Raw genomic sequence first — 70,492 nt, forward strand, 5'->3', positions numbered from 1 at the left:
CACAGAGGGGGAGCCTGGTAGGGAGGTGGGGGCGGGGCGGGAGAGGCCTGGTGCATCCAAAACTGCCCTCCCCTCTGGGCCCCAGGTGTTCATCTGTAAAATGGGAGCCAAGCTCACTGGAGAGTTAGAGGGGTCCCCAGAATAGGACCTAGGCAGGGCAGCCCTCGTCATCTGTGGGGCTGCCTGCTCAACACCCCCACAACACTGAAAAAAACAGAGGCCAAGGGGAAGGAAGAGGAGCTGTTCCTTAAAAGGAAATGGGCTAATTGAGGGTTTCTTTACAAATAGGCATTATTTGGACTGCATGCAAATGATATGCAAACAACTCTGCCTCGGCTTTAAAACTAGGTTATTGGAGAGGCCTGGCAGAGGCCGGGAGAGGTTATTGGAGAGACCGGGCAGTCCTTTCTCCCAGACCTTCTGGGGTGTCTTGTTGACTTGCCTCCGGGTCACCCCCTTCCCCACCTGAACTTCGTCCAGAAGCTTGCCTGCTCCTCCCACAGCGCTGATCACTGGAAAGGGCACAACCCTGTATTAAGGGTCCCCCACGCTGCGGAAAGCTGCATTCACCCCCACCCCGGCCTGAATTCCTGAGCAGCCCCTTCAGGGCTGTGTGCTCCCAAGCATGACCTGCCCCGGGCCGTAGTGCTCTTTGCTGGGCCTCCGAGGGCCCAGGTTACGCATTAGGCTGATGAAAAAGCACTTAAGTGTGAAGTATTGTACACATTCAATGGTTTCCATCCAAGATTTTCCAACAACAGGCCTCTCACTCGATGTGACCACCCCCCTTGAATGTCCTCATCATCAGGCTTTGTTATAATCCTCCCAGAGGTGGTATGCCTTTCGTGGCTGAGCATATATCCTGGGGCAGGCTGGCTGGGGTCAAAGTCTGGTTCCACCTTAACTAGCTGTGTGACCTGGCCAAGTCCACCTCACAGAGCCTTGGTTTCCCGGTGTGCAAAATGGGTATGCTAGCACCCAGTCCGTAAGGCTCATGAAGGACCTGATGCAGGCTGAGCCCTGTTCTGTGTTGAAATGTCCGCCCCAAAGACACACTGAAACTCTAACCCTGGTACCCATGCAGGTGAGCTTACTTGGATATAAGGTCTTTGCAGATGATCAAGTTCAGTCATTAAGATAGACCCTCATCTGATACCACTGGTGTCCTTATAAAGGGAAGGTGAGGTCAACATCCCAGAGAAAAGAGGAGCATGAGAAGACAGAGGCAGAGGTTGGAATGATGTCTATAAGCTGAGGACCACCAAGGACTGCCAGCAGCCAGCAGGAGGCAAGAGAAAGGCCCAGAACAAATTCTCCCTTGGAAGTTTCTCCAGCAGGAAACACCCTGCTGACACCTTGGTTTTGGACTTCCAGCCTCCAGAGCTGCGAGAGAATAAATTTCTGTTGTCTAAGTCCACGCGGGTGGTGGCATTTTGTTAAGGCAGCCCCAGCAGATTGATACAAATCCCCAGAAGAACGTCTTGCACGGTAACTAGGACCATTAACTGCTCAGTGTCTGTCTGACATAGATGGAGGGGCGGGGGGAAGGGAGTGTCCAAAGGTCTACTGTTCCCGACACAAATACTGAGTCCCTGCTTGGTCTCAGGCATGCACTAAGCGGGGACGTGGTGTTGCACTTCGGTCTTGCATCCCCAGCCCCCCGAGCTAATATTTACAGGTGAGCTTGCCTGGAGATCACCCTTGACATCTTTCTTACCCTCAGGGCTCAGTTCCCGCTCAGTCTCTGTGAGGCTTCCTAAAGCCCAGCGGGCAAGAAGGAGGCCAGTACCTGGTGCTGCACCCGGCATGCCAGAGGTCCTCAAAAATGCCCCAGCAGGGGATCCAGAGGAGCCCCTTCGAAGAAGGCACATCTGCTGAGCCCCACTCTCACAGAGCTACCCAAAGCCTCCAACCTCACCCCAGCATGCAGAACACTCTGGGACCTTGTCCCTGGGGGCCCGGACCCGCCCCCGCCTCGTGACAGCTTCTGGTCAGGCAGCCTGCGAACACTTAGTTATCACAATTTTAAGAATGTGGTGGAGCCAGCGATGTTACAATGTTCGTGTTAACGGCGGCTGGGACAGGAGCCATCCGCGGTGAGATGGCCGGCAGGCACAGTCAGCCCCCATCTCCCAGGGGCTGCCTCCCCCAGTCCCAGCCCCACAGTCGAGTGGGGGAGCTGGGCACTTGGATCAGTGAGGAAGGCTGTGTTGGGGCCCTGCAGCCCCCAGGGAGAAGGAGCCTCTCGAGGCTGGGGCCGGGGGTCAGGCATGCAGGACCCCAGGCCGGTCTCTGGGAGGGACCACAGGACCACCCAGCACTGGCTGCCATAAAGCTGGGGGAACAGGAAAATAGGACAGAGGGTGCAAGGCCCCTGCCCTTAAACCTGCTGTGCTCTTCCAGCAAATTCCCCGAGGGAAGCATGGGGCTCAGGAGGCGGCTGGGCTCTGCCACTGACCCAGCTACACGTCAGTCAGTTTGCCTCCTGGTGCCTCAGTTTTCACATCTGTAGAATGGGGCCCTGTAACAGCCACGTAGGAAAGCTGTCAGCACTGAGGCAGCATGAGAGGGACACCCGCGCGGTGACCCGGCATGGAGAGGGGCTGGACTCTTCCCGTGTCAGGGGGTGTCTGGCACGGTGGTAGCCGGCTTCCCACCCACTCTGGCTGAGCGCTGTGATGAAGGCAGTACGGGCCACACCGGTGAGCATCGGCTCCCACGCTGAGCGACTCGGTGCCTTCCCAGCTCAGGCCTAGGAACAGAGCGAGTTAGAGCCGAGCCAGGAAATGTGTCTCTGGGGCCAGAGAACAAGCGCCTCGTCCCACGCCTGCTGGGCAAAAGGTGCATGAGTCAGGACCCAGTGTCAGTGTTATAGGGAGGTCCCAGTGGGCAGGGGGATCTTATAGCCACTCCAGAGGAGCACGAGGCAGGCGGCCAGCCCCAGCGCCCCCGCCAGGAGCACGGCGCCCAGGGCTTTGAGGAAGGAAGTCCTGGTCCGGGTGAAGGAGCCGGGGGCCATGATGCCGAGCAGGGCTGTGCTGACGGTGAGTGTGTAGAGGATGGAGACACCCGTGTTCAGCGCGACGATCTTGCCGAACTTGGCAAACGGGGCGATGATGCAGAAGAAGAGGGGCACCGTGGCGATGACCGTGGTGAGGGCGCTGGAGACGATGGCCACTCCCACGTGCCGCACGGCCTCCAGTGTCCGCCACTGACGCTGTGAGTGGGCGTCCTGGGTGTGGGGTGAGGGCAAAAGCTGGGGCCAGGGACTGACACGCCAGCAGGATCCCTCCCCGCCTGGGGCCAACCCGCTCCTGGAGGCCCCCAATTCTGCCTCCATAAATGGGGCCGGTAACGGCACCTGCCCCTCAAGAGTCGGTGCTAAGATGAACCCATTCCCTGAAGAGGGTGCTCAGGCAGATGCTTAAAGGTTGCTATGAGGACCAGGCTAAGGCTGATTTGCACAGTAGGTCCTCATAAATGGCCCTGATTGGAAGGGAGCTCTTTCTTTTGACCAGAAGCACCTAAACACATAACTGATTTATGTGTTTATGAGTGTTTTCACAGTGCCACGACTCCAGGTTAGGAAAAAACAAAAACTGTACCAGACCCAGAGCTGGTGTCGGCACACAGCAAGTGAGCACGTTCTCACTGAGCCACAGAGGTCCGGATGGGTGGTTGGTGGCCTCAGAGCCATGACTAGAACAGCCCCTTCTGCTCCCCAGGCTGGAGAATGAGACTTAGACTCGAGGAAGCAGGAAGGGCCCTTGGGCGTCCTCTGGTCCAACCCCTTATGCTCATTAGAGAATCAGGCTGGGGGAGGGACCCACCCAAGGCCAAGTCCGAGGCCCCTGGGTGTGAAGACTGGCCGTGGAAACCTCAGCCCTAGAACAGAGTCTGGGTGGGAGCTGGGCACCAGGGATGTCCGGCTGCCCTTGGGGGGTCCCTGAGCTGCACTGGGGATGGGAGATGTGCTGGGGCAGGACTGGCAGGGTGCTCACCTCAGCCTGGTGGGGGGGCAGGTTCTCTCCGGCCAGCAGGTAGCCCTCAACCAGATGGACGCAGTAATCCACGGAGGAGCCGACCAGGATGGACAGGGAGATGGCTTCCACGGCACCCATCTCCCAGCCGCTCCAGTACATGATGGTCACCACAAGGCAGACGATGCCTGCAGTAGGCAGGGGGGAGGTGACAGAGGGGAGGCAGCTTGGACCCAGCCTCACCCACACAGTCCAGGAGGGGTGGTGGGTGAACTCAGAGGGCCCCTGGGGAATGGGGCCAAGCCTAAAGAGGAGCCCCCACCTCTGGGGACAAGAAGGGCAAGGAAGGCCAGGGCCAGGGAGAAGCGGACACTCCGGAGCTACTACCCACACGCTAGTGGGGGACGGTCCTATGCACGCCTGCTGCAGAGGGTCTTTCTGCCTGAGGGGGAGGTGGGGGCGGTTGGGAAACCTTTGCCGAGGAGATGTGACAGTTAAGGGTGGAGAGAAACCTGCTGCCTGGAGGCCACTAGCAAGACCCCTGCCCGTCCGTGGCCCCACAGCCTGATGCCTGTCACCCCTCTGTCCACATACCCAAGATGCTCAGGAGCACGGGCAGCAGAAGGAGCACATGGGTGGTGAACACGGCCACGGCGGCCACACAGATGAGCAAGGAAAGGGCCAGGCCGTACAGGGCACTCTGCACCCCTGGAAGGCAAGAGAAGAGGGTCCTCAGGGGGGCTTCGTGGGTGGGGTGCCTCCAGACCCCCCTCCCCTCCGAGGTTCAGAGGTTACTGGGGTTGCCCAGGTGGATACGGTCACCACTAGCTGTGTCACTCTGGGTCAGCCATGACTTCCCTGAGCCTCACCTGTAAAAGAGGGCGCTGGCAGCCCCTACCCCACAGGCCTAGTTTGGAGTTTAGGGAGAACACGGGTCAGGCCCTCGGCACAGGGCGTGGCACCGGGAAGGCCCATCGTGACAGAGAGCTGCCACACGGCGATCCTGTTACTTTCTAGGTGGCCGGATTCCAGATCAAAGAATGTGGCTAAATACCCCAGAGCAGGGGACCCAAACTCAGGCCTCCGACTGGTGCTCCTGGCCGCTGTGCCTTTCCGGTTGCTACCGAGATCTTGGCCAGGACTGAGGAGACGACAGGCCGTAGCTCGGACAGACCCTGCCCTGCCCACCCCAGGTCACCTCCCCGTCCCTGCCCCTCCACATCGGCTGCCACCGGACCCTAGGCTGAGAGGTGGGGGCAGGGCTGTCACTTACCTATAATCTCCATGAAGATCTGTTTCCAGTGCTCGCAAGTCTGGAAGCCTCGGCGCAGGGCCGAGCCCTCGGGGAATGTCTGCAGCTGCTGCTGCAGGAAGCTCTCCCAGCGCAGGTAGTCGGAGTAGGTCTGGAAGGAGGACTTGCCCTTGTACGTGGTCTGCAGGGTACAGGAGTCAGTGAGGTGGGCAGGGGGCGGTGCCCACTCACCCTTCCCAGGTGACAGCGGGTCTGCTCTCCCTTGGCCTCCCGCACACAGAGAATGCTGTGCGTGGGGGTCAAGGAGTACCTCCCACCAGCCTCTGCGTGCACTTGCGACCCTTACAAGGGTAGCAGGTTCTGATGTAGCCCAAGTCCCCTTTCCTTTCCAACAGAGCATGCCGTGGCCCCCAGAGTCCCCAGGCTCTCCTGGCACGCCCTCTACACATGCTGTTCCCTCTGCCTGCACAGCCAGCTCCCACTCGGCCTTCAAGGCCCTCACTAGGGTTCGGTCTCTTCCAGGAAACCTTCTTTGATGACCCAAGACCGGCCTCCGCTGGGCTCTGCAAGGCCTCAGTGCCTCCTCATCGTTGCTGTTGGCACTGCCCAGCAACCTGCCCGTCTCCTGGCTGCACTGTGAGTCTGGTTCACAGCCCCCAGCTCTGAGGAGCCGCTTGGGGGAAGAGGCAGGCACACACCTTGCTCTGGGACTTCCATGTGTGGCCTCACTGGCCCAATCCCGCTCTCCCTGAGCACGGAACCCTTTACAGTGTGTCTGTGCACACATGTGTGTGAGTGTGGTCAGGGACAGCTTGGAAGTGACATCCTGCATCAGGATGAGCCTGAGCAGGGGATTCTGTCCTCTCTACAACTGTCTAAAAACTGTCTAGGGCTTCAGTCTTTTAAAGGAAGGGGATGCTGACGCGGGTGACAATCTGTATGAATTCGGAGGCCATTACCCTGAATGAAATGAGCCAGTGACAGAAAGATTAACGCTACAGATTCCAGTTACCTGAGGGACCCAGAGGAGTCAAAGTCACAGAGACCTGGAGTGGGACAGTGGGTGCCAGGGCTGGGGGAGGGGCGGGAGGGGCAGGAAGGGGTTCATGTTTAATGGCACAGAATCCTGGAGATGGATGGTGCTAACAGTTCTGTGACAATGCAAATATGTTTCACTGAACGGTACGTTCAAAAGTGGTTAAGATGGTTAATTTTATCATGCATATTTTGCCACAATTATAACAGAACATCTGGAGCTTTGAAGTGGTGTCTACATCAGCCTGGGGTTCATGTGGAGGGGTTTTGGGGCCTCGTCCTTGGTGGCGTGGCTGCCTGAGTGGTGAGCGGCAGGGGGTGGGAAGGAAAGCAGGGCTGGGGGATGGAGAACAAGAGGTTCCCAGCATCTTTATGTGACCGCACTGCTGCTCTGTCCGCGGCTGCCGCAGGGCAGAGGTCTCTGACCCCGTTCTTCAGAGGAGGAACCCGAGGCCGGTGGGGATAAGTGATTTGTTCACGGACACAGAGCACAGCAAGATCAGAGGCGGGGCCAGGCCCTGGGTCTCAGCACAGGGACAGCAGGGGCAGGCTTGGGAAGGTTCGTGGCACAAAGCACCAGGGCCCTGAGGTCCGCAGATGCCCAGGTCAGGGCTCTTGTGTGCTCACGTGTGTGTGTGTGTGTGTGTGTGTGTGTGTGTGCGTGTGCACATGCTCACATGTGTTTGTGTGCGCACGTGGGAGTACAGGGAGTGTTGCGATGAGAGAGGAAGTAGTGACGCGTGTAGACGGCTGGTCCCCTGGCTTCCAAGCTCTTCCGGGGGAGGTCCAGCACCTGGGTGTGTGGCCCCCAACCTGCCCCCCCCAGAGCGGCAGAGGGGAGTGTCCTGGGCTCTCACCAGCCCCCCCCGGCCTCATCTGCTCCCCAGCCCAGAGGCCGCAAAACAACACAGACCTTGGGCTGGTGGGAGCTGGCAGACAGCCGACATCAGAGAAAGGGCAGTGCCCTGTGGTCAGGTGGCGCTGGTTTGACACCTGATGCTGACACTCTGGCCAGGGGTGGGGAATCAGGTGACACATGTGAGGCGAGCACTCCGTACTGTGCCCGGTTGGCCACGGGGAGCTCACCGACTCAAAGGCCATGGAGATCCACTGCACTCGCCCCTCCTTGACGCCCACCGCCCCGTGTGACAGCTGCCCTGGGAGCAGGTTGGGTTCGGGCAGCTCCTTGCATTCTGGGTGCAGCATCTGCAGGAAGGAGGAGGTGCTGTAGCCTGCAGGGAGAAGGGGAGAGAGGTGGTCGGGGTGGGGACCCCCGGAGAGCACCCCTGCCCCACCCCATCTCCCCACCGGACAGGTGTCCTCACCCACGCCCCTGAAGCGCACACCCTTCCCCCAGCCTCCCAGCTTTCAAACGTGTCTGTAACCAGTGCCTGCAACCTACAACAGCCATTTGCCATCGCGGTGGAAAAGGACATCTTATGTCCCCTGACGCAGAGCCCTGGTATGACCTCATCTGTGTCAGCCCCTGCCCTGGCTCCCAGTTCTGGAAAAGCTACTCCTGCAGGGGCCCCCTCCCACATGCACGTCTGCACTCATTCATGATCACGCAAGGGCCCGCTCGGGAAGATTCACACGCCCCTCACCCAGCGCGGGTGCAAATTCGGGCACTGACGCATGTCTGCCGGACACACGCCAGGCACACGTGTGCTCAGGGCTGTCCACCCGTGGAGCCTCCCCAGCCCGTCCTCCCCCTGCGCACCTGAGGGAAGGCACTGGGCGCCGCCTGGCTTCACCAGCTCCGAGTTCCCCGCGATGGCCTTGCAGAGGCGACACAGGTGCCCGATTTCTTTGAAGAGATCAAAGCTGCTGTCATAGATGACACTGCCCTTTCCCAAGGAGACACAAGCGGGCGCAGGCTGCTCAGTGAGTCGGGAACTCGGCCCTGGGCACCGCCCCGTGGCCAGAGCCTCCGAAGCTCCCTCCACCATCACAGACTCCTCGCTTGACCCCCGGCGCAGTGGCCTGAGGTCCCTGCCCGAGCCCACACTGTCGGGGTCCCTGAGGCTCAACCTGCTTTTACTCACAGGCTCTCACCTGGGCTTCCTGCTCTCCCCCCTCCCTCTGCACATCCAAATTCCTCACCCCCCGCCCCCACCTTCCACCCCGCCAAGTGCTTTGTCTCCTCCCTGCCTCCCCACCCTCCTCCAAACACCTGGAGACCCTCAGTCTGGAGCGATCACACAGATCTGACTGTCCTGGCTCCTGGATTACTTCGGAAAAGACCCAGTACAGCCAGCCGGACTGGCTTCTCAAGACAGGAGCTGTGACTTACCATGTCCGCAGCCCTTCCTACCATGTAGGACAGACAGCTCCCACTCTGTCCCTTCAAATACCCGAGAGCCCAGCACAGCGCACACATGTGTACAGGGGAGACAGAGCAAAGGGCCCCTGGGTCAGGCACGCAGCGAGGGCTGTGGGCGCAGGGAGAGCCTCCCGCAGCAGGAGGAGGAAGGAGGGGGTTTACATACCCAGGCCCACCGTTCCAGCCCCTCGAGGTGAGGAGCAACCAGCCCAGGCCCCAAATGTACCCAGATTCCTGGGTGTTTCTAAGAGCTCAACACGGATCACTCCTCAAGAGAAACGGTGCCCTCGAGGTCCGTGGTGGGTCCCTCTGCGCTTCAGGAGCAAACCAAGAGGGGGTGTGGGGGCGAGGCTGGCGCCCGAGCTGGCGAGCTGGCGCTGCTTGTGAGCCTGGTGCGGCTGGGCCCTCTGGCCTCCGCCCAAGGTGGGCCCACGTACCGGGTCTCCGATGACATGGTTGTCCACCTGCCGCGTGCGGTTGATGCCAATAATGCCAAAGACCACGAAGACCATGGCCCCAGTGTCCACCAGCGGCCGCACGGCTGGCTTCCCGCAGCCGGTGTTCACGCAGGGGTTGAAGCCGAAGGTGGCCGAGAGGCGGGCCTTGGGCACTGCAGAGGGAGTCACGTCTGTACGGGAGGGCGGGGCCCGGCCTCCCCAGGCCCCAAGGCAGCCTCCCGGCCACGTACCTTTCTCACTGGGCACATAGAAGAAGCCTTTGGTCGGGCCGTCGGGGCTGGAGCTGAGCAGGCAGCCAGGCGGCGCTGCGCACACTCGCCCGTGGAAAGGGGGCTTGTGGGACTGAGCAAAGTACACTTTCCTGTGGAGGCAAAGGAGCCGGGCTGAGGCTGGGGAAGCCAGGAGGAGCCCGGGAGGCCAGGCGAGGGCAGCCACATGCGGCCGTGGGCCCCTGGGCTGGAAAAGAATAGCGACGGACTTGGGGTACCCAGCACAAGGATCCAGTCTCAGCTTGGGGGCTGGGCTTTGGAGGCCACTTCCCCCAGGGCTGCCTAACAGCCTTCCCCTCTACGTGTGTCTCCCCACCCAGGGCATGAGGGGCGGAGACCAGCAGTTTCCAAACGGTCCTGCAGGGCGCACGAGCGTTCACAGAAGGGGCCCAGGCCAGCCTCAGGGTTCCTGCTCAGAAGCACCCTCGCCTTAACCTGAACTGAGCCTCGAGATTCTGTCTGAAGCAAGGGCTCCACGGTTAGCTTGTTCACCACTGGGCCTGATGTAGCCCAAGGTTCTTTCTAGAATGTTCGAAGCTCATCCAGGCAGGCTGAGCCCCGTTGCTGTTGTGTACGCGCAGAGCAAGCCCAGCCCTGGCCTCAGGGGAAAGCAGGCAGAGGGACCCCACTCCCCGAGCCAGGGTCCCTGAGGCTGGAAGGGCTCAGGGAGCCCGTCTCTGTCACCTCCCCCTTTCCCCCTGCCTTCGCACCAATGCCTTCTGCCTCAAGTGCTGTCCAGCCTTTGTGGGTGCCTGGCACCCCGAGGCCAGGCTGTCAGGGACCGTGGCCCCGTGTGTCACTGCCGCTGTACGAGCACAGAACTACTCTTCTTTCAGGGCACGTGTTATCATTTGTAACGACACTGCGACTGACTTGTTAGCTGCCGTCTCCCGTCAGCCAGCCTGAGGGCGGCAGCCACATCTGTCCTGTTTACCGCCATACGCCCAGCACTAGCATAGTGCTGGCACATAGTCGGTGCCCCATGTTTGTGACGTGAATCAACAATGAAGTACAGCCTCAATGGAGAAATGAATGTGGGGTCAGAACATAGGGATAAAACCCAGGGAAAAGGTGCCCTCAGCTGCTCGGAGATCCCCCACCCCGCCCCCGTGTACGAGCACCGAATCCCATCACTAAGTATTTGGGGGCACTTATGTCATGCTGTCATGCCAGGCACTAGGCAGGGCTGAGTATACAATAGGTAAATATAATAGACACAGCCCCTCTCCTGTCTCCTTAGGATCGGGGAGGGGGGGCATTAATACAATATTTTCTGAATTGATTACATATGGAGAGAGTGTGAAGAGTGCCTTCGAGTGGGCGTACGGAGCGTACACATCCATTCGTTCAGCGAGTGTTAACTGAGCACCCGCTTGGTGTCCGACACTGTGCCGGGTGCGAGGGACAGAGCGGGGGAGGCACTCAGGGCGCCCACGGAAGGATGTCTGCGTGCTCCTGAGGAAACACAGCTTATACACCAGCCAGTAAGTGTGTTTCCAGGAGGTGATGGGGCCAGAACGGGAGCAGGGGTACCCCGCATGGAGAGAGACCACGTGTGGCTCTTCTGGACGGGGAGGGGCGGCCTCGTCCCAGGGGGGACATCTGAGTAGACAGCCGGACCCTGGAAAGAAGTCATCACATGAGGCCCGAGATCAGACGGCTCGGCTCACGGGGTAGCTGAGGAGCCAGCACGAGGCAGCACGGCAGACGGGGGAGCAGGCAGGTCACGGGCCGTCCTCTGCGCCAGCCGTCCCCACGCCCCAGTCCCGGGCACAGGACCACCTGGATGCATGTGTGCACACGGCCAGGGGTTTCCTAAAGGGGCCTGCTGACATCTCTGGTGAGATTGCGGGGGGGGGTGGGCTGGCGGACGCCGGCCCGTCCGTGAGGCTCCGTTACCGGGTGTGCTGCTGCTCCTTGGCGGCCGCGTAGAAGCTGAAGTCAAACTTCCAGCCCCGCTTGGCGTCACAGGCCAAGGTGGTCACCATCCACTTGCGGGAGGGGCTCGCCGCCTGGAGCAGCCCTACTGTAGACATACAAGCGGTCAGCTTCTTGGTGAAGTTACCCAAAGGCGCTCTATACACCTAAGCAGTGGAGCGACAGAGACAAGACACGTGACTCCGGGGGGCTGCCTCAGCCTGGGCCCGGCCTCAGGCTCCACGCCCTCCCTCCAAGGCTGGGCCCACCCCGTCCCGGCCCCCCACAGTTGGGGGCAGAGGCTCAGGAGGCCTGGGTTCGAGTCTGAACTTTGGGCAAATCCTTCCCTCCCTGTCTGAGCCTCAGCCCTTTCTGCAGCTGAGCACCTACTGTGCGCCAGGCCATTGAGCACACAGTAGGCTGCAACCAGGGCTTGGTCCCTGCCCCCCGGGAGCTGCCAGTCATAATGGCTTCAGGTTCTATTAAGGGCTGTGAATTAAAGACTCAGGGCGATAAGACACAGGATAAATGGGCAGGGGAGGAGGATGGCGAATGGAGAAGTGAGCCAGCACAGGGCTCTGGGAGGAGGGGACAGCAGTGCTGAGGCGTCAATGAGCAGCCTGCCATGTGTTAAGCTGGAAGGAAAGTTTTCTAGGCCGTGGGAACAGCAGCGCAAAGGCTCAGTGTCAGGAAACACCTCAGGCATCTTTCAAATGGAAATAGAAACCCTGAACACAGGAAGTGACTACATGTGTAGGTGACTGTCACCCTGGAGGGTGTGGCATGTCAAAGAAACACAGATGACTCCTGACATGGCCTGAGTTGGCCCTCAGAGGCTCTCTCCTTGGGCGGGGGGGGAGCAGCTGCTAAGAACCGCCATGTTACCACTTACTGAGCACTGTGTCTGCTGTGTCTTACGTGCCATGTACCACGCAGGCCTCACCTCACATACCTCCAGCCCTGGCTGTGCTTTACACACCCCATTTCACAGATGAAGAAACTGAGGCTCAGAGAGATTAAGTAATCTGCCCAAAGACACACGGATTACGGATGGCAGAGCCAGGACTCGAACCCAGGTCTGGCTGACTTGGAAGCCCATGCTGTCACCACTCTGTAGGTGCCACAGACCTGGCTGGGGGAGGGTCCTTGTCTGCCTAGAGTAGCTCCATGCTCGCAGTCCCTGCCTCCCCCTCCCTCCGTGGCCGGTCCCACAAGTGCAGCGTTGAGGGCCCCCTTCCCCGGCAGCCGCGGTTCGAGTCCCGGAAGCCCAGACTCACCTGAAAGGAGGGCACCTCCCCGTCCCCGGGGGACACGATCTGCCAAGGGGCGGGTAGGCTGGCGTTGAGGGAGAACCTGTACACGGCCGGGTGGCCCTTACTCTTCACCTTGGAGACATACACGGTGCCTGGGGCATCTGGGAGACAAACGAAGGATGGAGGAGGGGTGACAGTCGCCCTGCCTTGCCTCCCTGACCCTGGGGCCGCCCCCCTCTGTTCCGCTGAGCGAGGAGCTGAGCCCTGATGCGGGCTCATCTCTGAATGCTGGCTCTGCTCCTCTCTACTGGACTGAGCCCACAGCAAGGTGGGGGTGCTGGTGGTGGACGTGGGGACGGGCTGGTGGCACAGGTGAGGGGGAGGCGGCAGCGGTCACCAGGACGGGGTGGCAGCATGGGTGGAGGCAGTGACAGGGATGGTGAGTTGTGACGATGTGTAATGTGGTTTGGCGGAGCGGGCTGAGCGGTGGGGCGGGAGCTGGGAATGACGTGGTAGGCACAGAGGCGTGACGACAGCTGGGGGGTGTGTGTGACAAGGACACACAGCACTGCCCCAGAGGGGGGCTGATTCCTACACGTGTCCCAGCACCCCATGTCTGACGGACCCCCCGGCAGGGATAAGCCCGCCTCCAGGGCTCCAGGACACCCCTGCCCTCCCCCAGACACTCAGAGGGGCTCAGTACACACGGCAGGTTCATGGGGCACCAGAGGCTGGCTGGGGTGGTGGCAGGAGGGACCCCGAGTTCACCCCCCACAACCCAACCCCTCCTCGGTGACCCCAAGAACACAGACTCTTGTTCTCCCAGGAGACCCAGGGAATGGATGTAATGTGCTGTCTCCATGGGACCCCCACACCCCAGCATCAGACAGGATGCCCCCCGACGTCCCCACCCCAGCCAGAGCACACCCCCCGCTCACCCTGTGGGCTGGCCTCAGGCCGGCTGGCCCAGGGGACCCCTGAACCCCGCTTCTTCTTCTCCAGGGACGTCCGGATGTTGTTCTGCAGGCTGTGGGGCTTCTCCTGGAACAGACCTGCCCCCCCCCCCACATCGTTGGGGACACCAGGGCCTCCTGGCTGAGCCCGGCAGGGGAGGGCAGAGACTGGGATAGGTAACAACCCGAGGGACGTGGGCCTCAGGGCTCTGGGCTTGGGGGAGGGGTGTCGGGGGTCTGAAAGGAATTGGATGGAACTGAAAAAAATGCCAAATATCAAATTTACAGGAATCTTTTTTCACATTTTTCTTTATTTTTGAGAGAGAGAGAGCATGAGTAGGTGGGGGGTGGGGGGTGAGAGAGAGAAGGAGACACAGAATCGGAAGCCGGCTCCAGGCTCTGAGCTGCCAGCACAGAGCTCGACGCGGGGCTCGAACCCCTGAACTATGAGATCATGGCCTGAGCCGAAGTTGGACGCTTAACTGACTGAGCCACCCAGGCGCCCCTGATTTTGCAGGAATCTTAAGGCAAAAGAAAGGCACCTGTCAGCTCCACCCAGAGAAAGACACCCTGATGCATTCCCGCCTCCTCCTCGCCACGCCTCATGTCCCTGCTCTGGCAAACGGGGTGACTCCGAATCTCCAGAGGGTGGTGAAGGACCACACGGGATGCATCTCGTGCATTCGGCTACACGTCTGGCTCGTAATAAATGCTCAATTAGTGGGAACAATTAGAAACGGAATGTCATCAAGCAGCACAGAATATGGGTCTGTCTCGTTTTGCCTCAACCACTGCGGGCGGATTTTCTGTTTTCTTTTGTTGTTTTCTAACGAGAGAAATTTGACACCTTCAAAAATGCAATCTTCACGATAATTCTAGAAGGTCACTATCATTAACCCCACTTGACAGAGGAGAAAGCGGAGGTTCAGGGAGGTTCCGTGACGCGCAGAGGAGGCGAGAGGCAGAGCCTCATTTGGACCCAGTCTGGTCGGCCCCGCGAGCCCTTTTGGCGGCAACATGAACAGTCCCTCTGAGAGGCAGTTCAGAGAGCTAAGAGCCACAGGCGCTGGGGGCTGGACTTGGGCCGGCGTCCCGGCCCTTTTCCAGATGATTCCAGGAGCTTCGGCACCATCCTGGGTTTTGTCCGTCTGTGAAATGGGAGTGGACGTGGCTTTTTGACTCCGGGCCCTGAGGGCCGGCAGCGGTGGTAATAGAGTTTGATGCGTGTGCCCGGGCGGGCGGGAGAGGAGCCGGGGATGGGGGTGGGGGTGGGGGCTGGCTCCGATTTAGGAGGGGCTCTTCAGGCACCTCTCTGAGCTGCACTCATTACCATGCACTTGGTTAATGCCATCACCAAGGGGAAGGCCAGGTTAATGCGGGCACCGCTCTAATTTAATGAAGGCAATTACAGCAGTGAGCGGACCTTCTGCTAGGAGCTGGAGGCACTTGCCCAGAATCTTCTCGTTTGCTTCCAACCGACCTGGCAAAGCTGTATGACCTTGGGCCGACTTCCCCTGCCCCCAACCTTGACCTCAGGGTCTCCTCTGGACCAGACTACCTCTAAGGCAAGGGGACATCTTTAACTCACCTCTTTGCTCCTCCCTGACACCAGCTCTGTCACCAAACCCTATGGCTTTCACCTCCTGAGAACCTCGTGGCTCAGCCGGCCCAAAAGCACGCTGACCCCAGGCCATCTGACCATCTCACGGTCAGATGAGGGCACCAGCCTCCTACCTGGTCTCCCACCCAGCCTCCACCCTGGCCATACCATCCACCTCCACGCAGCGCTTGGGAGACTCATCACAGCCCTGCTCTGCTTAAAACCCTCCACTAGCTCCCCCTGCCAATCAGTATAAAATGCAGACTCCTCACTCTGGCCCTCCAGACCTAACCCCACCTACCTGGCCAGCCTCAGCCCCCACAACTGCCTCTCTCACACTTGGCCCTGGTCTTGCCCACCTCTGGCGTTTCTTCCCTCGGCTGAGACTCTTCTCTTCTCTCTCTTTCTCCGCCTGGCTAACTCCTTCCCTTTCTTCGAGTCAAGCTTAGACATCGCCTCCTCCAGGGAGTCTTCCCTGATGCTGAGCTCCCCAGGTGCCCCGTTCTTCCTCCATCACAGCTCAGATCCACTAGTACAATGCTGGACCCTAGCAGGCAAATGGACTCCCTGAGCTCAGGAAGCCTGTCCTGCCTACTGGGTCTCCCCAGCACCCGGGAAATACCTGTTGCAGGAAATGCGGAAACACACAGGCTCAGCGAAACGCCGAGGCTGCACAGTGACGGGGAGCCTGGACCTCGCATCTCTCAGGCTGACGGTCTTTGAGACCCGAACTCCAAAGAAAGCAGGGAGCCATGGGGGACACCGCGATGGAACTCTCACCTGAACAGGTGATGCACGATATGCCCTCAGCGCTCAGGTTGTACTTGAGATCCAGCAGCACCTGGATGTTGGTATCGGGCCTGAAGAGCAGGGGCGCCCGGCTGGCAGGGCGGAGCCGGCTGGCAAACACCAGGGACAAGATGAGGACGGAGGCGAAGAGCCCTGCCAGGAGAGGCCGCCACGCTAGGCGGGGCCGGGCCCACGCGGGGCCCGCAGCCCCGGGGGAGCGCTGTTCCCTTGCTGGGGGAGCAGCGCGGGGCAGGGCCCCAGGGGAGCTGGTAGAGGTGCGGTGTGCCAGCCTGGGGGTGAAGCCTGTCAGGGGCTGGTCGTCCGGGGGCGGCGGGGGGGGGAGGGGACAGGGTGGCAGGGTTGGATGTTATTCATGTCACTTGGGGATCAGAATATAAGCTGCATAAGTGGATTAAGGCTCAGCCACTATCTTAGAGCACTTGACAGTTTATAAAGAGCTGGCACACGCACTTGGTTATACAGAGCCTTAAATGCTGCTCAGGATTATAATAATCACAGCACTGAATGTTTCTCAAGCACTTACTACATGCCACACACTGGGCTGAGTTCTTTACTTGCCCTATGGCTTGCCCCATGACTGCCTTATTAGATACATACTACTCTTTTATTTATTTTTGAGAGAGAGAGAGAGAGAGAGAATGCAAGTGGGGGAGGGCAGAGAGAGAGAGAGAGAGAGAATGCCAAGCAGGCTCCACGCTCGGCACAGAGCCCAACATCGGGCTCAAACTCACAAACCATGAGATCGTGACCTGAGCCGAGCTCAAGAGTCAGAGGCTTAACTGACTGAGCTCCCCAGAGGCCCCTAGACAGATACTATTCTCATCCTTAGTAACAGGATAGGAAAGTGAGGCTCAGACTGACTGACATACCCAAGGTCACCCAGCCAGTAAGTGGTAGAATTAGGATTCCAACTCGGCCAAGCTGGTCTGACTCCGGAGCCCAAGCATTAAGTGCTCTGCTCTCCTGCCCAGCATGATGGCTGGTGCATAGTAGGTGCTCAATCAACAACAGCTATTGCGGGACCAGCTCCATTCTACACAGGAATGGGGGAGGCCCAGAGAGCGAGACACTGCCCCAGGTTGGTTTGCAGGAGGGGGCTGGGCTCTGGCTGCCTGTATGTGCTTTGGGGGAGTCTGTCCCCAAGCCTGGGGCACTGGGGAAAATCTGCAAGACACAGGGGAGGGGGTGTGGAGAGCCACTTACCCACGATCACCCAGCGGCTCTTGACGGCTGACCACAGAGCCCAGTGGTGCAGCAGCTCCTGCAGCTGGGCAATGAGCTGGCCCCGGCTGCCCCCGTCGGGGGGTGGCTGCAGGCTCTCTGGGGGCACGGACACCAGGGACACGTCTCCCAGCTCCAGGGACACTGCCAGGGCAGAGCAGTGGCCCCTCAGAGGCCTGGCCCAGACACATGTCAAAGCCCACCCTGGTCCCAGGGAAGCCCCAATGCTCCATGGGGATCCCCAAAGACCATCAGGATCTGCCTGAGGTCACCTCGTCAAAAGTGCCCTCCCTGGCAGACAGCCCCGGGTCCCACAGGGCAGGTTTGTGCTGGGACTCACCCGGCTCCTCCTCCACATTCAGCAGGGGGATGTCATCGTCCAGGTAGGGCATGGGGCCCTGGGCAGGGCTGCCCCCCACCCGCTCGGGAGCAGCAAACACGTCCCCAGGGAGGTGCAGGGAGCTCTTGCGGCCACACTTCTGGTGGCAGCTATGGAGAGAGTGGGGGAGAGGGGTGAGCCCCGAGGGCCCCAGGTGTGCCAGGGCAAGGCCCCGCTATCACGTGAGCCTGGGCCTCAGGCTGCTGCGGACGTGGCCTGAGGACAAGCACCACAGACTCCCAGGAGCCTGTGTGCTATCTCCCCCCACCGGCCCTCGGTGCGCCCCCTTCCTCTGGAGAAAGGGTGACAGCAGCCATGACCCAGGGAGAGGGACCCCTCCCCTGGCGTGCCTGCCCCAAGCCTGGAGCCCCTGTCATTCCCAGCACCCAAGCCCAGCCACTCACCCAAGCCAGACTCCATGGGGCCTCCCCTCCTCTCCCTCCTTGCCTTCCCCGACCACTCAGGCGGCAAGACCCCAACCCCCGACCTCTGGCGGCAACCGTGGCCTTGAGCCGTTCACATCTACACATGGCTCACTGTCTAAATAGGTTTCTCCACTGCAATGAGAAGCCCGAGGATGTTTAATATGGCAGCTGGGCATGGGATCTGGTCAGACTACGGGGTTTAAATCTCGGCCCTGCTGCCTACTGAATGCGTGAACTTGAGAACGTCACCCACCCTCTCTCAGCCCTTGTTTCCTCACAGGCAAAACAAGGGCACCCAGCTCTGAGGGTCCCGGGGATGGGGCGGCAGTGGGAAGAAGGTCTTGTGCCAAAGCGCTTTGCCCACTTCCTGGCACGTAGCAGGTAATCACGCGTGGTGACTATCAGGGAGGGTTCTCTTCTCCTTCCTTGGTCTCCCAGTAGCACCCAGCACAGAACTGGGCATACAGAAAGTGCTCGGTGAAGGATCACAAAGCTTGTAGAAGAGAAGGCGGTGTGCCGAGTGGCCCGGGAGGACACGTGCCCCTCCCTGCCTGCCCCTGCCCACCCGCTCTCCTCCCCTGCCTCTGCCTGCCCACCCACCTGGTCTCGCAGGCACTCTCTAGCGGTGCCATGTAAAGGCTCCAGATGCCCAGGGCGGCAGGCATGGTGAACAGCACAGCCAGCCAGCAGCAGGACACGATGAGAGACATGAACAGGCCAAAGTCATGGACGGCTGGGATCTGGCAATGGAGAGGTAGGGGTGGGATGTGAGGCTGGTCCGGCCTGGAGCCCCGGGAGTCTGAGACTCTGCAGTCAGACCATTTCCAGAATGAGACGCAATGAGGAGTCTCAGGTTGCCAGCCACCGGCCTAGGGGGACGGCAGAAGGCAAGGGCTGGGGGCAGGGGACGCAGCAGGGCAGGAGCACCCCCACCTCTGGGGTGGAGGCCCGTGTCCATGCTGCAGCCCACAGGGGTGCCCGACTCAGAGCAAGTGCTCAGTAGTGGTCATTACACGAGCGACTGAGGATCAGAGCCCGTTGGACCAGGCCGCGTGTTACTGAGGGTAAGGGAGGAATGTTTGCGTGTGCTCCCGGAGCTGAGGAGCAATGGGTGTGCTCCAGGGTGTCCCAGGGACCCACACAGGGATGTGGCCACCAGAAGGAAACCGTAACCAACAGCAGACAAGCCTTCACTGTTTGTAAAAACCTTGGGACCGTCATCTCCTTTCAGTCTCTGAATAAGCTACACATGAGGAAAGTGAGGCTCAGAGGGGCCCGGAGGCCACAGGGCCCATCACAAAGGTGGAACTAGAACCCAGGTCTGCCTGTTTTCTGGGTGCAGTTCTCTAGCAAGGTCTGGATAATCCCAGAGCATCTAGTGGTTTCTAGATGGGACCTCTGGCCCAGGTCATGAAACGTCTTGAAGCTCACTGCCTTTTAGGTGCTGTCAGCACCAAGGACCGGGCCCAAACTCACATCCTTCTCCTGAGCCCAACTCAGAGGCCTGAATGAGCCTGGAGCCAGTGAGAGGCACGTCAGCGAGAGGGATGACAATGCAGTGTGAGAGAGCTCTGGACCGAGGGTCAGGGGACTCCCCAGGGTCACCACTTACCAGCTGTATGACCTTGGGGAAGTTACTCTACCTCTCTGGGTCTCAGTTTCCGTATTTGGAAATTAGGGATATAATTATCCCTTCATCATATGTTTTGAAAACTAAATGTGGAAGAGGTTTGGAAACCGCCACACACCCTTCAGGGCAGAGGTTGGATTACTATTAATGAGGATTAATAATAGATAGTATTTGTATCTTTATAATGTTCCCATTTGTTAAGTTCTAGTAATGGTAACTGGTGGCCAGAATGGTGTCTAGGAACATGGCAAGTGCCAGGAGGCAAGCTACGTGGGGCGTGCGGGAGGAGCAGAGCCCAGGGCCCATGGGAGGGTGTGGGGAGGCTGGGCCAGGGACAGAGGCCATCTCGCACCTGGGAGAAGATATTAGCTGCATAGGCAGCGGCCGTGGTCAGGGAGGTGAAGAAGGTGGCCTTGCCTGCCGTCTGGATGGTGTGGATCATCCGCAGCTGTGGGTCTTCGAGGTGGGTGGCCTGGCGGTAGGTGTTGATGAACACAAAGACATCGTCCACACCTATGGAAGGGAGTCCCAGGCCAGCAGGGGCAGGCTCAGGATCATTTTGCTATCTCCAGAATCGGACCCAAGCTGGGCCTAGTTCAGCCCTGAGTGCTCCCCCTTCCCCCAAGAGGTCAGGCTCCTGGGGAATCCTGCTTCTCAGTCTGGAGTTTGGAAAGACCCATCCAACTTTGGCTCTACTCACCAGGAATCCAAGCCCCGCCCTCCATTCTCCCTGCCCTCCCTCCAGCCCCGCCCCCCAGCCCCAGAACAAGGCCCCTTTTTCCAAATCTTGGCCTCCTTTCCACTTTTCCCACCATGCCACAGAAGCAACTCACCGATGCCCACAATCACAAAAGCAGCCACCCCGTTGAGGATGCCCAGGTACTGGATACCGAAGACCACGTGGTACAGGAAGAGAGCCACCAGGCAGCTGAGGCCGATGCTGGCAATCCCGAAAAAGGACAGGAACACTGGGCAAGGCAAGAGAGGACAGAGTGGGAGGACCCAGCAGAGCACACACCCTTCAGGGACACAGCTGGGTCCTGCCTCACGCCCTCATCCCTGCAGACTGCCCTGCACTACCCTGGCTGTGCCCTGCACAGTTCTCACGCCCAGAGAGAAGGGGCCAGGCAGGAGCCCAAGCGGCAGAGGAGGCTGTCTGAGTAGGTGGTTCACAGGCCCTCGTCTTTGCAGGACCTACCTCAACTGCTGGTAGGGAATTGTTATATATCTAACGTCTGTCACCCCAGTAGACGAGAGGTTCTGTGGGGGTAGGAAATGTGTCCGTGATGTTCACCACTGGATCCCTGGTGTCTCAGAGCACCTGACACGTAGTTGGTGACTGACTAATATTTGTTACATGGATGAATGCATTTCTTTTCCATTTTTGAAGGTATTACTAATCTGTTGTTCACCTGGGCAATAGAGAGTGCCTACTGTATATGCAGTTAAGAAGCAGCAGGGGTACATGGGAAGATGATGGTGTTAAAGTGGACTGGGGGACAAAAGGGAAGCTGCACTGGGACTGTAAAACAGGCTACGGAAGAATCCATGAGGGAGGGTCCAGTACTCCAGACTCCCCAAAATAAATTTTTTAGCAAGAAAACAATGGTCAAAGGGCAAAAGGTTGACTATGTGATGTCCCAGAAGCAGCAGCCCTCGGGTATGGCCCAAGCTGCCTCTGGACCTCAGTCCACCTGCCTGGGGTTGGAAGGTGATTTCTGAGCACCCCTCCCCAGAATCCTTTGACACAGTGGATTTGAGATGATTTCTGGCATTCTGGAGAAGGCAGGCTTTGGCCAGATAGGAGCATGCTGGAAGGAGAGAAAGGGGGTGGCTCTTGTTGGGCTTTCTGGGGAGGCCTACCTGAGCAGGAGGTGAGGATGTAGACGAGGGCAGCGATACAGCTGCTGCTGATGAAGGCCAGGAGCATGTCATTGTTGAAGGTTCTGCGCACCTCGTAATCAAAGAGGTCTGTCCCCCCGTACAGAACCTGGACTTTGCTGGAGGGGAGAGGAAAGACAGAAGTGGGTTTTGCTGTTGACACTTGGAGGAGGAGCAGGAGCTATCTGCCTCTACAGTGCCTCTTTACCTTGGCTCTATGTTAAGTCACCTGGGGCTTCCAAAACTCCTGATGTCCAGGCTATATTCTAGACAAATTAAACCAGAATTTCTGGGGTGGGGTGAGTCATCAGTGTTTAAAAATCTCCCAGGTGAGGGATGCCTGGGTGGCTCAGTTGGTTGGGCATTTGACTTCAGCCTAGGTCATGATCTCATTGTTCCCGAGATCAAGCCTTGCATCGGGCTCTGTGCTAACAGCTTGGAGCCTGGAGCCTGTTCTGGATTCTGTGTGTGTGTGTGTGTGTGTGTGTGTGTGCGCGTGTGCACACGTGCACCCTTCCCCCACCCATGCTCACTCACTCTCTCTCTCCTTCTCAAGAATAAATTTCAAAAAACATTAAAAAAAATTTTTTTTTAAAAAATCTCCCAGGTGATTCAAATGTATGGTCAAGGTTGAGACCGTGCTAAACACAGATAATAATCAATTACAGTCAAATCCTACATCATCTCCCAATTCTCAATTATTCACTGCAAAATTCTAAATTCAAACCAGCTTCCACTTACGCACTTTTACACTGCTATTCAGTGTGCAGTTAACACAAGCTATTCTTCATAATAACAAAAACGTACCCGGGCTGGTCAAGTCGGGTTTTAAAATACAAACAGGAGTGACATCTGCTTCTGGACATGATGGAGTGATTAAGATGAAATCTAGATTTACCCTCCCATGAAACTAACAAAAAATAAGAGAAACTGCATAAAACAAGAATCTGGACATGAGACAGCACAGGATGATGATTCCTGAGAGATGAGAAGCAAAATGGGCCCTATGGTTATCCTGACTTACAGCATTGAGAGTTGCTGGGCCTCACTGTAACCTAATACATGGGTTACGGGGCTCTCCAAAGGAGGCTGAAATTTTTCCAAACTTGATAGAAACTATAAACTCACTGATTCAAGAAGCTCGAGCATCAAACTCCAAGTATAAAAAAAAAGCATGAATGAAATGACAACAATGCACATCACAACCACATTTTTCAAAACCAGTGACCAAAAGAAAGTCTTAAAAGCAGCCTGAGGAAAAAGGTGCATCACACACAGAAGAACAAAAATAAGAGAGACGTCTCATCAGAAACAAGTGCTAGGGAGAAGATAACAGAGGAGCATCTTTTACCTACAAAAAACATTGACCCAGAATTTTATACCTAGCACAAATATATTTCAAAAGCAAAGGCAAATAGACTTTTTCATTTTTTATTTTATTTTAATTTTAAAGTTTATTTATCTTGAGAGAAACAGAGAGAGTATGAGCAGAGGAGAGGCAGAGAGAGAGGGAGACTCCCAAGCCCTATGTGGGGCTTGAACTCATGAAACCATGGGATAATGACCTGAGCTGAAACCAAGAGTTGGCCGCTTAACCAACTGAGCCACCAAGATGCCACAATAATACATGAAAGCAGAAAGAATTAATCTCCAGGACCCGTGCACTATGAGAGATGTTAAAGTAAGTCCTTCAGGTACAAAGAGAATAACACATGGAAATATGGATCTATACAAAGGAATAAAAAGGACTGGAAATGGTAATGACATGAACAAATATAAAATATTTTATTATTGCTTATTTAAGTCTCTTTATAAGATAACTGACCACTTAAACAAAAATAATAATGTAGTGTGGTGTTTATAACATACATGAAATAAAATACATGAGAACAATACATAGAGGCTGGGAGGAAAGAAATGGTAGCATACTCCTGGAACTGTCTTACACTATACACGAAGTGATAAAACGTCATTTGAAGGTAGACTCTGATAATCTAAGGTTGTGGACTATAAACCCTAAAGCAACCACTAAAATAAATAAAAAGTTACAGTAAAAGACTAACAAAAGAGGGACGCCTAGGTGGCTCAGTCAGTTAAGTGTCCGACTTCGGTTCACATCTTGATCTCACGGTTCATAAGTTTGAGCCCTGTGTCAGGCTCTGTGCTGACAGCTCAGACCCTGGATCCTGCTTCAGATTCTGTATCTCCCTCTCTGTTTGCCCTTCCCCTACTTGCTCTCTGTCTCTCGAAAATAAATAAACATTAAAAAAATTTTTAAAGACTAACAAAGGAAACAACATATAATAATAAAAAACACTATATCAGTCCAAAAGAAGGCAAAAGAAAGGAAAACGGGAACAAAGAATATATGGGACAAGCATAAGAAAAAAAGAGACTTAAGTCTAATCATATTAATAATTATATTACCTATAAATGGTCTAAATACCCCAATTAAAAGGCAGAGACAGTCATACTAGATTAAAAAAAAATCAAGACCTAGCTGCTTACAAGAACCCTACTTTAAGTAAAGACATAAATAGGTTAAAATCAAAAGGATACAAAGAGATATGACACACTAATTCAAATCAAAAGGAAGATTAATAACAATGGAAGTAAATTTCAGAGCAAAGAATATGACTAGGAATAAAGAAGACAATTTCAAAATGGTAAAGCGTTTGATTCATCAAGACAACACAATCAACCAACTTGACCTGATAGGTATTTATTGAACACCCTCCCCAACAATAGCAGAATATGTATTCTGTTTCACTGCACAAGGGAACATTTAGTAAGACAGACCACGATCTGGACCATAAAACAAGACTCACTAAATTTAAAAGTACTGAAGTCATACAAAGTATGTTCTCTGACCACAAATGAATTAAATTAAAATCAGCCACAAAATGATGTCTGGAAAATTCCCAAATATTTGGAAACTGAATAACATACTCTTAAATAACATATGGGTCAAAAAATAGATCAAAGGGGAAATAGAAAGTATTTTGAATGGAATGAAAATGAAAAGACAACATATGGAAATCTGTGGGATATGCTAAAACAGTAGCAAAAGGGAATTTCATAGAAATAAATGCCTGTATTGGAAAAGAAGAAATGTTTCAAGTTAATGACCTCAGCTTCTACTTCAAAAAGGTAGAACAAGAGAAAAAATACATGTAAAGTAGGCAGACAAAAGGAAATAACAAAGATCAAAGAAGTTAATGAAATAGAAAATAAAAATAGAAAAAAAAAAAGCAAAGAAACCTAAAGCTAGTTCTTTGAGAAGATTAAAAAAATTGATAAACCTCTGGGCACTTGGGTGGCTCAGTCGGTTAAGCAACTGACTTTGGCTCAGCTCATGATCTCACAGCTTATGAGTCCAAGCCCCGCATTGAGTTCTGTGTTGACAGCTCAGAGCCTGGAGCCTGCTTTGGATTCTGTGGTCCCTGTCTCTCTGCCCCTCCCTTGCTTGCACCTGGTCTCTCTCTGTCTCTCAAAAATAAGCAAACATTAAAAAAATTGATAAACCTCTAGCCAGAGTGATCATGAAAAAAGAAAAGACACAGATGAAAGATATGACATCACTACCATTTCTACAGATATTTATTTATTTATTTATTAAATATTTTTATTTATTTCTAGGAGAGAGAGAGAGACAGCGTGAGCAGGGGAGGGTCAGCGAGAGAGGGAGATACAGGCTCTGAAATAAGCTCCAGGCTCCGAGCTGGCAGTCAGCACAGAGCCCGACGCGGGGCTCGAACCCACGAACCGCGAGATCATGACCTAAGCGAAAGTCGGACGCTTAACCGACTAAGCCACCCAGGCGCCCCTACCATTTCTACAGATATTTAAAAGATAATAAAGGAGTATTATGAACCACATCCTACCAACAAATCTGATGATTTAAATGAAATGGACAGATTTAATGTGAGACTCAAAACTACCAAAGCTCATGCAAGAAGCAATAGATAACTTTAATAACCCTATGTATATTAAAAAATTCTTCCCATAAAGAAAATTTCAGGCCCAGACAGTTTTATTGATGAATTCTATAACACATTTAAGGAAGAAAGAATACCAGTTCTATGAAAAATCTCCAGAAAACTAAAGAGAATACTTTCCAACTCATTCTATAGTAGCAGAATTACCCTGATACCAAAATATGACAAATACAAGGAAGTTACATCCCAATATCTATCTTGAATATATCGTGCCCATAAACACAAAATACAAATAGAATCTAACACTATATAAGAAAGAGACTATATCGTGACCAAGGGCTGGGGGAGGTGTGGGTTGCCCTGGGAATGTAAGGTTGGCTTAACATTAAAAACTCAATCAATGTTATTCACTATATTAAACTAAGAAAGAAAAATTGTATGATCTCTCTCTAGACACAGAAAAAAACATTTGAAAAAACTCAACACTCATTATTGATTTAAAAAAAAAAAGCTATCAGCAAATGAGGAATAGAAGGGAGCCTCTTTAGCCTGATTAAGGCCATCTACAAAAACCCTACATACTTTTGATTAGGAATAAGGTAAGAATGTCCTCTCTCATCACTTTTATTCAACCTTGTACTGGAGGTTCTAGCTAGTGCAATCAGCCAAGAAAGAGAAATAAAAGGCATCCAGCTTGGAAAGGAAGAAGTAAAACTGTTTTTATTAGCAGAAGATATCATTAACTATGTAGAAAATCTAATGTAATTTACCAAAAAACTTTTAGAACTACTAAGGGAGGTGAGCAAGATTACGGGATCCAAAACCAATTACATTGCTATATACTAGTAACCATTGGAAATTAAAATTAAGAAAATAATACAATTTACCATAGCATAAAAACATGAAATAAGGAAACATCTGACAAAAGATGTTGGATATACCACATTCATGGGTCAGAAGACACAATGTTGTTAAGATGTCAGCCCTCAGATTGATTTATGGATTCAGCACAATCATAATCAAGATCCCAGTAGACTTTTTTTTTGCCTGGTGAAACGTACAAGTGAATTCTAAAATTCAAATAGGAATGCAAAGGACCTAAAATAACTAAAATAGCTGTGAAAGAGAATAAAGTTGGGAGGCCTAATACTTGGAGAAGATATAGTATAAAGCTACGATAATCAAGGCAATGTGGTACTAGTGTGCAAATAAAGAAATAGATTGATGGAACAGAAAAGAGAGTCTAGAAATAAACCTATATATCTTTGGACAATAGACTTTTTCCCTGGGAGCAAAGGCAATCTTTGTTGAAGGAATAATCTTTTCAACAGGTGATGTTGGAACAAATGGGTATCTATATAAAAATATGTGGCATCTCCATACACTAGATTGCTTTTCAGCATCCAAAAATAAACTATCAATACCTGCAACAACATGGATATAACTTAATTAGGCTGAAAGAGGTCAATCAAAAGACTGCATACTATATGATGCATGGATATAAAATTCTAGAAAATGAAAACCAGTATATAGAGATAGAAAACAGAAAGTGGTGCCTGGGGTAGGGGTGGGGAGGCGAGAAGAGGCAGGATGGACTGATTAGCCAGGGGGCATGAGGAAACTTTTGGAGGTGATGGATATGTTCACTTCTTGATTATGATGAAGGTTTTATGGTGTATACATGTGTCAAAACTAATCAAACTGTAAACTTTAAGTATGTGTAGTTGGTTGTATGTCAATTATATCTCAGTAAAACTGTTTTTAAAAAACCAAACAGAACATTTAAAAGTAAAGTAGAAAAGATCTCTGGATTATCTATCTACTTTGTTAAGTTATATAGATCAATTGGTCTTCCATTAGAGTAGAAAACTGAAAGTTCAAGTAATTAATGTTTATTTGTTATTGAGAGAGAGAGCTAGAGTGAGGAACTGGGGAGGGGCAGAGAGAATGGAAGACAGAGGATCTGAAGCAGATCTGTGCTGAAAGCAGAGAGCCCGATGCAGGGCTTGAACTCATTAACCATGAGATCATGACCTGACTCAAAGTTGGACACTTAACTGAATGAGCCACCCAGGAGCCCAAAGCAGTTGTTATTCATTCACTCATTCACTCCTACAGCATTTATAGACTGGCTTCTAAGTTCTAGGTCCTATCTTAGTTGCTGGCTATAAAAAGGCACAGGTCCCAATTTTCACTCTCAGGTATAAAGGAGTAACTCATGAAAGACAAGTATTCCTGCCAATAACTACAAAAAAGTCAGATTAAATTCAGAAATCGTCTGTTTGATGACAGTAGAGAGTTCCTGAAGTAATGAGAAATAGAGGGACTCTGGAAAGGGAAGAACCTAGGAAAGGTTAAGATGCCCTTCTACAGCTATTTTCACCCTGGAGGTGTCTGCTAAGTTTGAACACAGGCAGAAAGCTGCGAAAATTGAGGCTAGGAGTCAGATGAACTAGCAGAGATTTGGGCAGAAACAGCAGAATATATGGTCAGTTTTCCCCTTAGCACTTGAGCTGAATACTGGAGCTGCATGAAGCATTAGGCTAAAAATCTAAGCAGAAATCTTCTTTAAAAAGTGGCATCAGAATTTCTGTTTGTTTCATTTTTGTTTTTGTAGTTTTGAGAAACAACGATTAGAGTTTGGAACTTGTTACAGGAAAGAGTTCTGCAGAATACACCAGACTCCCAGTAGAAAATCCTGGAGAACCAAGGGCAAACAAAAGGCTGACTGAGACTTTCCAGGTCTGCAAAACAACCTTGACTCAGCAAAATGGTTGGCTACTTAAGGTGATTGGTCACAACCCTGTCTGCCCAGTAGAGGGAATGATAAACTTTCTTTGCAGGAAATAAGACCATCTGAACCTCTTTGTTTTTTATACACAATGTTTATCACTCAATAAAAATTACCAGGCAGGACCACATGACCAAAAACCAAGTGAAAGAACAGACTATAGAAACAAATCCACAGCTTATCCCTATACTGAAAGTCATCTGACAAGGACTTTAAAATAATGATAATTTAAAAAATAATAATGATATATGTTTAAGGACAGGATGGATACTATGGACAAAACAAATAAAATGATGAATTTCACCAGGGATTTAGATAAATAACAAAGAATCAAATGGAAATTCTCCACAGAAAAACATAACATTATCATTAAAATCTCAGCAGATATTAAGTAGCAGATTAAATGTAACAGAAAGCTGGATCAGTGAACTGGAATATCTCAAACATAGAAAGAAACAAAACATAGAAAATAACAAAAACCAAAACACAGAAATAAAAAGTAAAAAACCTAGAAAAGATCCCTGAAAACAAATGAGACTCAATGAAAAAAATTTGTGTAATTAGAATCTTAAAAGGAAGAGACAGAGAATGAGGAAGAAGCTATATTTGAAGTGGTAATAGGCAGGAAATTCCTAAAACTGATGAAAGGTTTCAATCTACAGATTCAAGAAGTTCTTTGCACCCTAAACAGAACAATTGCAAAGAAAACTACACCTACAAAACTCATGGTAAGACTGGTGAAACCAAGGAGAAAAATCTTAAATACAGCCAGAGAAAAAAAGATAATTTTTCAAAGGGTAAAGAAAATATTTACAGCTGACTTTTCCACAGGAATGATGGAAGTCAGAACACAATGGACTGACAGCTTTAAAGTACTAAAAGAAAATAACTACGAACTAATAATTCTATACCAGCAGAAATATACTTCAAAAATGAAAGTAAAATAAAGATGTTTTCTAGGCAAAAAACACAGAATTTATCATCAGCAAACATGTGCTTAAAAAACTACCGAGAAGAGGTCTTCAGATACAAGGAAAATGATTCCAGGGGGAAACATGAAATTGTAGAAAGTAATGAAGAGCAACAGGAAAAGTAAATATGTGCGTGAAATATAAATGAGTACTGACTTAGTGAAATAATGTGATATCATGCAGGGCTTAAGTGTATATAGAATTAAAATGCATGCAACAAAATGCAAAAGGCTAAAAGGTATAAATGCAGTGAACATGTTCTAAGATTCTAGTATTATCAGAGACATAGTGAAAGTGATCATTTGTATTATTCTGTAGTAAGTCAATGTGCATGTTGCCATCTCTTGGGTAACCAGTCACAGAGTAATAAAAAGATCTGATTATTCCAAAAGAAGATACTAAAGTCTATAGGGAATCTGCTTTTCATCACTCCTGTGAAGCTCTAGGGGGATGGGATGGGGAAGAGAGGCTTTTTTACTCAGGCAGAGGTTTTGTCTTAGCAGCTGAACATATTATGCAGAGGTAATTGTTGGTATTTGAACCCTAAAGATCCTCTTGCAGGCAGCCCCTCCCAACCTAGCCAAGTACCTTTCTCTGGAACACCTCCATTTATTAATCTACCCACCTACCCACTCATTCATGCACAAGGCAAATTCCTACTAAGGGGTTCCTGGCACTGTCCTAGGGGCTAGGCCTATAGAAATAAGCCAGGAACAATCCCAGTCTTCAACAAACTGTCTTGAAACATATGAAACATAAAGTTCCTCAAACTTTAATGTGCAAACAAGTCATCTGGGAATCCTGTAGATCAAGGGAAGGCCTTGAGATTCTGCATTTTTAACAAGCCCCCAGGTGAAGCAGATGCTGCTGATTTGAGGAATGCACTTTAAGTGACAAGGAATTAAACAACTAAAATACAGACTGACAAGTGCTATGATGAAATTGTAGCTCAGGGAGGTGAAAGAGCTCACAGAAATTTCCCACAACTAAGTGGAGTCACTGGTATGTGACCCTAGACATATCTAACTCCAAAGCCCATGTATGCTCTTTCATGCCTCTAGTGAGAAGGAAGGGCATGGTGGAAGGGGGTAAAGTGGGCTTTCAATCCAGCTTCAGGGAAAAACTGCCCAGGTTGGATCTTAGTGGATGGGCAGGGGTTTGTTTAGCAAAGAAACAGGGCCAGCAGAAGGCTCCTAGTACAGAGACTGGCATAAAAACAAAAGGGATAAGGGCTCTGGATTGGAAAGCTTGGATTTTAATGCCATTTCACTACTTATGGGCTTTATAATTTTGGACAACTTACTTAACTGTGCTGTGCCTCAATATTCTCAACTGTAAGATGGAGATGATCATAATAGCACTTGCCTCATTAGGTTGGTGTGAGAATTAAATGAGATGGTGTGTAAAAGGGGCTTATACCTGTGCTGTGCCACATAAATGTTGACTCTGATTATCATAGTTGTTGCTCAATGCAATGGATGAGTAATGGAACGAACAAGGGTATTTCAGGGAGAATGACTCCTTTGCCTGGAGCTGGCCTGTCAGGGCAGGGGACTGAAAGGCATTACAGTTATTGCCCATCAGGACTGAGAGGTGAACTGCCCTTTCTGGGTGAGGAAGGGCCTACTTGTATTTTTAGACACATATCCCGAGGCTTGGAGGACAACCAAAGTACCCACTATCTGAGAGCATCTTCACATCTCTTGGTTCACCTCCTCCCAATGCCTCCAGAGGTATCAGGACTCACCATCCCCATTTTACAAGCAGGGGAACTGAGGTCCAGAGAAGTAGAGTGATTTGCCAACTATCTCTTTGGGTAGTAGAGGCAGAGAGGCCAATACTCCCTGGTCAGTACTCTTCCAAGAAAGCCCTCTAGCACCACCTCAGGAGAAAAATCAATACCCAAGACTTCTTGGGCAAAAGCCCTGGGATTTCCTACCTCCTCCAAAGCTGTCAGGTTCACTAACCATTAGCACTGATCAAGAAAAGGGGCTTTCCGAGCTGTCAGTGACAGCGAGGATGTATCCGGCTCTGCCCCTGATTCAGGAAGAAAGACTTCCTAGGGAGAAGGTTGAGGGCAGGTGATCTGTGGTTTATGAGAAAGAAGCACTTGGAAGACAATTTCTTACCCTAACATAGCCCCCTCCTGATATACACAAGGGCGAACACACACTGGGTGCAGCTGGACCTCCTACCTAGTAGACTGCTTGGCCAGCATGGCCACGTAGGTGACCACAAAGCTCTGAAACTTGGCCCGCTGCTCCTCCCAGCGATCGTCCACCGAGTAGTAGTTGGGCAGCGGTGCTCCAAACAGGATCTCGCTGCGCAGTAGAGAGCTCTTGAGGTTTTCTGCGGAGAGACCCTCGTCCACATACCAGTAGAACTCGGGGTGAGTCATGGCCAACTCAAGGGAGCCTGCAGGGACAGGGATGGGGGCCCAAGGAGCTCAGAAGGCAGCTCCCTACAGCCCTCCATCAATGTCATCTTACCCTCCTCATTAATCTCACTCCTTTCTAAGGAGGTCGAACTCCCCCTCAGGCTGCCTGCAACGGTCTCTAATGGGACAGGGCAACGGTTTAAAGAACTCACTGCCAGGCAGCCCCCAATAAATTCACATTTTATTTGCATGTGAACCTCACCAAATTCCAAGGCTCAGTCTTTGCAGTCCTAGAACTCCACCTTCCCATTCCAGTCCCCTTTCATGTGCCTAGAACACAGCCCATGTTGCCCCTTAGAAGGCACACCCAAGCACCCAAGCCCCACCCCACAACCATTCTCTAGCCCACCCCACCTTTCAAGTCTCATCCCTAAATTACCACAAACTCACCTCACCTTGGTCTCCCTTCAACCCCAGCCTCTCCTCTATCTTCCTCTGATTAGATGCCTGGTCTTCTGTAACCACACCTGAGTTCCCCTCTAACCAACCTCACGCCCAAGCCCCACCCCACCCATTCTCTAACTAGCTCATTTCCCACAATCCACGTCTGCACCCGAACCTCCTTCCTTGCCTCTCAGATCCCGTCTCACACCCAACGCTGCTGCCAGCCCTTCCGTGTATCACCTTCAGGTCATGCCCAGCAGGCAGCTCCAGCCTGAGTCTGCCCACAACCCAGTCCCACCCAATCCTCCTTCAGGTGTGAGTCCATGGCCAAGTTTCCTATGGGTCTCTAAGGTACCTTCTCTCAATCTCATGAAGACCCACTCCAGCCTCATGGAGGCGCTGCCCCTCACAAGCCGCTCCCCAGCCGGCCGTGCCCCCAACCACACACAGGTCTGCTCACCCCGGATGTCAGCCAGGTCCTGGCCCATGCCATCATAGTAGATCTTGCCGCCCCTCTCCGTGGGGAAGAAGTAGGTCATGAGCGAGCTGGGTGGAGAGCAGTAGGAGTAGGACCCTAGCGGAAGGTCTTTGAGCACCTCATGGGGCTTCCAGCAGAACTCCCGGAAGCCCGGGTGGTCCATGATCTTGCGCTCAATCTCGTGGATCGTGACCAGCCGCTCACTGGTGAAAATGTTGCGCTCTGCATCGCCGCGGGCCAGGAAAATGAGCTCGATGCGCCAGTGCGCATGCGTCTGGGTGTTGGTGCTCACGTAAGAACGTGAGTAGTCCCAGCGCGAGGCCCCTCGGCGGGCTCGGCTCTGATTGGCTGCAGCCACAACAGGGGGCGGGGTGCTGGGTTGGCACCGTCCATTCTTCTGCATCCCCTGTTTCCTTGGGCCTTCACTCTGGTTGGCTGTCAGATCCACCAGGGGTGGGGCCTCGCGCCGAAGACGCCCACTCCAATTGGCTGCTGGTTTCTGATCCGCAGAAGCGTCAGGGGACGTGCCTGGACCACGCTTTGGGGCCGCAAAGACTGCGTGCGGGGGCCTGGTGACCGGTCGAGAGCGGTTGCCCAGATGCAGCTGCTGCAACTGCTCCGAGATAAGGCGCTGGAGCGTCTCAGAGGTGAAGTCAGCCAGGTCGCGCCGGTTGCGCCCCCAGGACCCAAACTGGGACTTGAGCGCCAGCGCCAGGGCGTCAAAACGCTGGGAGGCCTCATGGTTGCGGATCTCAAAGGCGTTGTAGGAGATGTCAATGTCCAGCGGCGGGTAGTAGAGGAACATGAAGGCGCACAGGGCCATGGGGATGCTGCAGCCCAGGAAGAGCACCAGCCCGGCACAGCACGGATTTGTGAAAGCCCAGCCCAGGGTACTCCAGAAGCCCGAGGCGGGGGGCCGGGAAGGCAACGTCCAGCGCCTCCAGCAACACTGCCCTCCTTCCCCAGCTCGGGGCCCCGGCCTCTGGGCCCTCCTAAAGGCCGCACCGGTCGCTTCCTCCTCTTCCTGCTCCTCCTCTAGCCACACATCTTGCAGCAAGGGGTCATCCTCCGAGTCCATAGCCTGGAGGAGAGGGAGAGGGTCAGCAGGCTGGAGAGAGGGAGAAGACGGTGCCCTGTGGCTGCCGTCGCCCAGCCCTGGGTATTAGCCCTGTCCACAAATACTACGATGGAATTGCATCGGGTGGGCATTTAACTCCACTGAACCTAATCCCTTGTACACAAAACAAAGAAAAATACGTTACTGGTCCATCACCTTCCCCAACTAGATCTTGGCTTTCAAGGCCACAGAAAAGGGAGCATGACAGCCCATTTGCAAACAGAAGAGACATCCCTCCCCATATAAGGGATACTGAAGAGAAACTCTGACTACACATGATTTCTCAACTTTTGCTTCATGCTTTGATTTTAGAACTCAGGGCCAATATGAGGCGTTACTCCACAGCCATCACTTTTACTTATAATTAGCAACCCTAAAGTACCTTCCGAAGTATCAGGGCAGGAGGGAAAGAACATGGTCTTTGAAATCAGAGTTTGGGTCCTGGTAAGGTGAACATTGTCAAGGCAGTTAAGCCTCCCTGAACCTCAGAATCTTCATCTATAAAACAGAGCTGGCCATTCCTGCCTCTCATGACTGTGAGGCGGACTGCAGTCTGTGTAGTACATTAGTAGTATCTGTCACATAAGCAGGTTTCTTTGCTCCCCTCTGAGGGCTATAGCGTGCTCAGTCATCACCCATGGACGGGGCTGTGCCAGAGCTTGATGCCTGTCACAGCTCTCCTCAAGAACTCTCAATAGCTCCCCACCCCCTCTTTGGGACACTGCAGCTGCAGCCACTTTTGTAAGGCTCAGACCACTTAACATGCAGCTCCAGCAACATCAAACCTTGGGGCATGAGCAGGGGCCAGGCATCCGTCTCCCCAAGATTTGGGCACAAGCAGCAGGAGGGCCTGGCGGGAGAGGGCAGGCTGGGCAGCCTGAGGTCTCCTGCAGGATGCCCTGAAGGCAGGAGGCCTTCCAGCATCCCCGGGCACGGCCTGTCCCCTTGTCCCTCCTGTCCTCTGTTTGGACGGGGAGAGACTCATTATCCAGTTAGACGCCAGGCAGTGAGAAGACGAAGCTAATTATGCCAGAGCTGGCTAATTAATGCTGCCTTTCCTATTAACATTCTCTAGAGTGCTCCATTTCAATTAGACGGTCTGTCCAGGAAGAGAGGGGGCTGCCGTCAGCCCAGTGAAAGTGAGGAAGAGAGGGTGAGGGGAAGGAAGGAAACAGAGACAGAGAGGCAGGAAACGGGAGAGATGAGAGACAGAGACAGCTGGGAGGAGGAGACAGAGATGAGAGTGGAACCGAGTGGGGGTGGGCAGACAGAGATGCAAATAGGGAAACAGAGAGGAGGGTGGGAGAGGAGGAAGGCAAAGCAGAAAACTTAAAAGGGAGAGAGGTCTGGAGGAGTTGGAAACCGCTCCCGTAATATGCAAGGGTCCTATGATGAGATCATTAAACTTCCCATTTGTGATGCCCTAAAGCCTTCCGGCCGAGGGGACGCTATCTGCTCCAAGGACCAATTTGTATTAGCAGGAACTCCTGAGTGTGAACCAGAAGCAGCTCAGACTCACCCCATGTCCAAAGGGTAGAACTAAGTTTGCATGTAGAGGCGGGGGGGGGGGGGCAGGTGGGAACCTCGTTCCCACTCCCAGCCTTGGAAGGAGGATGCTGATGGCAATATGGTGGAGAGGGAGAGACAAGGGCCACTTTGCCTCTTTTCCTGTTGTCCATCTACCCTGTCCCCAGCCTCAGCCTACCTTTCAGGATAGGGAGTTTATAGTATGCTGATATGTGAGCGGGGGTCCAAGGCCAGGATTCTGGGTCACAGCAGCACTTCCTGAGTGATTTGGGGGATCCTGCTGTCCCACCAAGAATGCCACTCCCTTCCCCAGGAGGCTAACACATCTTTCAAGATCTTGCTCAAGTGTCACCTCTGAAAAGAAGCCTTCCCAGATCTGAAGCCTCCAGCTAGCTGTCTAAGCTTCTCACCACACTTAGGGGGTAAAAATTACTTAGGGGCAAGGAGGGAGAGCAATATAGTAGAACGTTAAGAGCTAAGGCTTTGGAGGCAGACAGATCTGGATGCTGATCCCAGCTATACAATTTAGGACAGGCAGTGCATCCTTTCTGACCTTCAGTTTTCCCATCTGGAAAATGGGGCTAATAGTACCCATCATAGAGGTGGTCAGATGATGTACACAGCAGGCTGACCATGGTGCCTGGCATGTATCAGTGCTTGGGAAATGACTGCTTCTGTTCTCTTATACTCTGCTCCTCCGCCAAGGCTGTGCACTCCTGCAAGACTCACACGGCTCATTGCATTTGCCAAAGATGATCCGAGTAATACCTCTCACGTCATGTGCTTTTCTCATGGTATGACTGAGACTTCTCCCATCAAGATGTAATGTCTGCATTCCTTCCGCTTGAATCTGGGGACATGGGGGTTGTGAAGGCAGCAGAAGTGGCTCTGAGATTTCTGAGGCTTGGCAAAGGGAGAGGCAAGCTCCCCCCTGGCTTTCTTGGGACACTTTGTCCTTGGAGCCCAGCTGCCATGTGGGCAGGAGGCCCAAACTAGCACAGGCAGGAGCATGCAGGAGCTCCTGCTGACAGCCAGCATCAACCATTGGATATGGGAGTACAGACACATCTGGTCATGTAGTAACCCAAGCCTTCATGTCTTCCCGGCTGAGACCCAAGTACCATGGAGTAGAGCTAAGCCACCCTCTCTTGTACCCTGTCCTAACCCACAGAGTCTATGAGTATAACACATTGGTTGTCATACATCACTAAGTCTGGGGATGATTGGTTACATACAACCAGCAACTGAACAAGTATAATGGATCCCTGTCCCCTGTGTTTGACTTTGTGCCCTGCAGACATTTTCTGGACTTAAGCGACCAAAAAATTAGGCACAGCCATTCTGCCTCCCAATGAGCCCCACAGCTAGGTAGACATGAACTCCAACAGAGCAGGGACTTGACTGTCATATTCCCTGCTGGGCTTCTGGGTTACAGATATTTGTTGAATAAGGAAAGGTAAAGGAATCTCTGGAGAATCTGAGTTAGATAGAACTTCCCCATGGACAGAGGATAATCACCAAACAATATAAATGTACAGCCGAGAGTATGGTTTCTTCTGCCTGGGGAGGATCTTGAAGAGGGTGAAATGGACAGGCGAGAAGTGGACTCGATGAGTTCTTTGTCTCTCACGCCTCCCACCCCCATGCTTGTTTTCTCTGCGTCTGAAAAGAAAAGCTGCCATGTGAGAAATGACACCAGATTGGTGGCCGACCGCCATGGCTGTAGGCCTGGCTCAGCCACCAACTTTCTGTGTGGCCCTGGCCATGTCCATCCCCTCTTGGAGCCCTGTCTCCCCCATCTGGCACTGGGATGGTAAAGACTCAGGTGCCTCTAGCGGTGACATCCTCCCCCGCTCCCCGAATTGCAGAGCCAACAAGGGTGGGTAGGGTCTGAGAGACCCTCATCAAACCCAAGGAGGCCCCCCTCAGGCAAGTCAGTGTGCCTGACAGCAGCGTCTCAATGGGTGACCACCTCCTTGGGCCGATTCACAGGGTGGGCAGCAAATTGCACATTTATTTTCCTTTCTCAAATGATGGAAATTGATTAGCCTAGCATGGTGCTCCAGCTGCTCCATGGAAAGGCGCTAAGGACAGCTCCATGGGATGGTCATGAGCCAACTTCCATTATGCCTTTATGGTCTTCATTACGGTCGGGCTGCTCAGTGACCAATGCCCTCTCTCCTCTCCCTTGTCTCTCTCGGTCTCTGTCTTTGTCTCTGTCTCTCTTATACACACACACACACACACACACACACACACACACACACTCAGAGGTGGTCAGAATTGAACTCTGGGCCTCCCAGGGGTTCATGAGCCAAGATCTCCACAAAAAAGGTCTCCCTTCTCTTGGGAGAAGCAAGGGGGGCAGCTGCCTGAAAGGGAACGGCAGGCCCTGGGGGCCTCGGAAGGAAGAAACCTGGCCCAGTGTTAAGGGCCAGGCATGGGGCAGTCCAAAGGCACATTTGAACACAATCTCAATATCATAACAGAAAAAAAATTCCATGTGTATATGCATTAAAAAAAATAACGCATTTACAGTGGTTATCTCTGGGAGGAATATGGGTGATTTTTATTTTCTCCTTTATACTTGTCTATTTCCAATTTTTCTGCAATGATCAGGTGCAGCCTTACTTTTAGACAGAGAAAAGACTGTTATTTAAAAATAGAATGTGTGTGCACATGTGTGGAAGGGATGTTGTGAACAGCCTTCAACTCTTTGAGGAGTTACTATAATAGCGCCTGGGAGGAGGGTTCTGTCCCCAAAGGTGAACAAATGCAGAGGGGTGACTGAGCGGCAGCATGAGAGACCCTGATGAGAAAGCAGAAGGGGCTGGGAGAGAGGCAGCTGGCAAACGGGCAGTGAGTGTGCGAGTGGGGACATCTCCTACTCCCCTGAGATGAAGAGAGGGGACTTCTATTTTTTTTAAGTTTATTTATTTTGAGAGAGATAGAGAACAAGCAGGGGTGGGGCAGAGAGAGAAGGAGAGACGGAATCCCAAGCAGGCACCACGCTGTCAGCGAGGAGCCCTAAGCAGGGCTCAAACCCACGAACCGTGAGATCATGACCTGAGCCACAATCAAGAGTCGGAGACTTAACCGACTGAGCCACCCAGGTGCCCTGAGAGGGGTCTTTAAAATGAACAGGGAGGGGGCACCCGAGTGGCTCAGTCCTGTCCAACTTTGGCTCAGGTCACGATCTCATGGTTCGTTGAGTGTGAGCCCAGCATCGGGCTCTGTGCTTACAGCTCCAGAGCCTGGAGCCTGCTTTGGATTCTGTCTCCCTCACTCCCTGACCCTCCCCCACTCATGCTCATGTGCTCTCTCTCTCTCTCTCTCAAAAATAAATAAACATTAAATTTTTTTTTAATGAACAGGGAGCAGTTCATGTCCCAGAAGAGGTGTCCAAGCATAGGCAGCCCAAGCCCTTTGTCTGAGGGAAACAGACAAGGCAAAGAGAAGGGACTTTACCCAAGATTGTATTTCGGTGACAGAGCCAGGACTCTTGGCTTGAAGGAGTGCTCAGTCTGCTCCCTCAGCAGATTCTGGGGGGAGGTTTTGGCAGTCCCCAGGAACAACCAGGCCTGAGGAAGACAGCACGTGCCCCCAAAGAGCCAAATAGGGAAGTGACATCCAAGGTTTAGGGAAAGAGACGTTCTTCAAGTCCCCAGCCAGATGGACTTCCCCCCCCCCCCCCGCCCCCTGCACAGAATGGGGCTTTGGTGGAAGGCAGTGCTGTCTCAAAGAAACCCTCGACCCCCTCCTCACTCTACTGCAGAGTGGCTCCCAGGGATGTGGCCCCACGCCAGAGCCTGCCTGCAGCCCTGGTTATACCATCCGTCCTTCCTGTGATGGGTGACAGAAATCTTCCTTCTTCATTCCCTTATCCCAGCCAGACTATTAAAATGTATTTTAAAAAATCACATTAGACATGCAGATTCAACTTAAAATACATATACGTATATATAATTTAACGGCAATTAGGAGCTAATCAGCTTTTTCTTCCTGTCTTGGGGTGTTTTGCCTCCCTGGTGCAGCGCCGATCCTCAGAAACATCTTGGGGTTTTTGATTCTTCTACCCTTCAGTTGAGAGGTGTGGGTGCAAGTTTGAGGCAAAGGGTCCAATTTTCCCCTGACAAGAAAGTGGGGACATTGTGTCTGCTTCCTGGTTCTGGGTAGGCTCTTCTGGTGAATTCAGCTCATCTGAGGTGGAGAGGGGCAGACAGATCCCTCCTGGGCAGCACTGTCCTAAAGGCTCATTTTCCCTCAAGAAGCCCTGGCTATGTGCCTTCCATCCTGAATCCCCAGCCCTTCTCTGAGACCTGGGCACTCCGTCTCGGGTCAGGATGCTGCAGAAGCATTGGAGCCATGGTGGTAAAATTGGAGCCAAATCACACAGATGGGGTGAAGCCAAAAGCCCAGCTTACTCAATGCAGAAACTCTGTCACCCATTAAGATAATCACAATCTAATAAGTAGCTGTGTGTCTGTGATGTACAGTCCTCTATCCACCCCCCCCACACCCCCCGCATACACCAGCCCTGCAAGGGAGGCAGTAGGAGCATCCTCGTTTTACAGAAGAATAAACAGAGAGGTTAAGTGACTCCCTTATGGTCATCCAGCTAATACGGGGTGACACTAGAGCTTGAACTTCAGGTCTACAGGTCTTCTTAAAGGAAGTTCCCATCAGTATCAGAAGCCCAGCCTTCCCTCTAATGGGGAACATGGGTGTGGTGGTTACCTTTGTGTGGCGGGGCCATGGGATGCCCAGACATTGGACCAAACGTGATCCTGGGTATGGAGCCTGAGTAAAGCAGAGGACCCTCCCTCATGTGGGCCTCATCCCATCAACTGAAGACCTGACTAGAATAAAAAGGCTGGGTAAGACGAGGCTTCTGCTGACTGCTGGAGCATCGGTCTTTTCCAGCCTTCAGACTCCGCCTCAAACATCGGCTCTTACTGGGTCTCAAGCCTGCTGGATCTTGGACAGGAACTTATATCATCTGTGTTCCTGTTTCTCAGGACTTTGGGCTCAGATTGGAACTACCGTCGCCCCTCCTGGGTCTCCAGCTTGCTGACTGCAGACCTTGGGACTTCTTAGTCTCCAAACTGATGTGTGCCAGTTCATCTATCTATCATCTATCTATCTATCTATCTATCTATCTATCTATCTATCTATCTATCTATCATCTACCTATCTACCCATCCATCCATCCATCCATCCATCCATCCATCCATCTACATCCGATTGATTCCATTTTTTTTCTAATATAGTTTTCTCAGAGGGAAAGCAGCTAGATGCTAGGGGTCTTCCTTCAAGAAGTCCCATGTCCACCCAGAATCTCAAATGAAAATGACAAAAGAGCCAGGGAATGCCCTCCAAATCCACAGAGGGAGGAGGTGGTTAGGAGGCTCTCAGCGAGTGTCTGAACCCTTCCGTCAGCAAGAAGACCCTCCACCTACCACCCCCATCCCTCCCCTCCCCCAGCCCCCAGGAAACCTGGCTTTGCAGCTGTAGCTGAAGCAAGCACCTGTCCCTGCCCCCCCTTCAAGTCCCCTGCCCCCCTAAGAAACGCCATCCTAATTAGCTAAATGTGCCAGCAGAGGGCAGGAAGTTCAGAAGGCACACATGACCACTTCCCACAAACCAACTCTGGCCTCATTTATCGGGAGGTAGGAGGGATGGGAGAGAGGGAGTCGGCAGGGGCTCTGCGGTGAGCCTGTCCAGGCCCCGTGTTCCCCAGAGCAGGGCAGGCTGCAGGGACAGAGCACATGAAGGACAGCTAGCCTCCCGCGGTTGACAGCTGGTGAGGAAACTGGGCACTGACTCGTAAGCCCAACAGCTCAATATATATCAGGCAAACAAGCTTTGTTCTGGTCAATATATCACCCAGGGAAGGTCCCAGCCAGCACCAGAGGAATCCAGTATTAATGGTCACCAGAGCATTGCCACCTTCCCCATTGTGTGTTCTCTCTCGTGGGCTCAGGGGAACAGAACTGGCCTCCCCAACACTAAGAAGGAGCTGGGCCTGATTTTGGGGGGGGGGCAGTGGGGAGCTAAGCATGGATTTTGCTGTCAAATCCACCTGGAGTCCAACCCTGGCTCTACTGCTGGCTGGGCACCTTGGGTTTCGGTCTCCTCATCTGTGAAATGGCAATGGTGACACCTTCTTGCTGAGTCACAGCTGCTGGTGTGATCATGATGAGCCTCAGAGATGGGGAGAATTCCAAATCCTGCCCCTGCTCCTGAGCAGGGCTGTATGTTGGCCAGAGCCGACTCCTTCATTCTCGACCACCTTGACCCTCAGACTTTAACATGGGCCATTCACCAGGTGCCCTTGTTCAAATGCAAACTTCTGGGCCAGATGCCAGATCCAATCATTCAGACTCTGGGGGTGGGGGCCCAGGAATCTGTAGTTACACCCCCTTCCCCACATATTCTGTTGCAGGTGGTCCAGGATCATTCCTGGAAAGACTCCGTGTCCTGGGCACCTTCCCCAGCTCCCAGTGGCTTCTTCCAGCAAGCGGTCTAGCATTTGGGGTTCCCTTTCCTGAGCTCACACTTTGCCTCTCTGCAGGCTTACCACACCCCCCGCCCTGAGGATGGACTTCAGGCTCACTCCTCCAAGCGCCTCTTTCTCCAGCTACAAGGAAGGAAGAGATGATGGCATCTGGGCTAGGAACAGGACTTTATGTCCAGAAAGAGACACAAATACGCCGCCCAGATCTGTCAACCAGGTCTTCAACCAGCAGTGAAAGAAAATAGAAGGCCAAGGGCTTACTGTCCGGCAGAAGCTATGGGAGGGGCCTGGGCAGGAAGCTTCACATCCACCAAGTACTGCTGTGTGCTCAGCGCTGGGCATTTTACTTATTTATGTCCTCTCTGGTCCAGCCTCAGCTCTCTGAGGCAGTGTGTGGGGGTGGGGCAGGCCCAATGTCAGAGCCCATCATTTTAGCCTCTGTGCTCTCCTGCTGGGAAGAGTTCCAGCTGCCCCACTCTAGCCGCCCTCCCCCACATCTCTTGCCACCTAGGAACTCAGAACTCACAGCCAGGATTCATCAGTCCCGGCCCCTGGAGCCCTCCAGGCAACCTGGGCATCTCTGAAGAAAAGGCAATGAAAGCTTAATAAAACCAGCAACATTTACAGAGGCCATAAAATTCAGCCAGGCCCTTGCTTGAAGGGTCAGAAGGCTCCTGAAAACCCTCACTACATGCTTTGGCCAACCTGTCTACCTCCCCACCATCTCTTCCCCACTCCCTGGTCCCAAGTCCTGGCCGCTGTCTGGACTTCACTGTGAGCCCGGAGGACCCACAAGGCCCAGTAGCCAATCAGCTCCCCAGCCCCAGACCGCTAGGTTAATAAAAAAAATGAAAAGATCCCCACAAAATACGACCAATAACCATGGCCATAAAAGCCAAATTGGATTCCTTCGTGGATGATGAGCCTGGGGTCCTTCTCTGTCTCCGAGACCTGATTAACAAATACGTAAAACAATTCCCCTGTCATCTCTGGATCCAGCCAGCATTCCCTGCGGCCCAGCGGTCAGGGACAGGGACCAGGCAGAAGCAGGAGATGCATATCTAGGGGCAGTAGAAGCGACCCTCTGGCCCTCGGAACTGGTCTGCTGTGTGACTCAGAACAAGTCACTTAATACCTCTGGATGGTGGTCCCCCATCTGGGGAGAGATGCTCTCAAGCCCTCCCGCTTTGTATTCTCAGCCTCTGCCCAAGAAGGGGAGACAAAGAAAGGGCAGAGGGCTCCCCTGCACCCCATTCAGATGCTGTTGTATGACTGGGGGAGGGGCAAATGCAGGGAGGGTCCTGCTGTGACAGCAGCCAAGCAGCCTGTGCTGGGACACAGCAGGTGGCCACCTGTTGGTAATTAGCTCTGGGGGACACTTTGGAGACTGGATCCCTTCCCACCTCCCAAACAGCCAGACCACATCTGCGGGTCCAAGGACATTGCAAGACTTTTCTCAGCCCTGCACCCCAAAAGACAAGCGTGGGGGTAAACTGGAACATAAAAGATAAAAAGCACATAAGACAAAGTGCTCAAAGCACAGAGAGGCCACCACGACTGGTTTGGGATGGAGCTCCAGGAAGGCTGTACCCCAGCCTGACTGCCTGGAGAAAAAGGGGGAACCTTTAGAGTGAATGCTCCCTCTGAGCACTCTGAGCTCCCCCAGTCCCTGCTGCCAGGGCCAAGGAGGGCCAAGGAGGCCACCACCGGCTGAAAGCTCCTCAGACCCTTGCATCCCGAAGACAGAGCCACCCCTCTCCCTGCCCCTGCCCCTTGCATCCTAGGGGACTGGATGATCTTGAGTCTACACAGCATCATATATCTGGTAGATCATTTTCATGTGAGTTTTCAAGTCTTAGGAATTATTTCCAATTTGCAAACAAGAACTGAGGCTGAAAGAAGTAAGGGGATTTCTTTGAACCGGATTTCTGATAAGCTCAGGACTCTTCCCACTATATTGGATTTTATTTGAGTCTTACATGTTTGAAAATTCTCCAAGTTCTGGAGTCAGCCTTCCTGGTCCTGGCTGGTGTGCACTCATGTGAGCGCCTTCTCGCTCTCCCTCTGTCTCTCTCAGTGTCTGCACCCCCCGCCACCGACAGGGTCATCCTGGCCACAGTCTAGGCACAGCTCAGGCCCCAGGGAAGGGAGGAGAGAGGCATCAGGGGCTAACAAGCGAGTTCATTGGCTTCAGTGTCTAGGTGGAAATGTTCCTTCAGTGCCCACACAGGTCAGTGGCTCCAGGGAAGGGCTTCCTGGCTACCCTGATGATTGACAGCTCAGGTGCCTATAGTGGGGACTGGCACAGAGGCCCCCAACAGGGTGGGGAGCCTGACACTGACTCTCAGCTGCACCCCACACCCCGTGATGGGGCAGCTGTCTACAGAGACAGGAATTAAGGGTCCAAATGGAAGAGCAGTCAGAGCCGCGGGCCCTGGGGTAAAGAGCAGATCTCCAAGTATCAACTCTGCTGCCTTTCCCATAAAAAGTTTGGGAGATTCAGGGCCCCAGGAACTAACTGTTGCTCTCAGCTCCAGAGGCCATAAGAGACCCCAGTGAGACTTCAAGAACCTGGACTCAAGAACCCTAGTCCCTTTCTGCCCCACCCCCACTCTGCTCCATGGTACAGTGTCGTCCTAAGTCAGTGGGAACTCCCCCCAAATCCTTCCACAGTAATGGGGCTCTGTCTCCTATTTGCTTGTGATCTCAGGTTAGTCTTCCTTCCTGGGTCTCAATTTGCCCTTTGTCAAGTGGGAGGGCTGGACTCAATGAGCTTTTAGATACCTCCTAGTTCTGTCATTTGGAGACCCCAAAGGGCCAGGACCCAGAAGTGTGACAAGAGAGAAAATGGGGTGGCTTAGAGCTGGGAGAGCAGCTGGGAAGGTAGAGAGTGCTACAGATTTCTCAGGGTCCTGGGTCGGCAACCTCCATCAGCTTTGCAGCCTGTGGGTTCCAATCCCTGCCATGGCCAGGAGCCAGAGGAGACCTGTGACCGGAGGGTCCTGCAGAATGGGGTGCTGGTGGGGTCTGCAGTGAGGGGGCAAGGTTCAAGGATTCAGACTATCTCTCCCTGATCCTGTGCTGAAGGGTGTTCCAGGGGACAAGAACAGGTCCCTTCCCTTTGTCAGTACTTGGGGTCAGGCTCTAGATCAAGGTCCTGGCTGTCAAAATCTGCCAGCCCCACTTACCAATTCTACATTTACCCATTCATTCATTCATTCACTCATTCACTCACTCATTCATTCATTCACTTATTCATTCATTCATTGTCTTAATTCATTCACCTATTGGTGCTTGCTATAAAATAAAGTCTTTCTAGGGCGCTTGGGTGGCTTGGTTGGTTAAGCATCTAACTCTTGATTTCAGCTCAGGTTATGATCTCACAGTTTGTGAGTTCAAGCCCTGCATCAGGCTCTACATTGACAGTGTGGATCCTGCTTGGGATTCTCTCTCTACCTCTCTCTCTGCCCCTCCCCTGCTCTCTCTTTCTCTCTCTTAAAAAAAAATAAACTTAAAAAAATGTTTACAACAGTAAATTACAACTAAACTAAACTAACCTAAAAATAAAATAAAATAAAAAACTTCCTGTTAAATTACTTTTATCTTGAACTCCTTTCCTCCAGAAGGCTCTATGAACCTTCCCAGCCCAGGTCTATTCTCATTCTCACTGATGCCCAAGAGTGCCTCTTGGCTGACATGTCCCTGCTCATCACAAATTCCTGGCTCTGTTACTCTGGAATCATCTGCTCAAAGCCTCTGGAAAACAGGGTCAGAAAGTCAGGATCCCTTGAAAGGAACGTGCAGATGCTGCTAGACTGCAATGTTCTTCACCAGTCAGCTTTTTCCCAGCTTCTCCGGTTCAAGTTCACCAGTCAGCTTCTTCTCAGCTTCTCCAGCTGAAGAAGGGAAGGAGGGGTCTTCTCCTCTGGGCATTGATCCTTTTCCAAAGCCTGACTTCTCCTTAGCTTAGCCTAATGTATCTCAGGCCGGGATGGCAGAGAGGAACCAAAACCAACATCCTGCCTTTGTGAAGCCACAAGATGAGGCTTTAAATCCAGCAAATACTTTTCAACCAGGGATGTCACACATGCAGTCATGTCCAGAGGGATTTAAGTCCCAGCTGTGTCTACATGGCATGAAAAGGGGAAGCATCTGGAAGAAAGGCAGACAAGTCCTGCCAATCTGCCAGATGTTGCACACATATGGGCATCTGAAACCTGGCCTGCTTGGCTGTGCGGCAGTCAAGAAGCAAGCAGTCAACCCATATCCCCTTGTCAACCAGCACACAGCCCCGGTCCATATGTACAAGTTGCTCAGATTACTGAAGAATCCGGAAAGTATTTTGGTTGCAATCTTTAGAGACCTAAGTCAAGTTAAGGTAAAGGCCAAAGTAGGGTCTTGGTTATCGACTGTGCTCAGGCGTCTGTGCTGATGCACTGAGGCCAGCGTGCCCATGTCTCACTGCTCCAGTGCTCACCAGCAAGTTAATTTGTCTCTCTGTGCTCCACATTTCTCATCCTTAAAATGACATAATAGTAATGCTTTGGGCCGCCCGGGGGGCTCAGTTGGTTAAGCGTCTCACTCTTGATTTCGTCTCAGGTCATGATCTCACGGTTCGTGGGTTTGGGCCCCATGCTCACAGCACAGAGCCTGCTTGGGATTCTCTCTCCCTCTCTCTATGTCCTTCCCTAGCATGCTCTCTCTCTCAAAATAAATAAATAAGCTTAAAAAAAAGAAAATCCTTTAAAAAATAGTAATGCTTTCATAGGTAAGGTATGAGGATGAAATTATAATACTCATTAAGTCCTAAACTCAGTGCCTGGTAAGCAGTAAACATTCCAAATATGTTGGCCATTATTAGAATCATTGTCATCGGGCTCCTGGGTGGCTCAGTCGGTTGAGTGTCTGACTTCGGCTCAGGTCATGATCTCACAACTCGTGAGCTTGGGCCCTGCGTCGGGCTCTGTGCTGAAGGCTCACAGCCTGGATCCTGCTTCAGATTCTGTGTCTCCCTCTCTCTCTGCCCCTCTTCCACTCATGCTCTCTCTCTCTCAAAAATAAATAAACATTAAACTAACCACATTAAAAAAAAAAAAAGAATCATTGTCATTATCAAAGTGGTCACTCTGCAGAACTCTCCTAGCTAAGAACACAAGAACACCCCCAGGACAGTGCAAAGGCCAGTATGAGGGGGGGGAGGGACACATACTCCTCCCCCAAACATCTCAGGACCATCAGTCTGCCAAACCCTTTGCCCAGCTCAGCCCCATTTAAGCCGCCTTCCCCAGAGACAAGAAGATCTCCACATTCTCCTCCATGATAGGAATGGCTTCCAGCTGGCAGTCATGTGTCCTCCAGTAACAAGGTTTGGCAAAGGACATGTTGTCCAAGTGCCAGTATGTGTGTCGAATGCCTCAGGCAGATGGCTGGGCGGGGACAAGCCTTCCCTACAACATCCCATCTTCCAGCAAGACATCAAGCTAGGAAGAGCACTCAGGTGTGCTGCAGGCACCGCCAGTGGGAAACTTTCCTCCTGATCCTGAAATGACTGCTTGTTTGAATCATGTCCTCTGAGCCCCAAAGGACAGACACCTGGGTTCCTCTCGTACTTCCTGTGGGGGACCTAGAGGAGCCATCACTTTCATCCATCACCTCTGCTCCAGGGAGGAGATGCCGGGCAGGGATGGGAGACTGGTGACCTCTACAAGGACAGAGACAGGCTTTCCCACTTTTGTACCCAGGGTCTGGCACACAATGGGTCTGCCCAGTTAGACACTTGTGGGATGCAGGATTAAGGAGAAGGCTTTTTTTTTTTTTTTTTTTTTGGCAGAGGAGGTTTAAGCCTCTGGACACTGTCTCCCAGGACATCACTCTCTGGTGCCAAGGAGCCTGCCATAAGAGACCTAGATGACACCTACTAGTATCCGAATCCAAGCCAGTCCTCATTGTCTCCACCACCTCCTCATTTCCAACAGTCAAGTTCACTGCATACAGCAAGACCCTAATCTGCCTTGTGACGGCTTTTTTTGAATTTCCCAAGTTCCCATCTGGTTCCCTCAGAAGGGAGGAACAAAGGAAGGAAGCAGGATGCCAGAATCAAGGGCATGCCTAGTGGGTTCATTCCCGAGACCCTACACTTCAGTAAAGTCCCCCAGGGGACGGTCCCAGGACCCTGCGCCAGGCTCCTTCCCTCCAGGATTTGGCAGAGACACAGTTTCTGTTGGCACAAATGCCAGCAAGCGTGACAAGACCTGGAGGGGTAATATAAATAGCCTGCTGCTGCCCATCCGCTCCACCTTCCCCTCGGCTTGGGTTCCAGACTTTCCCCTTCCTCACCCCCAGAATAAACCTGCTAATGGGGCTTCAGTGGGCTCCCCCTACCTCCTGGCTAGCTGTGTGACCTTGGGCAGGCGAGTCAAACTCTCTAGCCTCAGCCCCTTCAGCTGTGAAGTGAAAGAAGAACACCTACCTCCCAGTGTTGTGGGCATTACAGCAATGAATATACGTAAAACATTAGTATAGCACCTGGTGTATGATCAAAGTTCTGTATTTGCTAGTGTTGTCGTTTATGATGATGCATAGGTGGGGACCTGAGCAGGTCGGCGGTGTCAGGTTTGAGCTGGGGGTGCAGGGTGTGGAGGAGAGGATTTGGTGCAAAATGCAGTGAAAGCCAGCTGCATTTCACCCTGTGCTTGGAAGAGAAGTATTATCTTTACTGCCTGCATCAGCTCAGCAACTTCACTGAGGCCACTTGGATGCTTCCCATATACTCAAGGAGGCCAGCCGGGCTCCCTGGCATTCAGGCTGCACCACCAATGTGCTGCATGATGCTGGGCAACCCATCCCCTCTGAAGTAAACTCCCTGTCCGGAGCCCTGACATCTCACAGAGGTAAATGTTTTTTTCCTAGTCCAAGTCTCACAGAGGGCTCCCTGAGCCCATCCACAGGCAGACAGATTTGGACTCCCATGGTTGGTGACAGTCCAAGATGCAAAGGCAAAGCCCCCAGTTCCAGCCTCGGAAACCCATGCCCCCTGAGAGATGGCCAGAGCTAAACTCAAGGGACAGCACTGCCCTTCACCCTTCACCCTTGGTGGGGCCAGCAGAGGAATTTACATTCTTTTGAAAACCGGTGTGTAAATGGTTTCTTGACAAAAACTGTTCATTCAATGAATGAATGAGTGAATGAATGAATGAATGAATGAATGAATACTAGGAACAGTGCAGAGTACTGGGCAAAATAGGGTCTTTTGCTTTATTTGATTAAAGTCTGACTCCCAAGTGGCCTCTTTTAGGTGCACGGCTTTGGGCAAGTCCCTTCACTTCTCTGAACCTTGATTTTCCCATTTATTAAATGGGAATAATGATCCATACTCCAGGAGACGCTTACAAGGTTAAGTGAAATAGTATATATAAATGCTTAGTAGGTAATCAACAAATGGCACCATCATTATTAGCATAGTAATTTGCAGCCTGCTGCTCCATTTGTAAGGCAGAGGACTGAGGCCATTAGCCTTGAATGATGGCAATTTCCAAAGAGCTCCGATGCCCGCACATGTACACGTTAACTGCAGCCCTCCCACCTGTGTGTCTTCCAGCTGGACGGAGCAGGAGCGGCCGTCTGGTCTCTCTGTGACCAGGCAGGGAGCTCTCTCACTGTGGGAGGCTCTGACACCTTCTCTGGGCTATCCCAGCAGCATCTGTACCTCTGGCTTTTGTGGAGCAGCTAGAGTGTGAGCCGCGCTGTCTGCCCGTGAAATGCGACTTTCAGAAAACATGCGTATTTGTGAGTTGGTGCATGTTTCTATTTTGGGCCGACACTGCCCTCTTTATTTATTTTCTCTGGGCTTTGCATTTGGAACCTAGCTTGGAAGGGTGTTTTGACAGACTTTGACAGCGCTCCAGCTCCTCTGGCGGGAGACTTGCTCTGGTAGGGGAGGAGGATTTAAAATGGGCCTCAGCTAGGGCCCATTGACAATCAGACACTCCGGGGCCTCACTGGCCCAGCCCTGGGTTTCTCCATATTTCGGTGGGGGGTGTAGTAGAAGAGGTTCAGGCGAGGAAACAGTTTCAAAGAGGGGGAAGAAACCCTAAGAGACTGATCACTGAGCTTCCAATCATAATACTGCTACCATCATTATCAACACCAGTAAGGTTTCTATCAACTGCTGCACCACCACCACCATTTTGGGGGGCCTATTTTTATGACTGAGTGTGGGCTGGAGGACTGCCCTTAGGGAAACCAACTCATCTTTCAGCATCTCACTGTGCTCATCTGTAAAGGTGATTTTGCAGTAGTCAGCTCACGGGGCTGTAAGAAGTGGCCGCTCAGTCAAATGGTAGCAGGGACTGTCTTGCCTCCTGGTCTCACATCTTGACCAGCTGCCCATGGACAGCTGACTTGGTCAAGTCTTAGGGATTTGGGGCTGACTGCCAAGACCCTACCCACCAGGCAGGCCTCTAAAGCTGCTCTCAGAGAGTCTCTCCTCTGTGGTCATTGATAACCAGCTCAGAGTTGACCTTAACTCAGGGAAGGAGGACCCTCACTCAGACAACTCCATCTGCCTTTGGATGACCAGATGAGTGGAAGGGGTGATGAAGAGACCAGAGAGATGTTTAAATGTTTAAACCGTCAGACAAAAGAGCTTAAACCATGATTCCAAGGCTCTGAGGGTCAGGAGATCCAGGTTTAAGTTCCTACTCTTCTATTCATTCATTCATTCATTCATTCACTCACTCACCCACTAAGCATCCACCAGCAGAACCAGTGGTTCATGCAGAAGATATACTGACAGTAGAGTCAATGTCCACCCCAGTGGGGACTGCACTTCAGCAATGTGACCTCAAGAAAATTACTTGACATGTCTGGTCCTATAAAGGAAATCGTCTTAACATCCATTGCTCAGGGGACAGAATGAATTCACCAGTGGTGGGTACTTGGGGCAGGGGGGAAGGTACCATAACCCCTGAGGTTAGAACCATGGTTTTCAATCCCACCCACACCCAAGAGTGAATTGATGTTCCACATTACTAGGACCAAACAGGGACTCTTGAGCGTCACTTCAGCCACCCCTGCACCGATGGGAAGCCTGAGGCTCAGGGAAGGGAAGTAACTTGCTCAAGAACACACTGGAAAACTGTGGCCAAGCTGAGACTAGAACCCAGGTCTCCCCACTTCCACTCCAGTTATTCTTCTACCACATCACACTGGGACTCTTCCTTTTCCAATGGAGTTTCTGGAGTTTAAGGGCAAGAGCAGAAGAGGTATCAAAGGGCAAGCCAGAGCATGGGTACTGTATGCTTCAAACTCCCCATGGGCTGAGGGCTTGCTGTGATTCCAGAACAGAGGAATTCCAGCCCATGGGAGAGACTGTGGAGGCTCTGGGACATCCAGCCCTAGAAACGTTCCCAGGGAGGGGCTGGAAGCCGCTGAGGCCATGGGCAGGGAGAGAGGTGCTGTCTGACTTTCAAAGGGAGGGGAGTGGAGGCATGGAGTCCGCCTGGAGAATAGAGTCAGCTCCTCCTAAGGATCAGCTGTGTCCATATGGGAGCAAAGAGTGACTGGGTCAGACCCAGGCTGAAGGAAAGTTGGGGAGAGAGTGAAGGCAGCTGGGAAAGGAGGAATTGGTGGGAAAGACAAAAAAAAAAAAAAGGAGGGGGAGATACACATGGAGAGGAGAACAGAGCAGGGAAACAAAGAAAAAGTGCAAGCAAAAAATGATGCAGAAAGAGGGGTGTGTACCCTGGTTGTAGGAGATTTGTCTGGAGTATGTATGAGGAAGGGGGGCAGGCACGGGGGTGGTGAGCAAAGCAAAATGGATTCTGAGCCTAAAGCCAGGATTCTGTGAAGGCCAGACTTCTGCCCAGATTCCACTGGCCACAGCCTCTTTCTTCCGTTGGGCAGATGCCTGGCTTCCTGCTCAGGTCTGCATTGGTGGAGGGGGAGGGAGCGGGTAGCTGCTTCTCCCCTGCTCCCCACCCCCGCCCCGCCCCTCCGGAAGTGTGTGTGTGCACGGGGAGCCTGAGCAGCTCTGTGAATCACTGGGCACCCCTGTGAGCACCCAGGGGGGAGCTCTGGAGTCTGGGGCTTAGTAGGATGTCGGGGAAACAGGAGGATCCGGAGTGAAGATGCCCGCTGGGATGCTAGTGCTTGTGCGAAGACCTGAGTGTGTCCACGTGCGAGTGGATCTTCCCTCTGTGTGCGGACTGTGAGTGGATGTATTTTTGCGTGAGTGGACTATGAATCTGGGTGGGGGTTGTTTGTGGGTGGTCTGTCGATTTGTGTGAGTGTGAGCGTGGACGGTGGGTCCGTGAGTGTGCGCGGCGGGGGGGTGGGGGGGTGGTGGTGCGGATGGGTCTCCAAGGCCGCCTCGCGGCGCTGTCCGCGGTGCTGACCCGGGATGTGGAGGGGAGGGGACCTGCGCCCAGCCTCAGGGGGACCCCGGGAACCTGGCGCCGGCTGTTTAGCAGACCGGAGCCGAGGACAGGAAGCCTCCAAGTCTTTCTTGGAGGCGCCTTCCTAGTCCACATGCGGGTCCCCCCCGGGGAGTTGGGAAAAGTTCTCCCAGAGGTGGGGTTGGCTCAGGGGACTCCGCGCCACTCGCTCCAGGAATCTTACCCCAACACAGCGCTCGCTACTGCCCCGCTGCCCACCTCACCTCCAGCTTCCCTCGCGCTCTCCGCAGGGCACGGGGACCCTATCGCGCTGGGCTGCCCCAGAGCTCCCGCGCGCCCGGCTGGACCTGCTGCCGGGTTAATTGCTTTCCAGGACTCGGTGACAGCATGCGTGCACTAAGGTAGGGAGTGGATGGAGAGGAGGTCATTAACCTTTTCCTCCCTCGCACTCTAGCCGGGCCGAAAGCCCGATCCGGGGCGGCTTCAGACTGACTCAACTTTTATGGAATCAGTCATCCACCAGCGAGGACGAGCAGGAGGTGGGAAGCCTCCCCGGAGATCGGAAGCCTCGCCGACTGTGGACATCAAACTAGCCCGTGCAGAACGAAGCTGCCCCGGCCCCGTGAGGAGTTGGTGCGGAGCTGGGGCCTGGTCACGGGGGGCAAGCTCCGGGCTCTGCCCACTACCGGCTGGCTTTCCCGGGGGGCGCCAAGGCCTGCACCCAGGGCTGGCTAGAGAGCGAGAGAACTTCACACACAGCCCCGCGCAGGCCGGTATAGGAGCGGCGCGGAGGGCTTGTCCCTCCCTCTGAGTGATGCACCCCCCAGCCCCGACCCGACCCGGATGGCGCCCAGGGGCCGTCGCACTCACCTCGGCTGGCCAAGCAGAGCTGGCTGAGCCGCGGGCGCGGGAAGGAGGCGCACCCGAGGGGCCCGGGGCTGCGGCCACCCCGCCGTGAGGACCTGTCCCCTCGCGGGAGTCGCAGGGTGAAGCTCTTCGTAGCTGCAGGAGGCCCGGGTTCCCCGCTCCGCTCCAGAGAGCGCAGACCGCGCACAGCCTGATGCTGATCCAGGTCCCCAGCGCGCAACCCGAGCGCTCAGCGCCGCCGCTGCCTTTTATTCGCCGCCCGCCTTTGTTTGGGTCCCGGCTGCTACCACAGGGTGTGGGGGTGTCCGGTGCAGGCTCTAGAGTCGCGTCGCCCCCTAGCTACCGGCGCCTCAGGCCTCCACGCCGCCTGGCTTTGCGTCAGTGGCCGGCAAGGGCTTGCGCACCGCCGCGCACTATCGTCCCTGGAGCCCGCCGCCAGGCGCCGCCGTGGCCGCCGCTCCCCCTGCGGGAGCCGCGCGGTGGTACAAGCGGGCTCCGGATGCCAGCGGGAGGGGCTGCAGGCGGCGCAGCGACCCCTGGGGGTCGATCCATGCCTCTGCAAACCGCCCAGGCTGTGCCTCCCGCCCCGCCCCCAAGTTTCGTAGGTTCCCGGGTCTCTTCCCCGCCTTCGCTCCTCTCCGGTCCGCACGGCTTTGGCAGATCACCAGCCGCCTGGACACTCTCGGGCATCCCCGGGTCTCCTCCGGAGGGAGCTGCCAAACCCGGGCTCCTGGCGCCGTCCCTTCTTCCCTCCTCCATTCACCTCTCTGGCACCGGAGTCCAGAGCCACGCCAGCCCCTGGGACCGGGCATCCCTCCAGTTTTAGCACACGGTCGGCCACAAGGAGAAGGGACTGGGGAAGAGGCCAGTGCCTGGCCATTTCTCTTCATCAGCGCTCCGAGAGCACTGGCACTGGTATCACCAGGGGAGAGCAGAGGACCTGGCTCAAAAGCCAGGGAGCTGCAGGACCCCAGATGCAGGATGGAGAGGTTTTCACTTACGAAAACCAGAAAGGTGTGATGGGTGAGCCAGGAGTTTATCGTACATCCTCACACTGTGTGCTGAGAGGAGCAGAGAAGACAGAGATGGGGGAATCACAGCCTCTGCCTGCAGCAAGTTCCCAGCTTAGAGGAGAGATAAGAGCACCGGAGAGTTCTAAAGTGAAACACCAGCCCCCTGCACCCACACACAGGTACTCAACCCATGCCGGTTTCCTCATCTCTAACTTGAAAGCTCTGCTTGGAGCTCCCACTGTCACTCATCTGTCATTCCTGCTGTCTATGGTGTGCAGTCCCAGGGAGCTGTACCTGCTGGCTCGCTGCCAGCTGGACACATTGGTATTTATGACCGTGAATGCCTTGAGAGCTCATCTATGCAGAAGCAAATGGCCCGAGCCAGTGTCCCTGCCCCGGCACTCACTCCCCATGTGCTCAGGATCCTCAAGGGAACCATTGCCAGACTGGCCAAGCCTGTTAGGAGACTCCCAGTGGCTTCATCTGGCCTTGAAGACTTTGGGTTGGAGGCAGCTCCTGGCTTGAAGGGTGCCACTCTGAGTTGTCAGGGGAGAGAGACAGAGATAGAAGGCCTCTCTTGAGAAGTGGGGGTGTGTGTATGTTGCTACCCCAAGATCAGAGGCCAGATCTGACGTAGGGGCACAAAGGAAGAGACCCAGCACCCCCCTGCACACTTCTGGTGTCTCTTGCCACATCCCAGAGAGAAGCTAGAAAACGCGGAGCCGTGGGACAGGGTGGAAGGAAGGAGAAGGAAGGGGGATAGACTGGTTTTTAAGGGGGTAACACGGGAGACACAAAGTGTGTTCCCAAGCCCAGCTGAGAGCAAAGGGTTTTCTTTGCTGGGGGAATGGCTTACTCTTCTCGTCTGGTTGGATGGCTGCTTGCAGGAGCTTGCTCAAAGTTCTCTAAGGCTCCTGCACTGTTCCTCTCAGTCTGGCAGATCCACAGGGAATGCCATTGTGTGCCCCATGGTGCTGAGCCACCCTCAGCCCACACTGGGGACACAGTCCCCTCTCCCCTGGGAAAGATTTTCAATGGTTTGGAGTCCCAGCTTCATGCCGCCTAGCTAGCCCCAGCTGTGGCCACCGTGGCCACACCCTCCCCCCAGCCCTCCCTGCTTGGGGGGGGGGCCTCCAGATGATCTCCAGTGGGGGATGGGCTTGCTCTGCCCTTGTCCAGGGATTTCTGGGTACTGAGGATGCAGAGGCGGAGGCCGTGGAGTGGGGGAGGAAGTGGGGACGAGTGTGGTGCCCAGGAACACTGAAAGGATGCAATTTTCCCAGGCTATCAGCAGAGTTTTAAAAATGCAAATGAAACCGGGCCTTTGAAATATGCCTGCCATAAAGTGGGGCTGGTAGTGGCAGCCGGAGCTGGCGCGGGTGTGGAAAGTCATGAGAAGCCTCCTCGCGAGGCCTCATCCTCATCCTTCGCCCCACTCCCTACGCTACCTGCAGGATGCCTGTTTATGGGGCCACTGGGGATGCTGGAGTCAGAGATCCCCGCCCAAACTCAGGACACCTCCCTGAAGCCTCCTTGACCTCAATGATCTGCCCAACAGAAAGGCTGCAGGGAATGAGATTCTGGATCCCTGAACCCTCGAAGCCCCCCATCCAGGGCTGTCTGCTGGAAGTTCTTCCTGGGTCTGATTTAAATGCCTCTTGGTGCCGATAAGCAGCTTCCCTTATACTCTATCTTCACGACTAATTGAAAAGCTTCTTTTGTGAGGGGTTTGAGCTATAAAGGGCTGCTTTGTCCTTCATTCCCATTCTTTATTTCTATTTTCATTTTCTCTCTAACCATGTCTGAAGGAGGGTTCTGAGCAGAGCCTCTGACTCCACTACTCGCGATAAAACTGTATTTCTGTCCCACCCCTTACCAGCTGTGTGACCTTGGGCAAGTCACTTCACCTTGAGGAGCTTAGTTATTTCGTCTATAAAATGGGGATAGTAAAAGTACTTACCTCATTGTGGGGCGCCTGGGTGGCTTAGTCGGTTAAGCGTCCGACTTTCGCTTAGGTCATGATCTCGCGGTTCGTGGGTTCGAGCCCCGCATCGGGTTCTGTGCTGACTGCCAGCTCAGAGTCTGGAGCCTATTTCAGAATCTGTATCTCCCTCTCTCTCTGACCCTCCCCTGCTCAAGCTGTCTCTCTCGCTCTCCTAGAAATAAATAAAAATATTTTTAAAAAAAGTACGTATCTCATCGTGGTGTTTATAAAAAGTTTATTAGATGAGTAAATCTCGGTGCACAAATAGCATTTAGCACAGTGTATGACACAAACCAAGCTCTAAATAAATGTTAGGTGATGATGATGATGGTGGTGGTGGTGGTGATGTTTACCTGTTGAGCGAGAGATCACCAGGAGGTGACCATAACACTTCTCACTTCTTTGCCCCATCGTCGGTGAGGTGGACTGTGTACAAACCATGTCCTCTCACCAGATGGTTGAGTGGCTGAGGGGAGAGTAAATGGGGAAGGTTGGAAGTGTTTATCCTGAAAAGTATAGTAGATTAAAACCGTTGCTCCATTGTTCCAGCATCAAGGGGAATTGAATAATTACATTTAAAGGTAATTCTCTCTTCCATCTGCTCACACTCTGATTTTGGAGCTCTTGGTCTCAACCTCCCGTCTCACCTTCTCCAGGAAGCCAGTGATTAGAGGCAAGTGAACTAGGGTGTGTTAGAAAAACCTCTAGATATAGGAGTCTTTTACTAATTGTATGACCTTGGGTAAGTCACTTCATTTCTCTGAGACTCAGTTTGCTCAACTGTAAAATGGGAGTATAATGACCTGTGTCTGTAATATGCCTGCTAGTATCTTTCAGCTGAGGTGGAGCACAGATTTACAGATAACAATCTGATAATTAGTCATATATATAGTTATATGTTGTTATAGTTATATATAGTTAGAGATAAATAGAATGATCAACCCTCTTTCCATGACTTACAGGGTTGACTGCACTCCATTTGATATAATGGATGCAAAAGAGCTCAGGAAACTTGCCCAAGTTCATGGTGAATGAATTTCTGACTCAAGGTCATATAGCAAGTTCTTGGAGGAGTTGGGTTGGACCCGGGGCCTCCCTGGGTTCAGTCTTGAGCTTCTCCCAAGGCACCATCTTTCCTCTCCCTAGTCTCCTTCTTCCTGGAGCTATGTTCAGGAGGTGGCTGTGAGTTTATTGGAGTTACAGGATAGAGGGGCCAATGATTCAAGAGAAGAGAGAAAGGTGTTGGGATGGGGGTACCTGGGGAGACAGGGTCTAGGGGGACAGGGCAGATGGCAACCCTCCCCTCCTGCCTCCAGAATTCTGCAAGCAGCCAGAACTACCTTCAAGGAAGCAGACAGCCTGCGCCAGAGTGAATACAATCCAAGTTATTAATTGCCTGCAACAGTTAGCCCTAGTGCTTAGGCCTGCGGACACCTAGGCTCTGAAAAAAAAAAAAAAAAAGTCAATTACAGCTTCATCAATATTCACTTTGCTGCATAATCCTCCCTCAACACTAAAGACCACCCTAACCTCCATCTGTGTTTCTAGGGGGCCTTTGCTCTGACTCCAGCATCAGGAGAAAACTACGTCTTCCTGGGCTTTTCAAGAGTGGAAATGATTGAAGGGTTAGACCCAAGGGGGCATTACACATAGCAGGGCCAAAGCCCTGGCAGGGAAGAGCAAGACTGTGCCAAAGATCTGGACAGTGTGGCATTAGCCAAAAACTGTCCCATTGTGTGGGAGAGAGTATAGCCTCCAGGTTGAAGGGTTGAAGTAGGTTCCCTGAGGGTCTTATTGTTAGTAGTGGCAAGGGAGAGATCAGAAATACACCCCAATATAGTCAATACTAGCTTTGTGGCTTTGGGGAAATCCCTTCATGTCTCTAAGCTCATTTCCTCATCTGAAAACTGGGGACAGTGGTCACACCTCTCCACGAAGGGAGATTTAGGGAAATGCTGTGCAGAAGTGCCTAGCCCTACAGTGGGTGGCACGGAGTGAGCTGGAAATAAATAGGAGCTATTTTGTGCTATATGGACACAGCCCTGGCAGGACATTCCATGCTTCCTGTGGGTCCCCTTTCCCTTGGCAGGGGAGCGGAAGTGGGAGACAATGGGGAATGAGGTAGATGGGGGAATTGGGAGACCTGGATACTGAGCCCCAGGTTTGCTCTAACTTACACTATGGTCCTGGTGCCCTTCCCACTCTGGCCTCTTGTTCCGACCCGACAAATGAGGGCACAAAGCAGGATGAACTCGAGAGCCCCTCTAACCAATTTTTTAGGAGGGAGTGAGGAGAAGGAATGAGTTTAGAATGGGTAGGAGGCCATGGGGAATATAGAACCCCCAAGTATTCAAGGGTGAATGTCAGCAGTGATCAATGTAATGGACTTGTTCCCCCAAGAAATAACAGTTACATAAATAGTTAGCCTAGAGTCACAAATCTGTTGGTTCTGTATTCACTAAAGAAACCGCTTACCTTTTATCAAGACAGGGAATAAAGAAGATCACCTGGGTCAGAACCACTTGGGAGAGGCTGAGTAGAAGTTCCCAGCACAGTCCTGATTAGTCGGGTATTTCAGGACCATGAACAGTGGCAGATGCCAACCTCCAAACACCTGGGCCAAGGTTGAGGGGAGGGCAGAGGAATGAGGGATATGGCCTCGGCCACTGCGAAGGTGCACTGCTCAGTGAGAGCAATGCTGAGGTTCAAGAACAACTCGGTTGTGCATGGTGTGTGTCTCTATCCAGCAGGGTTGCCCAAGTGTTAGAGAGCAGGGTCATATATGGGGGCTGCCTCCCAGCCCCTTCCCAGGAGTATCTAAGTATCTAAGGTGCACCTGCCTGTGTGTGAGCTCTTTCATGACTCAGCACAGAACTCCAGCCCCATCTCTCCCGAACTACCCTGACCCTTTGTCCCTCTGGCCTCTGCTTCCTGGCACAAGTTGGCCAGTGCCTCCCTTTGCCTCAGTCAGCCTGGCTGGCCCACTGGTGCCAGAAGCCAAGCCAGCTTTAACCCTGACCACCAGGCTCCATCTGGGTCTCAGCAGCGACAACAAGAAAGAGCTTTGCTGGCATTTTCCCAGTCAGAAATCTGCATGACTCTGATGGGCTGCTCCTGCGCCAGCTCCTACCCCAGCACATCCAGTGTGGGCAGGGTGGGGAATGTTCTGTGCCAGGGAACTCTGTGGCCAGGACCCCTGGGCTGGAATGAAGGGCTGGTAAAGAGACCATCAGTGCTCAGGCAGTTAAAATACCTTTTAGGCAGCAAGGGATGCTACTGACAACATCAGCACCATTAATAATTAATGGAGACCATTTGTCGAGTGCCAAAGTCCATATATGCATTACTTCATGGAAACTCACCTGCCCCAGGATGTGAGTAGGTATCATCCTCCTCACCAGGGGAGGCGACTGAGGCTCAGAGGGTAAGTTGCTTCAGGTCACACAGCAGGTAACCCCAGGACTCAATCCCAGGCAGTTTGATTCTATAGCCCAGATTTTTTTTTACGACATTTTTCAGATGGAGAAACTGAGAGTCAGAGAGGTGAGGGACTTGGTTAAGGTCACAGAAGAGTCAGTGATGGAGAAGATTTGAACCAAGATTTGCCCGATGTCGGAGATACCACATTTGTCTGTTCCACTCTACTGCTCCCTGATGATCCAGGTCCATGATCGGTGCCCACTCTCAGAGCCTCCTACTGTGGCACTTGGGGCTCATCCTTGGTTTAAAACACAAGTAAATTAATCTCCCTGTTCTTCCTCAGGGAGGTCACTGCCTCTCTCTGAGCCCCAGTCTCCAGAGGGAAACATGGTAAGACAGAGCTCACATTCCAATGGGAGAATTGCTTTGTCTGATAACATTCTCCCACGGAAACTAGAAAGGGCCATCGTCCAAAATGGCAGGACAGTCCCCAGGACCCAGGAGGGCAGGGTCAAACTCATCCCTTCCAGGATAAGATGCAGGGGCCAGGGCCGCTGGCTGGGGACACGCTACATGGCTGCCATCACCGGACAGCCCCCAGCTTCTCACTTCTGAGGAGACTGAGGCCCAGGGCAGTAGTGTGGTTGCCTGAGGACAGCACTGTCCCCTTTGGCCACCCCTCCAAGGCTTCTGTGTCCTTCCCAACACCTCTGAGTCCTCATTTTGCAGCTGAGCACGTCTGGAGACAGCTGTTCTCGCCGGCATCCAGGACCACATCTGGCAGATGTAGTAGCAGGACGCAGGAGGAATGCATGAATGGTCTTAATGACCACGTTGGGGAGCACCCCCGGCCAGGCCAGCATGGCTGGTTGTGCCTGGCGAGCTTGACTGGTAGCAAGTCCCCATCCCCTCTTCCTCCTCCTCTTCCTCCCTGACCTTCCCCTCCTCTCTCTCTCCCTGCCCTTCCCCTGCTCCTCCTCCTCCTGGTTTTCCATCCTGTCTCTCCCTTCACACCCCAAAACACTCCCACGCTCCTCGCCTCCCCTCCTTTACACTTATTCCTTCCCTTGATCACGACCACGGTCAACATTTGTTGAGCACTTACTGTGTGACCAGCCCCGTACCAAGCCGTTTTCCTGTGCCGTCCTATTTGATCTTCACAACAGCCCTTGGGAGAATGATCGTCCCTCTTTACAGATGAGGAAAATATTGCTCAGAGAGGTCAGAAGATAAGGCTTGATTTCCAAGCCCACACTTCCTGTCCCTTTGCTCTGCTGGACACAGTAGCACCTCATTGCACTGGGGGCAGGAAGGCCAGAGGTGGTGTGATCCATTCTCTCCAGCCTTGGATGGATTGTTTGGTAGATGCTTTATTTATTTTTTTCTTTTGATTTTCCTTCAAAGCTCTAAGCTGATTTCATCACACACACCGCCCCCCAACCTGGATTGCTGTGCTCTCTGCACCTTCCCAGAGTGTGTAAGGGCAGCCCAGAGTCAGCTGTTCATCATGCTTTTGCTAAGTCATGGAAATGCAACCAGACCACCACCACACACACACACACACACACACACACGCACACACACACACACAGGACCAAGGGTTAGTGGGCCAAGCGCAGAGGACTCTCCTTGTCCCCTGGGGATTTTGCAATCATGGTCATTTCAATCCACTGATAACTAAGGCCTACAGTGCAGGTGGCTAAGAGCATGGAGTCTAGAGTCAGACAGGCTGGAGTTCATTTTTTAAAAATTTTTTAATATTTATTTTTGAGAGACAGAGATAAAGCACAAGCAAGAGAGGGGCAGAGAGAGAGGGAGACACAGAATATGAAGCAGGCTCCAGGCTCTGAGCTGTCAGTACAGAGCCTGATGTGGGACTCGAACCCATGAACCGTGAGATCACGACCTGAACTGAAGTCAGACACTTAACCAACTGAGCCACCCAGGCACCCCCAGAGTCCATTTATAATGATGCCACTGGCCAGGTGATGGTGGCCAAGTCCCCTGAAGTCCCTGAGTCTCAGTGTCCTCACCTGTAAAACGCAGACTTGCCTCAAGGAGTGGTTGTGAGGACCCAATAAGAGAGTGTGTGTGGTGTTCTGGTCTACAGTCCTCAGGCCATTGCCTTTTTCCATCTCATTTGGGGTCAAGGGAATAAGAGAAACATACTCCCTCTAGCCAGGGTGGCCTCCCCTGGTACTCATTCCTCAGAAATTGTTCTTCCAAATATTTTTTGGTAGGATTGAGGTAACACGATCACAGCTGGCATTTTTGTTACGTGTCCTTTGTGTGATGTGTGAATTGCTCATATCATCTCCTATGGAACGTGTGGGTCCCAAGTGTAAGTCCTGGAGCCAGACAACCTGCATCAGAATCCCAGCTCTGCCGCTTACTGGCTGTGTGACTCTGGGGAAGTCACCTAACCTTTCTGTGCTTCGTTTCCCTCATCTGTAAAAGGGAGCTTCTAATAGCACCTTCTTCCTAAATCGGTGTTGAGGAGTTAGAGACGCGTGGAAAGTACCGCGATCAGTGCTTAGCCATGATAAGCGCACAGTATAAATGTCAGCCATTATTATTTAATCTCCATGACGATCTCAGAAAGTGGGTAGTATCATCCTTGTTTTACAAAAAAGTGACCGGTAGAGGTGAAGTCACTGGTCCAAGGTCATAGAGCTAGTAAATGGCAGAGCCAGGATTTGAGCCCAGTTCTGAACGGTTCCCAGGCCTACAGGTTTCACACCGATGCCAGGAAAGAAGAGTAGAATGTCTGAGGCCGAGTCAGCCCCTCCAATGCCGTGACCCAGATGAGCTCGCTTCCCGCCCTCTTGCTTCCTCTCGTCATTCCCATTCAGTCATTTATTTCAAAAACGCTCCTGTTTTAACTCTGACAGATTTCCTGGCTGTTCCTCTTCCTAAACCTGCTCACTTTGCGGGGCTCCCGGGCCATGGGGGTCTGCAGAGGCCCTGAATCCAGACTTGCTCTCCCTCCTGCCTGGTATGAGCTCTGGGAAGCCAGCTAGTCCCTGCTTGGGGGTCTGCTGATCCAGGAGCTCCATGGCCCCGCCCTCCCCACTGCCCTGACCCAATATGGCATTCGAAACCCTTTCCTCCCCAATGGCCTCTCTCCAGCCCCTCGCCCCCCCCAGGAGCCCAGTCTCCCCTCCTGCCCGAAGAGCTTGCTATCACTCAGATGTGCCTCTCAGCCTTTCTCACGTCACTCCACCCTCCTGACAGCCTTTCTCTTCTCTACCAGCTGAAATATTACTCATCCTGAAGGCCCAACTCATCCCTTCCATGATGGAGCCACCCCCCAACCCTACACCCACTCTTCCCCCAGAGTCTTCAGCTCTCTCTCTTCTTTGCTCCTGGAACAATTTCACACATCTATTTGTGCATTTGTCACTGTGTGACTTGTTTTCTATATAGAGTCTGTTGCGTGAGGGCACATGAGGTGTGAGGGCCGCAAGAAGACTCCACAGGGGGCCACTTCCCAGGCAAGGGCTGGGGGGTGGAGGGACAGGTCACGAGCCCTGGCAGAGACTGGAGTTCAGGGACCATCTGCTCCAGGGCCTGGCTGCTGAGGCCAGAAGCTGGGGTCGCACATTACTTTCCCATGACTGCATGGCCCTTCACTGGGGACCCATAGAACCTGGGCCCTCAATTCCTGATCCCACGGACCCCCCAAAGTCCCAGTTGTACACATGGGCTGATGCACACACACTCTCTCTCTCTGTCACCCAGGACTCCAATCCTCCTTGCTACCTTTTTCATCAGCTATTGCCACAATAGCTGCATAACAAACCACGTAAACTCTCAGCAGCATTTAACATTAACGCCTGTATTTTGCTCACAGGTCTAGAATCTGACTGGGGAACTCTTCTTCAGGTTGTGGTCTGGCTCATGTTTGCTCCACGTGTCCTGTCAGGGGCTGCAGCTACCCCCATTAGGTTTGTGGTATGACAGAAATGCAGGAACGAGAGCACAACCGTGTAAATTCATCCCAAGGCCCTTCTCTCATTGTATCTGCTCCCACCCCATTGAAAAGAGCAAGTCCCTCGGCCAAGCCCAAAGCCAAGTGGTGATGAAGGAGCCTCAGCTCACCATGTCGCCATGGCAAAGGTGTGAAATGTGAGATACCATTCTGGGAAGCTGGAGCATTAAGACCAATCATTCAGTCTTCCGTGCCACTAGACAGGCCCCTCCTGCTTCCTTCCTTGCAGCCACTACCTACAGAACTTTCAGTGGAAGCCTCACCTTCTCCCTCTGAAACTTAGCTATGCTGATTGCAAAATAACCATGGAAAAGAAATGTAAAGAGAATACTCAGGCTCCAAGAGTTGGATGTGAAGAAAGAGGAAAGAGGCACATAGCTTGTTTAATGTTTGGAAAGGTGGGGCATGGGGATAATTTATCTTCACCCCCATCCTTCAGCACTACCCACTGTCCCAAATCTGAAAGGTGAGCTTTAGGGACCTTTCAAAGCTTTGAGTCAGGTTCTCATAAGGCCACTCATCTACACGACTTCGGAACCTTGGTGTGGGGCTTTATTGTTATCTATTTTGATCAGCTTGCCATTTTTTGATAGAAAACCACCAATTTCCAGTGGAGAACCACCATTTCCCCTTTAGACCAAGTGGTGGGAGGAGGGGGCGGGAAATGCACATGTGATGGAGGCCCAAGCCAATCGGAGCATCCCATCATCTCCTTGACTCAGGGATAGAACCATGGCAAATCCAGGTCAATGAAAATTCAGTCTTGGACTTTTGTCAAAATGCTGGGCATGATATAAGGAGTTAGAGGAAACCAGGAAGAGACTCTATTTTTCTTGCAGGGCCTGAATCTGAGAGGCTATATACTTTGCGTTACTAGTACCCATCATGGCACCACGTTAATTCCAAGGAGAAAGTGCGCAGACCTCGCCAGGAACTGAGGGCCAAAGAGAGACTTGGCTTAAGCTCCTGAATCAAGCTATGCCTGAAATCCTACCCTGAGACTTTTCAGCTATGAAGTCAGGTAGGACAGGCTTCCTATCAGGTACAACTGAAGGAGTCCTAGTTAAAGAGTCTTGGAATCCTGTACTCATGGGAATTTGGGGCACCTAAAGCTAAGGATGCTAGAATGATAAACTTGTCGAATCTCCAAGAGTTGAAGCCCTTGGAGACTAACCCCCAAAGCCATGGGCATGCAGCAGGGGAAGACCCGAGGTGCCGGTATGCACTCCCACTGGTGACAGCACACCTGTCCCCTACCCGGAGCTCCTGTGCTCCAGGCACCAGACTGTAGATTGGCCTGGGTGAGCCATGTGCAGTGAGATGTATAATCTCCATTTCTTTGTTTCAGCGATGGCCCTTCGTGATTGTGTTTCTACGTGACACCCTCTTATCCTTTGGTCCAAGGGAGCGATGGGATCTGAGCTGGCAGTACAAATGCTGTTGCTAGGAGAGGCTGCTGCAAACAAGGGTCCGGAAAGCCCAGGACTGCTCAGACGGAGAGGTGGACGGTGAAGGCACCCCTTAGGAGAGCTATATTCGGACAGCAGAGAAGCCTGCCCGAGACCAGCCTGCTCTGAGCCAGGCACCTGGCCCAGTGTGCCAACCTCCATCTTGGCCTCGGTGCCCAGTCTTGCTGGCTGACCTTTCTGAGCAAATATTTCAGGAAAGGGAATAGAAGCTCACACCTCGCTCTGGCTTCCCCATCTGCCGAGACAATCTTCAAAGGTGCCAATGGCTGACCTGGCTCCTGGGTCCCTTCTCTCTGCCAGGACTGATGCCGCCGTTGGCTGTGTTCCTCTCCAGCCCCCAGGGCCTCCCTCCTGGCCGCAGCTCCTGGATCCAGCTTCATTTCTGGCCTGGCTGCTCTTCCTCAGAAGGTAAGTGGCTCTTTTGTCTTGCATGGAGGTTCCTAGATATAATACACTTGGGGATGCTAGTTCCACTTTCTCCAGTGATTTGCTACTTGTATATATTGGTATCAGTTTGTCCACTTGAAAACTGGTCTTCCCCAATAGTGATGAGCCTCACTACACTTTTATGAAAGAGGCTTTCTCACTTCCATTTTATAGACAAAGAAGCCAACCAAGGCTCTGAGAGATCCTGACATCACTCATTAGGCAGCACTCATTTAACACATACTAGTTGAGCATAGTCGACTTGCCGGGCACTGTACTACATTCTCAGGACATCAGGGTGACTACCCACAAGCTACTCAGTTAGGGTGGGTAACACACTTGCTGAAGGGCATAGAGCAAATTGTCATCTCCTCTGCACACAGTAGGTGTTCAATCAATGCATGAATCGGCTGAAAGGGCAACTGACAAGGAGCAATCACAGGCAAAAAGACAGCAGGATGCAAAGGATGCATCAGGAGAAAGGGAGATGTCAATTTCCAGCCTTGAGGCTAGGTTTGCAAACAAAAAATCTATCATATCTGACGCCGTTTGCTAAAGACTAGAATGGAGATGAAGGAAATGAGCAGTGGCGGATGGCGTGCTTGGATCCTGCCTGACAAGGCAGCTTGGGGCATGCAGGGGCTGTGCTTGGGCAATGAGCTCTGGAATGGTCCCCAGATACACCCTCCCCTCCCCCCGCCCCCCCCCAATCAGGGCTGCAGAGAAGATGGAAACAGTGCAATCAGAATGACATGCTAGTCATTGTTTTTTTGTTTTGTTTTGTTTTGTTTTTTTAATTTATTTCTAGGAGAGAGAGAGAGACAGCGTGAGCAGAGGAGGGTCAGAGAGAGAGGGAGTCACAGACTCTGAAACAGGCTCCAGGCTCTGAGTTGGCAGTCAGCACAGAGCCCAACGCGGGGCTCAAACCCATGAACCGCGAGATCATGACCTAAGCGAAAGTCGGACGCCTAACCGACTAAGCCACTCAGGCGCCCCAACATGCTGGTCATTGTTAAAGGGGAGGGAAGGTTTGCAAATATGAGGATGAACCTGTCGATTGACCAGCCCCAGAGATGATAATGGCAGGTTCTTTTTCTCCTCTGGACCTTGCTTCTCAAAGTGTGGTCCATGGACCAGCAGCATCGGCAACACCTGGGCGTTTGTTAAAAATGCAGACTCTCAGTCCCATCTCTCACCTACTGAATGTGAGTCTGCAATGCCAGCAAGGTTCTCCGCTGTCTCCCAAGCCTGGCTGCATGTTAACCTCCCCCAAACAGGTTTGGAAAACCCTGACGCCTGGATCTACCCCAGAGATTCTGATGTAATTGGTCTGGGCTGTGGCCAGGCAGCAGGACTCTATTGAGATGTATTTGGCACTTAATGCTGTATAAATTTAAGGTATACAATGTGTCGATTTGATGATACACTTACATCTTGCAAAACAGTCACTATCATAGCATTAGCCAACAGCTCCATCACATGACGTAATTATCATTTCTTTTCAAGCAGGACTTGTTAGTGTTCAGGAGGTGATCCTAATGTAGAGCCGAGGCTGAGGACCTCTGCTTTAACTTCACAGACGACATCCCAAAACTTGACCTAATATGCCCTTTGCTCAGGAAGGGGTTGTCCCCATTTTTCAGAAATGGCATTATGCTTATCTTTCAACCTGGCAGGTTGGTGTATAACAGTGGTTCTCAAAGTTGAGTCCCCAGACCAGCAGTGTCAGCATCTCCTGGGAGCTTATCAGAAATGTGAACTCTGGGGTGCCTGGGCGGCTCAGTTGTTTAAGCGTCTGACTTCTGATTTCAGCTCAGATTATGATCTCACGGTTCGTGAGTTTGAGCCCCATGTCTGGCTCTGTGCTGACAGCTCAGAGCCTGGAGCTTGCTTCGGATTCTGTGTCTCCTTCTTTCTCTGCCCCTTCCCTGCTCACACTCCTCTCTCTCTCAAAAATAAATAAACATTAAAATTTTTAAAAAAGAAAGAAAGAAAAAAAGAAATGTGAACTCTGGTGGTAGGGCCCAGAATCTCTTTCAGCCGACCTCTCAGATGATTCTGGGGCAGGCTCAAGTTTGAGAACCGCTAGGAAAGCACCCTGAACGGGGAGGGGAGTTCTGGCATCTCTCTCTGGCTCTGTGTGTCCTTGGGCAGGGGCCTTGCCCTCTACCTGCTTCCACTATGTAAATGAGGGAAGCCTGGCAGAGATGGGGGCCGCCACCCTCCACAGCGCCCCTGGTGGACGCTGCCAATCCACCACAGCACCGCTTCCCACTGGCCCCAGGCTTCCTTCAGCCCTCCCCCCCAGGCAGTGTGGCCCTCCAGCTGAAATGTAAGTCTCTTTACCATCCCAGGTGCTGGCTGATCTCTGAGGCCCCTCCACGATGTCAGTGGCAGGTGAGGGCCTCGGACCCTGGAACCCAGCGCTTTTTCTCTCCTCCTCCTCAGGGTCTGAGAAATGGAGAAGGTGGTGCGTCCACATGGGCTGGAAAGATGTGTCAAGGGAGCTGGTGACTCATCCCCACCTTTAGGCCCTTTCACACCCCCACACTTTGTACAGCCCGTTCCCACTACCTGATGTACTCTTTTTAAAAATCTGTTTTTAACGTTTATTTATTTTATTTTTGAGAGAGAGAGAGAGAGAGAGAGAGAGAGAGAGAATCCCAAGCAGATCAAGGGGCTCAGTCTCACAAACCTGGAGATCATGACCTGAGCTGAAATCAAGAGTCAGACGTTTAGCCGACTGAGCCACCCAGGCGCCCCCCTCTTTTTAGCCTCCTCTTCTGGGACTAATCCTAATGCAGCCACTGAGGCCCAACTCACATGTCACCTTCTCCGTGAAGTCCCCTGTGCCTCTGGGCAGGAACAGCTGAACTTGCCCGGAGAGGGGACCACTTCCTGCCTGCGTCATGCAGCCCCCTGATCATCTGCCTCCCCAGGTGGCCTGTGGCTCCCGGAGATGGGGGACCAGTCAGCGTCCCTAGCGCCAAGCCCTGGACTTGGTAGGGATAAATGCCCAAGACACATGTGACTGAATGCGATGCCCAGATTCGCAGCGTCAGGGGCAGGGTGTCCTCAGCGACCCCAGCACCTTCACTCTACCAGCATATTGGCCAGCTTCCCACCTGCCAACCCTCCAAGCACTCGGAGCCCAGTGCTGCCTGGCGTGGTGTGAAGCCTGGGAGCTGCCCCGGTGCCCTGCACAGCCTGTCAGGCCTGACTGCTTCCCAGGAAAGTGGGAGGGAGGAGGAGAGGGGGCAGACAGGCAGCAGCGGCATAGCACACGACTCTGTCCTGTCTGATGCGAGGACAAGCACCTGCCGTGTGCCAGTCTTTGAGGGAGAAGAGCGTGTACAGCACACCTACTGTGTGCCGACCCTTTTCAGGGGAATGTGTACTCAGCACATACTTCATGTCAAGTCCCACGAGAGCGGGGTGTGCATATTCCCTAAGCCCGGGGCCCCGAGAAAGGAACATGGATTGAGTACCTATGATGTGCCAAGCTCTGTGTGCGGAGCCTCGTATGCAATTAAACCTTTGATACCAATCCAGGAAGTAGGGTTTCGTGCCTGTGTCTCCCTCCGCTACAGGGATTCAGCTCTTCCTCCCCCTCATCGAGCTCAAAGGCCATCTCTTATGGGAAGCCTTTCCTGATCTGTTAGGCAGATCTCTCGGCTCTTTTCTCTGCTTTCCGCCAGCAGCACATCAAGGCGGTCCTCATTCCCTCTGCCTCGGATTATTGACACAGCCCTTCCCGCAGGCCAGAAATGATGCTGAACCCAGCCGGGCTCCCCCTCAGTCCTCGCCACCCAGCTACCGGGTAAGTACCACTGTTACCCATTTTACAACCAAGGAAACTGAGATCCTGAGAGCCTAAAGGGTTGCCCAAAGCCACACAGCCAGCGGGTGACAGAGCCAGAGCTTGACCATAAGCCTGGGCATTTCCAAGGCCTTTGGATGAATGACCCAGCCCAATCCCTGGGGCCCTGGGCATGGGCGCCCCCAGAGAATGTCCACTGGCCATTTTAACTGCAGTAAATAGGAAAGATGGTCCCGGCTTGGCTGCCCCTCACCCCAAACCCCTCTATTACCTGCCATGGCATGCAGACACCCCTCGTCTGGAACTCACCAAGACGGGACATTGTGGATTCCCAAACTGGGGCACATGCTGATGCTTCCGGGGAGAAAAGACCAATCTGGAGAAGTCGGGCTCTCACCTCCCCCCCACCCCGGGAATTTGCGCACTGCAGTTACCCATGATGCTCTCTCCCTCCACTTCACAGAATAATTGCTGAACAGATTGCACCGGAAGGAGAATTCCTGGATTATGGAGTCATGATTCTAAATGGCTGTTTATCTGTGTTTTGCTTCATTTCTTAAAAGAAAAATGGCTAGAATTTAAGTATGTGAGTTGAATGCCAGGGAAACGGCAGCTGCGTCCATCACCTCGCGGAGGATGGCATGGAGCACCGTGGAGCAGAGGCAGGGAGGCGTGGTGATCTCTGCCAGCTGCCTGCTCGGCTCCCTCCTCGTCTGCCACAGCTCCCCCCCCCCCATCGCCTCCCCCACCGTACACACGAGGGACCGAGGGCCCAGATTGCTCAGGTGCCTGGGCCAGGGTTGCACAGCTGACTGGTAGCAGAGCTGGCACGGAGGCATATGTCGGTCTGACCCCAAAGCCAAGCTTTCCTGCTTCCGGTGGTGAGTCAGAACGCTTTTCAGGCGCCTCTCTCTGAGACTTACTGGGCGGTTGCTCTGGTGTGACAGAGGACACCAAGGCCCAGCGGGTCAGACCCATGCCTCGAACTGCCAGGCTCGGCCCGAGCTGGGTGGGGAGGTGCGGGAAGTGAGGGGAACCCTCTCCTCCCCACAGGGAGCTCTCAGTCTTGGGGAGATGGTGAAGGGCCCCTGTACCATGAGGTATAAGAATAATGCCATCTCCTATGGGCGCCTGGGTGGCTCAGTCGGTTAAGTGTCCGACTTTGGCTCAGGTCATGATCTCACGGTCTGTGAGTTTGAGCCCCGCATGGGACTCTGTGCTGAGAGCTCAGAGCCTGGAGCCTGCTTTGGATTCTGTGTCCCTTTCTTGCTCTGCTCTTCCTCTGCTCATGTTCTCTGTGTCCCCCTCTCTCAAGAATAAACATTAAAAATTTAAAAAAAAAAAAAGAAGAAGAATGCCACCTCCTCCATCCAAGGACACATCTGTGAGCCCAGGCCTCCCCGGCTCTGGTGCTCTGGGCCTCTCCCTGGACCCTGAAGTGTGTGATCTTCTCCCTGACACCCAGCTGCATGGCCCTTCAAGGCAGAGGGCGTAAGCTCCTCGCTCAGGCTGCTGGATTCAAATCCCCACCTCTACGATTTATCAGTCGTTAGACCTGAACA

General features: G+C 52.8%; 1 protein-coding gene across 1 annotated transcript; it reads right to left on the minus strand.

Moving 5' to 3' along the window:
• Positions 1-2,010: 2,010 nt before the first annotated feature.
• DISP3 (dispatched RND transporter family member 3) lies at positions 2,011-52,860 on the minus strand. Its single transcript, XM_039235031.1, has 21 exons — positions 52,811-52,860; positions 32,368-33,466; positions 31,282-31,501; positions 21,369-21,505; positions 20,339-20,473; positions 19,858-20,018; positions 18,476-18,615; positions 17,412-17,560; positions 17,054-17,215; positions 15,821-15,982; positions 13,426-13,539; positions 12,512-12,648; positions 11,217-11,401; positions 9,279-9,409; positions 9,028-9,200; positions 7,988-8,114; positions 7,354-7,499; positions 5,254-5,413; positions 4,575-4,688; positions 4,002-4,168; positions 2,011-3,232 (listed from the first exon to the last, which is right to left on the minus strand). The coding sequence occupies exons 2-21, from the start codon at positions 33,461-33,463 to the stop codon at positions 2,870-2,872; spliced, it is 4,179 nt and encodes a 1,392-aa protein (XP_039090962.1). The 5' UTR covers positions 33,464-33,466; positions 52,811-52,860; the 3' UTR covers positions 2,011-2,869.
• Positions 52,861-70,492: the final 17,632 nt, after the last annotated feature.

The sequence above is a fragment of the Hyaena hyaena genome, unplaced genomic scaffold (genome assembly GCF_003009895.1).
Source record: "Hyaena hyaena isolate Hyena2069 unplaced genomic scaffold, ASM300989v1 scaffold_94, whole genome shotgun sequence".
Classification (NCBI taxonomy): domain Eukaryota; kingdom Metazoa; phylum Chordata; class Mammalia; order Carnivora; family Hyaenidae; genus Hyaena; species Hyaena hyaena.

Excerpts from the sequence above, each read along its gene's own strand:
- DISP3 (XM_039235031.1), bottom strand. The coding sequence starts at position 33,463 with ATGGACTCGGAGGATGACCCCTTGCTGCAAGATGTGTGGCTAGAGGAG. Across the intron at positions 21,506-31,281 it reads CTGGCCAAGCAGTCTACTAG|CAAAGTCCAGGTTCTGTACG; the intron begins GTAGGAGGTCCA and ends TCTCCCCTCCAG. Across the intron at positions 9,201-9,278 it reads CTATGTGCCCAGTGAGAAAG|TGCCCAAGGCCCGCCTCTCG; the intron begins GTACGTGGCCGG and ends CTCCCTCTGCAG.